Source organism: Hyposmocoma kahamanoa, unplaced genomic scaffold, assembly GCF_003589595.1.
Source record: "Hyposmocoma kahamanoa isolate Upper Pololo Valley unplaced genomic scaffold, ASM358959v1 64, whole genome shotgun sequence".
Lineage (NCBI taxonomy): Eukaryota > Metazoa > Arthropoda > Insecta > Lepidoptera > Cosmopterigidae > Hyposmocoma > Hyposmocoma kahamanoa.
Genome location: NW_020653852.1, coordinates 5,724,646 through 5,783,233, shown reverse-complemented (window position 1 = coordinate 5,783,233; position 58,588 = coordinate 5,724,646). Strand labels below are relative to the sequence as shown.

The 58,588-nt window shown below is 35.0% G+C and overlaps 3 protein-coding genes across 4 annotated transcripts in view; 2 read left to right on the top strand and 1 right to left on the bottom strand.

The window, feature by feature from the left end:
- Positions 1–20,131: 20,131 nt before the first annotated feature.
- Positions 20,132–41,842, bottom strand: LOC113230926 (GTP-binding protein Rit2). Of its 2 annotated transcripts, none has more exons than XM_026465036.1 (6): positions 41,657–41,842; positions 41,119–41,192; positions 38,976–39,170; positions 36,908–37,048; positions 36,162–36,287; positions 20,132–20,179 (listed from the first exon to the last, which is right to left on the bottom strand). In XM_026465036.1, the coding sequence occupies exons 1-5, from the start codon at positions 41,796–41,798 to the stop codon at positions 36,171–36,173; spliced, it is 669 nt and encodes a 222-aa protein (XP_026320821.1). In that variant the 5' UTR covers positions 41,799–41,842; the 3' UTR covers positions 20,132–20,179; positions 36,162–36,170. The 2 variants fall into 2 exon arrangements, with proteins under 2 accessions (XP_026320821.1, XP_026320820.1); XM_026465035.1 differs by lacking the exon at positions 20,132–20,179 and adding an exon at positions 27,368–29,981.
- Positions 41,843–42,619: 777 nt separating this feature from the next.
- LOC113231059 (WD repeat-containing protein 91) lies at positions 42,620–48,129 on the top strand. The gene is made up of 4 exons (XM_026465220.1): positions 42,620–42,913; positions 43,897–44,046; positions 45,819–46,024; positions 47,815–48,129. Exons 1-4 carry the CDS (start codon positions 42,670–42,672, stop codon positions 48,046–48,048), a joined length of 834 nt encoding a protein of 277 aa, XP_026321005.1. The 5' UTR covers positions 42,620–42,669; the 3' UTR covers positions 48,049–48,129.
- A 6,120-nt stretch (positions 48,130–54,249) lies between these two features.
- Positions 54,250–58,588, top strand: part of LOC113231096 — a 5,460-nt gene continuing 1,121 nt past the window's right edge. Inside the window, exons 1-2 of the mRNA XM_026465269.1 lie at positions 54,250–54,568; positions 55,354–55,538. Coding sequence (XP_026321054.1) covers positions 54,407–54,568; positions 55,354–55,538 — 347 coding nt within the window. The 5' untranslated portion in view covers positions 54,250–54,406. The remainder of the gene's footprint in view (positions 54,569–55,353; positions 55,539–58,588) is intronic.

The following is a 58,588-nucleotide window of genomic DNA, read 5'->3' as shown; positions in this document are numbered from 1 at the left end:
CTAACCTGCCCTGCACTTTCTGAAGCTCAACTCCATGATGCGCCAGAAACTTATCATTCACATCCTCCAGCGCCATGTCCACTGCTGGACCGCATCTCTCCAGGTCAAACGGTGAATCCAATCTTGATGCCATCAAAACCCCAACTTTGTAGACCGTGTGTATATTGGCTAATACGACAGGTATAAAGAGAAACAAGGAGGCCACTTTTGTCAATTGCATTTTCTTGACTTTATCAATTATTTCAAAGAGAATTCTTTGATTTTTTTTAAAGAACTTAAGCGTTTTTAAACGGTTTCTTTTTAATTTGTTTAAAGGTAAAGTTTCAAAAATTCTTAATGAGGTTTTTTAGAAGTTTTGTAGATTTAAATAAGATATGTACTGATTGCTCGCTACTTCGTGGAAGCGTACATTTTGAAATAATGTTAGGTATACAGTTTAAAATAAAGGTAAATTTATTTCAATAATTTTATGTGAAATAAGTATTTATTTTTGAGCGTAGACAGTCCAATTTGTAGATATCTCAAGTTTTTTTAATCTGCACCCAAAGATAATAATTTACTTGCAATACCATCATTCATTAAACACTTTGCAAGATCGTAATTTCGCGTATCAGCACGCGAGACGACCGTCTCCTACGGCGTCTAACAAAAACTGGCTGACCTGCCGGGAAAATTGAGAAACTGAGGGTGGTGGGGATGCAACAGGTCTCCCCTTCCCCCTCCTTTTTTCAACCCTTAATCGGACTGCGCCAAAATATAGTATACTTGGTTTTTTTAATTCATATTGTTTGTTTAGGCTGTTTAAGGCTTTTAAAGTTAAATAATTTCAAGTAAATGGGACAGTTGAACTAATAAATAATGTGAGTGAAGTTTTAATTAAAAGAGTTACCTGTTTGTTAATAATATTGAACGACAGATATTTTCAATTAGGTAAAAATAATAATTAAAGTAAATAATTAATTTAATTTTCTATAATATCAAGTGACGGGACGAACCAGTCTACGCCTGTCCATTAGCTTTAAATCGCAAAGATCACCCTGATACATAAGTTGACAAGTCCCATGCACCTGTAATTTGACCAGCACCCTTACCCTTCAAAACCGGAACGCAGTAATGCTGACATTACTGCTTGGCGGGAGAAATAAGTAAGATGGCAGTACTTCCCTGGACGAACTCTTTCACAAAGAGCCCTACTGCTACTAATGTATGTGAAATAGTAACAAAATTTGTATATTTTCGACGGCAAAAAGCATTTCCTAGGTTTCCGTCTCATTACGAATAAGTTGTAATGTAATTTGCAATAGCAAATGTAATTAGTTTACATATGAAAAAAGCTATTTTGAATATGAGTTGGATTAGTATTGTCTCTTTTGTACGACTTTTTCGAATTACTTTAAAAAGTTATTTTTTGTATATTTAAACCGTTACACAATCAGCGCATCCACGTGATGAAATTTGAAAAACGTCGTCTATACACATTTTCGACTATAAAGAAAAATATTCTTCACAACGCGAGTTGTTTTAGCCTATACACAAAGTCGGCAACGTTGTTTGATATTTAGATATTATAGCTCTGATAGAATATTTAAATTTATTTTTAGAGTTACACATTTAAGTTTGATAAATGAGCAATTTAAGAAAAAGTCGATGAGCATATGGATCTAAGAAATTGAGAAATTTAAAAAAGTTTAACAATAACAGCACTGATTTCATTTTCAGAGTCTACAATCTAAAGATAGCAGTATGGCTTAGACGCCTTATACCGAAGGATGAAAAATTTTAGTTCTCCGATTTTGCCACAGATAACTTTTTGTTTTACACGCCAAATAACAATGTTTGATAAAAGTTATGTCGATATCTTTTGCTGAAAAAATTGGTAACGTTTATTGTGGCAGTGCTATCGCATAGATTTGCGATTTGATGCAACCAAAAATATCGATTCTTGTAAGAAATCATGGATTAATGCCGGAGACGTTAGCGGCACTTGGAAAGCTTATTATAACGAGTTCTTACGTTTTCGCGATTGCAAACATATATCCGAAAAAAGTATATATTGGAAACATTGACTTCCAATTATATGGACGTCGGATCCGCGCTAAAAAGTGTCCGAACTTATAGGGCGTTAAAATCGTATACACAGCGTCATTCACGCTTTAGTCTTCATTTGTTCGACTGACAGCAAAGTAAGCAAAATTAGACAGTACTGCGATGACATTACAATTTAAATTCAACGTTTTAGCTTTTTCATATTCCTTTACATGTCACTACGTTTAAATAGGTTGACTTGGGACATTTTTTTCGTGGTTTTTGTATTAGACCCGTCGTCCATTTATTTGTAAGTCAATGATTCGAAATGAAATATTATTTTCGAAATTAAATAGCGTTTTTTTTTCAAACCACCTAACGCTTCGGGCTCTTTACCGGTCTCATGGTCATGGCTGATTAAATAATCTGCTCTTATCATGACTAAAGCACATTGACATTTTTTACTAGCAAAACAAAAACGTTAGGAGCCAATATTTCGAAAGTTACCTAAATACAAACGCGTTTGTTATGAGAAGGAAATCATAATTGTCACGTCATATTTGCTGTTTCTATGTTCAATAGACTATTTTATATTGTAAAATAAATATAAAAGCCACGACTGCGATGCCACCAAGTTCGCTGTGCATACACCATATCGCACATGACAACTAACATAGTATTATTTCAAAACGACTTTAAATTACATTAATATTACCTGTTTAGTTTCAAAGCGACAGTGTTGTCTTGTCACTTTGAAATTAAATCGTATATGAATGACACATCAATACAGCGAAATTTTGGAGATAAATTATTAATATAAGGCAATTTTGAGACAAAATGTAGTATAACGCAGTTTTTGAGATAATACTATGTAGTTGTTAAGTGCGATATATAGGATAGGCACTCCAAAAATTTAGTGCATTTTAGAAAACATAATACTGCCAAAAATTAAAAAAAATACAACCACACTTTACCACAGATAATTAAAAAGAATGTAGTATAGCATAGGAAATTAATATCCGGCCACGAATTCTACTCGCAACACTGAACTCATATAAAGTTTGTACAGTGAAATGCAAGTCACAATATACATCTTGGAAACTTTCAAAATTGTATCTAAATTTGCAGTCTGAAACTTACATTTGCGAGTGTATTTACTCATATCAGAACAATAAGACCGCGTGTTACATATTGACTTACTATTTTTATACTTAAATTACCGTTCTTTGTTTAATTTTACGTGCAATAAAGAATATTTTTTCATTCGCAGAATCTATGATATCTAGAACTCGTTTCGTAATATCAAATGTAATAAATAAATGATATTTAGGAAGTAAATAGATACTACAAGGACGATGTTTGTAAGAAGCCATCAAATTGAGCTCTGAAAACCCTTGATTATTGTTACACTACTATGTTAAAATATGGTGGCGTCATAACGACGGCATTGGGTATATGCTTAAATAACGATCTTGCTGTTATTGTAAGCAATTAAAGATTGTGTGTTGTAAGTTTGTCGTGATTGCTATACATTGGAAATGAAAGGAGTTTTGCAGATCTAAACCGCTGTTTATTTTATGACACGCACTTTCCACTGAGGGAAATGCCACACGGGCGTTGTGTCAGCGTTGCGTTGACGCAACTGCGTTGTACTACATATAAATCAGAACGGCATGCCACACGGTGCATTGAAACAGCGCGCTTTGACGGAACGCGTGCGCATCGGACGAGGGGCCAGGAAAATCGGACGAAGCGGGGAGGGGTGCTGCGTTATTGGAACTGCGTTGTACTACTTATAAATCAGGACGACATGCCACACGGTGCGTTGAAACAGCACGCATCGACGAAACAGTTCGTGTGGCACTCAATCTGTTAAAATAATAGCGTTGCGATGACTGAGCGTTGCTACGCACCGGCAACGCCCGTGTGGCATCACCCTTAGTGGCCAGTCACAGGCGCGCGCGTTTCGATATTTACTCAAGTAAGTCATATTACCATACCCAAAGACGCGGTCGCGACTCCTCGCGGCGTTAGGCGGTACCTCCTTTTCAACAAAAAAGAATCATCAAAATCGGTACACAAATGTCGGAATAATTGCGTACCATATACATACAAAAAGAAATACATTCGAATTGAGAATCTCTTCCTTTTATTGACGACTGTCCAAAAACTGGTGTTAAATTAAATTAAAATTTACGTCTCAAACGGCAAGTAATCGGGAATATACTTGCGATTACAGTCAGCTGCCAAAAGCACAAGATAATAAAGACTGAGTACGACCGCGACACTACCACGTTTATGTGTTTGTATGAATCGTGTTACTTTGAGTTACTACGCAATTTTCATAACATGAAAATATAAATATATTTCAACGGAATTTTTTATTATAAAGGGCTAAAGTATGAAAACATTGTAGACGCTTTGAAATGCAATAAGATCTTTTTAGTAAAAAAAGCTTTTTTTCAAATAGAATCTTAAAACTTCTAAATTTAAAACCTTGGAGTTGTTCATTTGTTTTTGTTTTGATTAAATTTTGCATTCGCGTTGAATCTAATAATTAATTATGCTTTAATTTGTTATTTGTCTAAGATCGATTTTTCACCTCAGGTATAATCTCCACAACAGTAGTTCGTTAAAGAGGTTCTTCCAAAAATAAGTAGGTACCTTGCGTTGACTTTCTTTATCAATATTAACTGATTGCATTCATCGATACTGACACTGGCCCAAACCTAGAGACCGCCATTAAGGAAATAATAATAATCCAAAATGTAATTTTGCAGATGTAGCAACTGTAGCGAATCGCTACAAATCTCTTTGTATATGTTTTATAATATAGTCTTTTTAAGCTTAGTTTTATATTAAAATTCTAAATTTAAATGTATTTGTTTTGGCGCCTTTTTCTTGACTTTAGGTAGTTTTTGCTTTGATAGCGACAACGTGTTTTCTAGTAAATTATTAAAAGCTCTAAGTACATTCGCTTGGCCTTGCTCACTCGTTGTTAGCACCCAACCTTTGACCGATTGATACAGTCCGCTACAGCATTATTATATAAAAAATGAGATATAATAGTAGCATGGGTGCACCTTTTGTTTACTTTCTATATTTTTAGCGTTTTCATTTTGCTACGGCAATTTAATACTTTAATTCCTATTATAAATTTCAAAAGGAATATACATATTTTAAAAGAATTCCCGTTATACTTACGTCTGTTTACCTTCATTTTCCATTTTATACGACCCGAGCGGGGTCTCGTCGTCGTTTTACACCAGAACTTTCTCGGGTTGTCCCTTCATGTCTGTTTTTTCTCATAATATATCCATAGCCATCAAGAGTACAAGGACGTATTAACTAAAAATAACGGATAACTCACGTATTTCACAGTTTCCGTCGAGTCACCGCCGCGGAATCTCATGATTAAGGACCACGAATTGGTTTGGAACATGTCGAGCAAAAATTCGACTTAAATACGTGAGTTATCCGTTATTTTTAGTTAATATGTCTGAGTCTCACGGTGGTTTTCTATTTAAAAGTACAAGGACGCATGTTACTTTTTATAAATAAAGAACTCAGTTTATTTATTACAAACTTACAAATATTTCTTGCTATTTGTGTAACATTATTACAAACTAACCCTGCTTGATTTTTCTTCTGAGAACCATCTGGTGAAGTGAATTAATAACTAAAACTTTATTTTTAAATACTAAGAAAGTCGCAGACATCGACCATTTTCCAGATAACTTCATAAGAATAATGAGGCTTTTTGAACTAATTTTACCCTAATAAACATACATTTTAATAAGTATACTTTAACTGTTTTCTTGTTATTCGTATTGCTTTTTTTCCTAAATAATACTCATGTTGTAATATTAAGTTTATTGCATAATCACGATGTTTTAGTACCACGACATTCGATTATTTTTTTGTGGAATTACTCGACTAGTTTGTTATACCTAGTAAAACAAAGATCGAACACTAAGAAAAATAACTTCGATCAGCCTGGATTGGAAGGAATTTTTCACGCTTTCAGCACACTGTGCCTAATCATCAGGATTCAAGGAATTTTTGTTTTAATAATTATTAAAACAAAAATTCCTAAAGTATTAATTAATACTTATGTTGCTATCAACTTTTGAATAAGTACTTTGACGGAGACAAAGGTACAATAACAGACAAATTCAAAACTTAAGCCGCTATAAGTTTCATGAAATGATAATTCTAGGGTCAGCATACTAAAGCACATAAGTCAAAAAAGTGCTTCATTTTTTAATATATAATTATATTTTTTTGTGTTGTTTTTATTGTTGGAAGTTAAATAACCTCTAGAATAAAGTTCGAAGTTTATGTTAAGTAACAAATGAATTTGACTTACGTGCTTTAACCAGTAGATGTATTAATTTAAATGAATGATATTGGATTTTGACTTACAGATATGTGCTTTAGTCCGCCGGCCCTAGAATTATTCTCTTAATAGACTAATGTACAAATTAAGGAAATTTTACTTTTCGAAGGATATTAAACCTACTTCTCGATGTAATGATTGACTGGTCATTGATAACTTTTACATTGTGGTGTAACGCGTTCCGTCCAGACCGAAGACTCAGCATGAGCAGTGTAGCCCGCGTACAAGACCCGGTTCAGATGACAGATGCGTGCGTTTTAATAACGCGAGTTTAAAACTACAACGAATTTTATTCATAATTAGTAGCCGTATGTGTTCACATGCTGACGTACGTTTGTCATGTCAACCTGCAGCTTGATTTTGATTGCCTCTCAGGACCGGAAACTGCGTCTTCTGCGAGTCGGAACAATAGTTGATTTAACTCACAAATTAGAAAGATATAGTAAGAATCAGGTTCATCTTCTCGCTCAGAAACCCATCTGATTTCGAGACTACCCGATCGGATCCATTACGCATTGAATAAAAATCAGGACGCTGCTTTAAAGTGCAGGGCGCGCCGTGAACGAAGCTACCTAACTTAGCTTAGCTCACGTAGTTGCATGCAAAGCCACGCAAAGAAATACGTAGTAAGTAATAACTATGGATACGTGAAGGGCCGTAGAAGGGCAACATACTTTACATAGATTAGCGAGACCGTTGAGTTAGTTTAGTTAGCTCGCTTATGTAGGTTCTTCGCGGTGTGAACCGAAGTATGAAGAGTAAGTAGTAAGTTGCCTTAGTTTAGCCTACGTTCGTCTTCGTTCGCGGTGTGGCCTGCGCATCACAGTGTACGTGAACGAAGATAAGGTGTAAGATATTGTTATACAAATTATACAAAAGTAGCTTTACGTAGGGACAATGCCGTCGTGTGAAAACGGTAAAGCTCCTTAATTTAGGTTTACCAAATATTTATAACAATTTTTTTAATCATAATTACTTTATATGCATTACAACAAAAAAGGAATTTGATACATAGTGTAACGGGCTAGTGCCCGCAACTCAACGTCGAGGCGCCTATTTTGCGTACGTCGAATAAAAAAGGAAATAACAATTACCAATAAAACAAACATGGAGACCTATATGAAACACATTACTGTCCCTAAAATTCAGCCAAGATTCGTAATGGTCAAGAACACGAGCGTAAAAACGACAGTTAAAAATGTAAAACCGCACACATGACAGTACAACATTTGTAGTTGTTATATTTTGTATTTTTCTGTTTTGCTCTTTGTTTGTTATTGTCTTATTTTATTTTATTTTAATTTTGTTAATTACGTCTTTTTGTTTTGTTTTGCTTGTCTAAGTGGTATCAATATTTTTTTTGTATCTATGTGTTGTGGCGTTGCAATAAATGTCTATCCTATTATATTCTATTCTATTCTATTCTATTCTATTCTATTCTAAAATATTCAAGAAGATATCGTGATTACGTAGGTCTTGAAGCATACGAAGTAGACGCGGAAAATTGCGCCTCAAATTCATTGCACAATTTTCGAATAAACATGCCTATTAGAAATAAAGCATATTCTCTTACTGTGATATGAGCTTATAGTCTCTTAACGCATTTATTATGGAACACAGGGGAGAAAATTTCCTTGAAATATCTCTAATAACAATCGGATAACCATTAATGAAACTGATTTTTCCGTACGTTGTGAAAAATGAATATTTTGCGTTACTTTGTTTTTTTTATCGCGAGATGTTTATTAAATCGTGTTTCGGGCCCAATAGTTTACTACCTGTTGTTTCCACAATAGGTTTTTAATGCTACCTACTATGGTTGTGATTAAAATGTATACACAACTTGATTCCCGCAACTAGCCAAGCTTCTGAGCATTAACGTTTCGTAGAACATGGATCATTGAACTCTAGCCGGGTCACGTACAGATACTAGTTTGTCCCGAGTCCCTGTCCCGGTTCCGGGAACTCCGGGAAGCTGCATGAAGCCGTCACGGGATGCCCCGCCGGCACGGTAGCGCGCGGGCGGTCAGTACTACCCTTAATTAATTTTAATGCATTTACCTGTCTCTATACTTTTTGGTATATCACCGTCAGGGATGCAGAGGAATTATTCAACTTGTTTGGATTATGTAAATACACACTTAAAGTTATGTTTTTCTATGGTACTTTTATTATACATATCTTTAATTTTCTACATTACATTTATAGTCGTAACTCTAAGGTCGTAACGTACGTAAATAAATAAAATAAAATCGACTTTATTTGACATTAAGTATTTGACGTAAACTACAAACATTAATAAACAAAGACGAAAAAAATAAAAAATATAAAAAAAAATTAAAAAAAGGTACCTTGTGTTTCCATAACCAATTAAAAAAAAAATCTCGTACTTATTTTTTTATGCCGAAAAAACCGAATTTCCATCGAGATACATCAAACTTTTAGTTTGGATAAAACTAAACACAATCACTAAATAGCCAGAATGACCATTTTCGTCTGAATGTTGACAACGATGTCGAGATTAAAATGTCTATGGGTGCCTACAGATTTTTGAAGATCTACAAGCGTCGGTGTACAAAAAATACCTAATCGATCGTCCGTTCCTTACTCGACAAACAATATGTGGATCGGACTTTTGTTTGCGATCGTCAAAAAAGCAGCTGTGTAGGCACTTAATGGTATGTATGTAGTATACTTACAGTACCATTGGTACAGACCATAGATATAGAAAAAAAGGTACAGACCGTAACCTACTGTATTGTAGGTACTGTGGTGATATTACAACTTAAGGGACCTCCTTGTGAAAGAGTTCATCCAGGGAAGTACTGCCACCTTACCTATTTCTGCCGCAAAGAAGTATTGTTAGCATTACAGCGTCCCGGTTTCGTAGGGTAGGAGTGCTGGTGAAATTACAGGCACATGAGACTTGTCAACTTATGTCTCAGGATGACAGGCGCAGTGGCAGTGCACCTCAGATATTTGCAATTTAAAGAGCCGAGTGGTGCTGCAACTGTTATGGACAGGCGTGTAGCTTACCATCAGGCGCACGACTTGTTCGTCCCGTCACTTGATATTATAAAAAAAAAATATGATATTACATGATATTACAAATAACAAGTACTATTTCCTTCCTAAACAAAAAATAATAGGGCACTTTTATCGCTGTTTACCTACGTGTGTTATTTGGAAGGATGGTAATACTGAAACGGGAAATGCAAGGATTCAGAACAATGGCTCCATTCCTACAACCGATTATTACGCGTCTGATGTAGAAATCCAGTTTATTAAGCCCGCTTGTCCACTACACATCCGACATCTGATTAGCATGGATTTCAATGCTGCTTTGACAGATATATACATTTATGTGTACATGTTAATGACACGTAACTTTTGTGATTCGGTTCACAAACTGGTTAAAAATGCAAAATAAAGTAATAATGATATGAATGTACATTACTCGATTTGAACACAACATTCCAATTAAAAAATGCAATAAATACCAATTAAGTGACCGTAATTAAAAATTTATATCTTATATTTTGTTAAAAAAAAGGTTTTTTGTCTGTACAACCCATCGTGTAGTCAGCATCAGCATATTGAGTTCCTAACAAAGACCACAGAACTAGATAATATGTCAAAATTAAATCTGATAGCACTGTAAGAAGTTACTTATTTCTTCTCTGGTACGAAGAGCACATGCCATACAGTGGACAGTGTTGACTGAGGTTACTACTATAAATAGCGAAGCGAAAAAGTTGTAACCGATTATGAAATGGATAATCTTCCACAGGACTGTATAATATAATTACATCTCCCACTGTAAGTTCATTGTCCCTTATTATATTACGTCGTCTCCTTTAGTGCGAACGCATGTAACTTACAATTTTCACAGAAAATGTTATTTACATTGTTTGATGCAGATTTCTATTATAAAGCCTATACTTAATATAATATAATTATAATAAAATTACGTTAGTGTTATAAACAGAGATCGTATTAGGCAAATAATATTTACCTATACTTTAAAGAATACACACTAGGGCTTTCATCCCAGGAACATGGGTCTCGAAAATTTCGAAGGACTCGACGATGTTTTGGCATTTTTAAGACTTTAAACAAGTATTAAAAATGGAGCTCGGTATAATTTGTAGAGATTGAAGAACGATAGTAATATATCTGAAACTATATTAGATACCTTTTATTTCTTACATGCACACTACCTAAATGAAAAAAAATTGATGATAATTTTTTATTTTATAATTGGAGTTAATAAAATACTTAATTAAAACATGGATGGAGTTAATAAATGCCTAGCCTATAAATATGTAAAAACTTACCCTGAAAAAAGTCTCGCTTTTCCCGAAATTTTCGAGGCCGCACCAAATCTCGATTTTTATTTTCGCAACACGGAAATGCAGCGAGGCTAAAAGCCCTAATACCCATACAATGGATTATTATCCAGCTATTGCTCTCTCTCTCTCTCTCTCTCTAAAGTCTTGGAATGGTTGTATTGTATTATTTCTATATTTCTGATATGTAGAAGACATTTTTTATAATGGTGCCTACAGATTTGCGTTTTTTTACGACGTGATCAGACAAAATTGAGTAAAATTGTAAGCAACAGACGATCGACAACGTATTTTTTGTTGATCAACACTCTGTAATTAAAATTAGGCTCGTATCTAGTTTGTACGTTACACATTTGACCATAAAGTTCATTACGCTATCACAATTTTTTGTATTCTAATTGTAATTTTTTGCTTCCAATCCGTTCCGCAAGTTTTTCCCAAAATATATCATATTCGGGAAAATTATGTTTCTTTAAAAAGAACTTCGAAGCCCCGCATATCAGTGCCATATCGAGTGTGAACTGGCAATCGAATATCTCAATTTGACAAGTTGAAATGATGAAGAAAAAAATTGTTTACGTAATGTATATATACCATCTGGTTTATTAAATAAAAATACGTAGTTTTTAAATATTTTTATTACACGTGTATGTATGTATGTACACTACGTATGAATTATCAGAACATATTTTCAAAGTTTATATGGATCCTATTTGCACTCTAAAAACAGACGCATACAGATGGCCGGCGTCATAATTGTCTCGGCTGCGTGACGCGTAAAGCCAAAATCCTTCATTTTACGAGATCGCTCGTAATATTGCGTGCCGCCGTTAAATTACACCAAGACTGATGTCCTTACAGCCTTATTGAGTAATGGAAGCTTAGCGTCTTTGTGCCCATTAGATTGTAGCTTAATTAATTTATAATTATTTAATCTTAGCATTTAAAAATTCAACACCTAGTCGTTTGCTCGTTGATTTTTCCAAATGTTACTGTCATCTGTATAACCGTGTGACGGTGTGACCTCCTTATACCGTCATCCCCCCTTTTTGTATCTCTCTCCATTCGTATTGTATCGTTTTTTCTTCTACTCATATTTAAATTTAAAATTGTTCCATTTTACCTCGCATTCTGATTTTGTTTCTTTCCATCGTCACTCTCTGCGCGACCGCGGTAGCGAGCATATCATTATTTATCTTTTTGAATCGTTTACTAGCTATATTTATACAGTTTACATTTTAAAGATTATATTTGTTAAAACCGATTAAATATCTATAAACTGGACTTTCAACGTTTGAATTGCTAAATGTACTAAATAAGATGTTGGAGGCTGCGAGGCTGCGGAGGCTATTACTGCTATTCAGGCTACACACCATTACAATCCACCAGAACGCCCCCAGCACCAGCAGCACCTCCACAACCGGAATGAATGACTTGTCACAAAAACTTGGTCCCTATATGCCAAAGCTTTTTTCATGTACCTATATAATGTACCGATATAACGTAGTTTTTCTTCCACTAGCTTCCTATGTAGCACAATCTTGAAAGAAAGAGTGCTACGTCCGAGAACGGACATCGTTAAAGGCTTTATGGGGTGTGAATGATTGTTATTGCGCTACAACTCTGTGACCTCACTCGAACGGACTTCTGGAACGTTGCTTCTATCTACTCTCTTCGTTATATGACTGACCACCGTCTCAGAACACGTCGTAATAACTAACGTTGTTAGTAATGACAGCGGCGTAGCATGGTCTACGACACTGTAGACATGCTATGCAGACGTAGCAATTTTTTAATAAGCAAAATGTTTCGTTACAGATTGTACATTTTTAAGCTGCTTTATACAAAAATCATTGTCCGTCGTTAAAAAAAAGTAGTTCATTAACATACATATACATTTTAATTATTAATTTAGTTTGCATTGCGAGGACCACCGAAACAGGTTGTATTTTAGCAATCTTAATACAACATTAACGAACATAACTTACGATTTTCACGAATCATTTCCAATACAAAACATTGAAACATGGAATCGAACTATAGGTATGAATAAACACACTGGCGGTATATTTAACGGAACACTACTTAAATTCCCGAAATACAGCAATGTTTTTATTTTCAAAACTCTGGTCGATTAAATTTTACTTTCATATTTTAGATAGATAAGAGTAGATTTGTTTTACTTTCTTGATAATTCAAGTTTGTGGAGTAGTTCGGAGGTTTTTATTTGCTAAAGTTTGATTTAGTCATTGTTAAACTGTTGCAATTTTTAATTTTTCGGCTGTTTCTGCTTTGTAACAAAATCTAAAAGAAAAAAATTTCTTTAATGACGGTTGAATAAAGCTTTCTATTCTAAGTCGATGTTAAAATATGTTAATTTAATTGCGACTTTACGTCTAATTCTTATTTGTTTAAATATAAACGTTACTATTTAATAATCTCAATTTGTTTTTGTTCCGCTATTTGTGCCGGTGTGTGTAGCTTTTTCCGTCAAAATTGTAAGCCACGTCAATGCGGGAACAAAACGACGATGTTATCACCACCACAGTGTAAAAGATGCCATGAGAAAATTAATCTATAACAGGGGAGTAAATAAAATCCATTTTCGAAACATGACATTTATTCAACAAAACCTCTACACACGTTTGACATTCGCATTAAAAATAATTACATTACAATAATATAATAACTCTGGTAAAGGTACTATTTGGTGTTACGATACAATGTAAAGTATAATGTTTATAATAACAAAATAATTTAATTATCACATCGACGGTTGAAAGGTAAAAGAGAGTAAACGACAACGAGATTAAAAATTATAAAAAAAGAGTTATAACTTGGTAGCAAAATGTGTGGACAATAGTAGAAGGTAAATTACGTAAATTACATGTCTTTGATGCTTGGTGAAGGTCCCAGAACGCTATTGAGGTTTTCTGTGACAGGCATTTGATTGCTGGATCATATTACTCTTATTAGGAAGCTGGAATATTACGGAGTAAGTGGCAAGGCGTTGGAACTTGTCTCGTCATAACGTCTTAACGGTAGAATTCAGAAAGTAGACATAAATGGAGTGACTTCTTTGGGTTCTCCTGTAAAAATGGGTGTTCCGCAGGGCTCATTACTTGGACCTTTCTTATTTCTCATTATTATTAATGAATTTCCATTCTTTGTTAACGACCTTTGCGAAATAGTATTGTTTGCTGACGATACATCCTTGATTTTTAAAACGCACAGATATGACGTTAACTATGACAATATTAATGATGCCCTTTCAAAGGTAGTTTATTGGTTTAATATTAACAATTTATTGCTCAATGCCAAGAAGACAAAGTGTTTTAAATTTGAATTACCTAATGTGAAATCGACTAGCCCAATCATAGAAATAAAGGAGAAAAGTTAAAAGTTGAGAAAAGCTGTCTTTTTGGGAGTGACCTTAGAGGTAGTAAACTCCAATGGTTTCCACATATATCTGCCTTGGCCAGCAGATTAAGCTCCGTTCCATACGCAGTCCGTAGAATACGTGAACTTACCGATGTTGCTACTGCTAGACTAGTTTACTTTAGTTACTTCCATGGTATAATGTCCTACGGGATTCTCATGTGGGTTAAAGCGGCAGTTATACAAACCATATTTGCAAAAACGAGCTATTCGTTCTGTGTACCGTTTAGGTTCTCGGATTTCTCTCAGAGAAAAGTTTAAGGAGATGGTATCATGACTGTGGCATCACAGTACATGTACTCAAATATTTTGTATGCCCGTAAAAATATACATAATTTCGTTAAGAAAGTCCATATCCATAATATTAACCTTAGAACTAAGTCCAAACTCATGGTACCACGTTTTCGTTTAACTAAGGTAAAGGATTATTTTATTGGGAACTGCATACATTTTTACAATAAGATTCCGGAGCATATATTAAGATTACCATTTCCTAAGTTTAAAACTTACATTAAAAGTATTTTCATTGAAAAGTCATATTACAAAATTGTAGACTACGTAGGAAATGAAACTATTTTTCCATTTTAATGAAATTATTTTTTAGTTGACTTGTTGGTTGTTGGTTGGTCAACCGTGACCATGGGACCTGTAAAGGGTCCGAAACGTCGGTTTGTTTGAAAAAACAAATACACGCGATTTAAATCCGGAAAAATCGTTTAATTTCCTATGTGTAACAATCGGGAAAACCTAAGAACTCGATTTGTAGACTACGTGTTAGATGACGATGTATGGAAAGACAACGTGAGTCTAGATTCTACACAAATATGATTCAAAACGTATTGTATAGCATTTAAGTTTATTTGAAAAGAGCAGTCCCTAGAGTTTCTTGCTCGTTCTTCTCAGAGAGGCCAGTGTAGTGAACAAGCAGTAACTTAAAAAATGACGTTTTCAAGTGTAAAAATTTTACCTATGGAATAAATTATTATTTGACTTACATGTATTTTTCATAAAATTTACTAGTGATGGACTTTAGATCCACAAATTTTTGTACCTTACCCTATTTTCTCTTCCAAACGTCACATTTACGTTACAAAAGATAAAGATTTTAAAACTCGTAGTACATCACTAAACGATGGATCAGTAATTACAGTAAAACTATTTTCTTAACGTCTCTCGGCAATCTCCGGCTTTCCGAACACAATTATTAAACTTATCATCAAAAATTATTTTAATTGCAGAACTAAGTGGTTTTGTTTTGATTTCCATGTGAACACAATACAACTTTAAAAATATTTCCGTTTTTATTACAAGCAAATTAACATAAATCGTCGTCTAAATTCGTAAACCTCGCACCTCCATCAATGTGAACATTTGAATAGGCATAAAAAACAGAATTACTAATAAATTTTTAACAATCTATGAATATACATTTAATTCATAACTAAAAAAAGGGTCTACAATTTATATTTTAAGATTCGTCCGATATTGAGCTTGAAGATTAAAAAAGTCGTCCAAAAACGAAATTACGAGGATTTCAAATGTAGCCCACGAAATATAACTAATATAAAGAGTAGTATACTTCCAAGTCGATTGAGTGCATCTAAGTGCGAAGGGCAACTGATTGAAATCCGACGACAGCCGAAACACGAAGACTGCCGAGAGTTATTGTACTACGGACATTGACTTACAAAAGTCAATGACTACGGAGTAACTTTTTATAGATATTTTACATAAAGTGTTTAGAAATCAGTAACTAGTAATTATACAAGTTGTTGCCAAAAAGTTCGCAATATCTTAAGTCAGTAATTGTATTTCCCTATGTAGAAACGTACGCGTTCTAAGAATTTTGGGAATTCGATCATTTTTACATAAAAACGATCTTCAATAAAACCAAAAACAATCTTTTGTTAAAAGTCAATTATGTTGCAATAACTTTATGAAACAATTTTGATTGAATCTGAAGTGCATCTGCAAACAACTGAGAGTGTTTTATTGTTCACAGAAGTAAAGTTGACTCTTATTAAACGTTCTGATATTTTTGATCGTTGGTTCGACTCTTCTGCGACTGCTCTAATCATATAGACGCTGACTGCACATATTTTTCGTCGAACATTCCTAAAGGTTATTTAGATTTTTGACTGGCACCTTTCAAGAAATTTTTGTGATTGCGAATATAACGAAATTTAGTTTTTATTGCACTATACCTATAAGTCATGATACAAATGCGTAAATATGAAAACTTTTATATCAAAAAACAAACATAACCGTTTAAATAAATAACTATTTTTAAATGTTACGAATTTTATTATAAAATTTACCAAAGAGAGGTTTGTATATAGCAAATATTTTAATAAATTTGTAACATGTGGAATAACTATTGATTTAAACTTTCACCATTTTCACATATTATTTGATTTTTAATTCGGAACTTTATCACGAATAATACATATTTTAATTATGTCGTAATAATGTCGTGAGTGTTGTGTGTCGGTCTAGTGACAACCTTAGTGCACAAATAAATAATGAAGATCAAGTGCGGGTAGTTAGAAAAACTCGCACAGATGCTGACACCCGCCTCTTCAATCCCTTCGAGACCATGGACGTTGCAGTAGATCCGAAACGTCGAGGTAATTAAAATATGTTTTATACGTGATAAGTCCCGAATTATAAATCAAATAATGTGGAATACTAGTTAATTACCGCGGCTTTGCGCACACTGTATACAAACGTGAGTAGAATTCGTCCCTTACAGCACTATTCCACATAACTTAAAATTTTAGGAAACATTTTGTTATACGCTACCATAATATTCATTTGTTTTTTGTTGTAATTACTAATACAAAGGTCAAGCGCGAAAAAAAATTCATTCTGACAGAATTCGAACCTGCTTCCATATACCAAGATGTCTGCGTCCGGTTGCCCTAGATACAAACGCAGATTTGAGACCTGTCAGATCGCAGGAATTTTTCTTTGTGTTCAATCTTTGTATCAATAATTACAAAAAAAACATTATTTTACATCACAATATGGGACATGAAAATCTAAGCCAACCTAAAGTAAATATTTTTTCCGTCAAAATGTTAAGTTACAACCATTCGTGGTGAAGGAGTCGAAATGTGCGTTCAGCTCGGCCTTAATTGTGTACTTAACAGGTTTCATTATTCAATCATCAATGGCCAGCAACAGATTTCTCTCAATGTGTGAAAAATAATGTAGACTTAGGACACGTAGCAGCTACTTAGTTCATCGACCTCCAGCTTGATTTTGATTGCCTCTCTCGATCGGAAACTGCGTCTTTTCCGAGTCGAGGCGCATAATTGCGATTCACAACTGGCCGATCGGAAACTTTGACATTTCAAACCTAAACAATAGTTGATTTAACTCACAAATTAGAAAGATATAGTAGGAATCAGGTTCATCTTCTCGATCAGAAACCCATCTGATTTCGAGACTACCGGATCGGATCGATTCCGTTTTGAATCAAAATCAGGACGCTGGAGTTTCTCAAGTTCTAGTACGAGTTCAATATGTATAGATGGGCTTCAATTTGATCTGCCGGTATGTATCTTTAATGTTGGTGTTTGATGTACCTGGATATGACTAGTGTGAATATTTTACTTGCGTATTTGCCTTAAGCTCCTTTGATGTGCATCGAGAAACTGGCCAGCGCACGGCAACGCCATTTTGGTGTTTGCTGTATTTGGCAAACAAGGCAAATACTTTGTCACACGTGCTATCTACACATGATAATTGTTTGCCAAATATAAATATGTGAAGTGCCACCATGAGGATAATAGCAATGACGAAATGTGTTGGTTTGTCATGGTACATTCAAGGAACGTGCTACACCGACTGAAAGTCTTTTTTAATAAAATGACATTATTTTAAACAAAATGTTAAGTTGTTAAAAATGTAAACCTGTAAACGGGCACAATGTATAGAAATGGATTTGATAGAAAACAAGTTAAAATTGATTCATTGACAGATTCATTTGCATAAAAAAATAATATTTGACGGCCTTTGTGGACGAGCTGTTAGCACCATAGAGCTTGATGTGAAAGTTCCAGAGTCAACGGTCAAAACAAACTTCACTATATAGATTTAAGGCTGGATGTTATAGGGTAATGCACCCAAAGGTAATGCAAGATATTGTAATATGGAAATTTAAAAAAAAACTCTCATGTCGATTTCATAAGCAACTCTACTAAGTCCAAAGACTAATTTTCGATTATTGTAAAGGTGTGAAATCTTCTGAAATCAATTAATTACACATTTTAATTCGAACTTAAATAATACATTTTATACTTCAGTTGAGAATAATTTGTTTGCTTAGAGAGTGAATTTTCAAATATTCAGCAGTGCGTAAATTGCCTTTTTAGCTATAAGAATTTACTTAATGTTCTTGTTAAATTTAAGTTGTTATCTAATTTTTATTTAACAACAATATCACATATAACAGCTTTCCTTATTTTTTCCGTTTGAAGAAGATTTCAACTACGTCATGATGAAGTTACTTCGTGAATGTGTAGGTTAGATAATAAAAAAGAATCTAATTTTCTCGTAATCCGAAGATAAAGATATTTTTTTAGTACAAGAGCTGTAAGTCGAAATAATAAAAACTTTTATGACACTCTTAAAATAATGTGTATGATACACAGTAAACAGATAGCTACATATAGATAAAAACTATCAACATTTGCTGTTGAAAAATCAACCCCAATGTCTTTCAGATGTGGTTTTAATTCGTAATAGGTCAAAAAATTGCTGCTATTTCTTAACGTAAAAATAAAGCCAGAATAAAGTATTACACTTTTTAGTTGACAATATATTACAATAACTACTAAAAAGTGTACATCACAACGTATAAAACAAAAATCCTTTTTGTATTGATATAAAACAACATAAATTTTATAAACACGACTATAAAGTATATAATTTCGATACCACCAATGAACACTACGTCAAATTAATTTTTGGAGCCGTTCTGTTTTTATTGTTTTTTGTTTTTTTTTTTCACGAAATTCGTTTTTTGTTTTTTTCGAATTTTAGCTTTTTGTATCCTTTTTTTCACAAAATTCGGGGAGTATTAACATTAGTACATAAATATGGCTGTTTACAAAAATTACAGAAAATGACCAAAAAATAGAGTTGACGTAATGTTCATTGGAGGTATCGATTAAAGGTCTATCCACACATATCCGGGCCGTGCCCGGGACGTGGACGGGCCGTGCTCTGTCAGGGGCTCAAAAAAATATCGTTGCGTATATTTTGTATGAACTCGTTCACACATATCCATGTCCGGGCCGGCGCCGGGACGGGCCCGCAGTTCATACAAACTAGCACGCCCCGTCCACGTCCCGGGCACGGCTTTGGTGTGTGTCGATAATCCTTAATAATGTGACCGTGCTTCCATCCTATTATAGAGCACTGGTCCCGTCTATGGAAAGATTTTTAACTAATCAGTCACTCTCTAAACAACCAAATGTCAAGTTATTACAAATTCAAGTATAGTTAACACCCTACGACACCTAATCCCCCAACCTTCTATATGGTTCTGAGTAGGTCAGTGTAAGGGAAGGTGTTTAACAAACTGTAATAACAATAACGCGCACACAACTCAACATTTAAACATGTGAGTCGAAAAAAACCATTTTGACACGACTTCCTTATTGCATCGTTTGTGAACGACGTTTTAAGATACTTTTCAAGCCAATTTGATTTTAATTACATTTCATAAACACAAATTTTAACCAACACTGGAAATCCGTTATACATACTTTTCTGTTGAATAAATAATAATCCTTCGCGCGTCGACCCTTGGTTACAGTCGAGCGGTTTCGCGCGTCGCCGTGTGTTACTTGCGCGCAATGACGCGTCAGACGCCGACCACGCTGTGATCCGGGCGCGCTAATGGGAGCGTTGTAGGTGAAAAACAGGAAGCGACGCGCTGCGTCAGTGTACATTGAGCCTAAAAAGGTTTCAAAACCAAAATGTCGGCTAGAGGGTCAAGTATCTTAGAGCATTGACTGTGGATAAAGAGGGGAAGAAAGTGTCCATTCTCGTTACTTTTTGTTCTCTGACAAAAGTATAAATTTGGATTTGTTCAGCATTTCATTTCTATACTTCTACCGCGAGACTGGTATAAAAATATCAATATGTATGTCCTGCATTTAACAAAGTTTATTTCTCAACGAAGTATCCTCAGAAGAATCTACGGCCGAGTGTAGTCTTTAATTTACTTCCATTTTTATTAAAATGGATTTCCACAAAATAGCACCCGTCTATTAATTAATATAAATTTATTGACCTTTGACTTCCTATTCTAAAAAAAAATTGTGTTAATAGGTGTCAATCATTCGACGTAACTGTTATTATATAAATAAGGTTGAGACGTTACAAAAAGACAGGTACGACGATTCATATAGAACGTTCGCTTTTGAAAGCCGAGAAATGTCGTACATTTTACTCCGTTACGACAAGAACGTCAGTTACGGCAGTTAATGAAGCGAGTGACGATATGTAAGTCTCATTTGAGTCAGGCTCTCGCTGATCTGTAGATAAAGGCACAGTTATGTGAGCGAAACTTATCCACTTACTAAAGGAAATATAGTTCTTCTCCTTTGTTCACTGATGTGATGGCCTGTAATGGTTTTTTTACGTACACTGAAAAAACTGTAATTGAAATAAAAAAGATGTCCTTAATGAGTCATGCGTGACCATGGGAACGGTAGACTCTGAAATGTTGTTTGTTTGAAAAGCAAATATAGGGTAGGCTGGTCTAACGAGACGCATCCGATAATAATACGCAATTTAGATTGCCGCCAAGTTGTTTACAATACGCAACGAACTTCAGTGTCATTTTGTAGTGCTAGGAAGTGGAGATTGTTGTGTGGAAAAATCATAAAATATAAAAAAAACTATTGGAAAACAAAACACTACGTAAGACTGAACATATTTTTGTATAGTCTTAGACTAAAATTAAACTCACGTTTTAAAAATTTACTTTGTACCAAATCGCCCAAAAACTTTTCAGACCTTGCAGACGATTCTGATCACTTGCAACATATGGGGTTAGTAGCGTTATTTTCTGAAATGGGTGCAAGAGTACGCAGCTCATGTTGCAAGAGTCCGCGCAAACTCTTACACTACTTTTTTTATACAATTAGTCAATTATTACAAAAAGTAAGACCAAAAACGAAACAAAAAATCTTATTGCCAGAAAGGTATGTATGTAGGTAACCAGAGTGCCAAGAGCTATAATAAGAGCCTATATGTATATATGTATATATATGTATATACGTGAAGATTGGATTGAATGCTTTAATTCCATCTGTGTTGTCGTGAAGCTTATTCTGGATACGAGAGATTGGAGCATTTGTGTGTGATTTGTGCGACCGATAAACGACATCCTATCAACAAAGGGGTTACGTACTTTTACCGATGAACATGCGTACTCTTACCCATACTACAGTGTAAGAGTACGCAAATCCCATTTTGCACTATTTTATTGATTACAACCACACACCCCTTTACAGGTCCCATGGTCACGGTTGACTTGATGTCACGATTTAAATCTGGAAAAACAGTTTCATTTCCTATGTGTAACAATCGCGAAAACCTAAGAACTTGATACACAATACTTTTAGAGTTAGGTACTCGTATTATGTATTTGCATGTGATGCACTTTAGTGGCATGGCTTACAGGATTGCGATCGCTCACCAAAGGGCCCGAAACGTCGGTTTGTTTGAAAAAACAAATATACGCGATTTAAATCCGGAATATAGTTTTATTTCCTATGTGTAACAATCGCGAAAACCTAAGAACTGGATCAACCACATTATCTATTATAATTACTTTCCTCATCACTATCTAAGAGTCAAATTAGTAAACCACTAAATAAAGCAATTGTTGATTTTCTAACACTTTTTGTGTTCATTTTAAGAGTACACCATCTCATACCTTACATGCGTCTTCTTAGACCAGACTACTCTACGCGATATTTGATCGGAAAAAATAGTTTCTTTTTATTTTGACTTAAATTGCTTAATCCCAATTTGTTGTTGTATTTTTTTCTACTAGAGCAGAAACAAACTATTTTTATACAACCACTAGCATGTCGTCTTAGTATCATCTAGACGCCGTCGCTTAAAAAAAGTAACAAGATACCATTGGTTGTTAAAACAAAAAGCTTTCTTCACTCCGCTTATGGAGATAATGCGGCTTACACCCGACTCTAAAAACGGCATACGAGAATCCATTTATAACACAACCGCATCGCAATTGTAGGTGAAAAATAGACTAAAATTTCGGAAAAGAGAGAGCGTAAAAACAATTTTTATCAAAAATTAGTTATTTATGTAGTTGAATTAAATTTTCATGCGTATTAAAAATTTTGTTATGAGCTAAAAGTAACTTTTCTAAAAAACATGAAACTAAATATTTAAAAGGTTTTCGTTTTTCACTCTTCCAAAGTTTAGTTTCTAAGCCCTTTCAACTTTGAATCGATATAGTTGCTCGAAAATACTTGTATCACGTTGAAACCGAGCATTCTGCTTTAAACAGTTTAGCTTACTGCAATAGGTACATATTATTTTTCCAAGCAAGGGAATATCTCTTCGTACGGTGGGACATAAAGGTAAATAAAATTAATAATAAATAAATAAAAATTAACATGTATTTTTGAAATTATTTAAAAATACTTCACGTGACACATTATCTTAGGCCACTATATTATATAAACAATTTGTTTAAACTGCATACAACTGATTCAGACTTCTGATTATCGCAACAGGACTAAAATAAAGTCACACTACAGGAGTTCATCAAGGAGCATAACTATGCCATAACAAATTTTAAACTGTACATTTTAAATTTTTTTATGTTTTTGAAACCGGTAAATGGTCAGACAGTCTACCTGATGGAAAATTGTATCCGTCGCGTGCGATACTAAGGGTCGTATTCTAGAACTCTACTCAATGCTCAAGTCAGGATTTGAGTATGGTTTAAAGCACTCGAAATCGTACTCAAGTCCTTGCCATTAGGGTCGTATTTCCAGTGCTTGTGTTTCAATTGCAATCCTTCCAAATCCAATGACTTGAGCATTGAGTAGAGTTCTGGAATACGACCTTAAGAATGCTATAGATAAATCGCGTAAGGTTCGACCTCCTGATGGTATGCGGGATTAAAGCTACCTATGATATCATATTTGGATGAAAGTTTGACTTAGTTTATTAAGTTTTCTATCTAAGTTTATGGTCTCGTTATTTTTATAATGAAAAATAATACCTTTATAAATAATCGTCGATCACTTATGTTGATTATAGTACTTATGGAAGTAACGGTATTTTGTTTTTAAATTTATGTACTTTATTATTTTTATATATTTCTCTCTCATTATCTCTTGCAAGTTGTTGCCCGCTTTTAACTTTAGCTCTCACTGCCCTGGGTTGACTGACAGTGGTCTCTTTTAGAGATAAATCTACCTTTGCTCACCTTCTGTTAAATTAATATTTCTGTTGTATTTATTTGGTGCAATAAAAAAATATATTAATAATAAGAGTTGTAATAAAACTATGAATAGCGTGTATTATATTCTGGTGTAGTAAGTTAGGCCGCGTTCCCCAAACTACCAGGAGGGTCAAGCTTAGGTTTACATATAATGTGTTGCTGCAGTGGGACATAAGTTGTTAAGTTAAAAATAAACAAAATATTTCCACATCAATAGCTTCCATGTTTTTATATTAATATTGAGAGAGCTCACCAAGGGTCGGTATTCTGTCCAATACTATTTTACCAGTAAAATAAATAAAAAGAATCATATCCATCGCAAGAATCAGAAGTCAGTAAACGAATAAATATAAATAACTATAAATAATTCTACCTTTGCCTACTACGGTTGAACATATAACTGATCTATGAAACAACGAGGATTGGTTCCAAAACACTATACTACATACAATGTAACGTTATTGTGCCAATTTGATTAGGAAACTATTTATATCGTTGAACGTTGTATTTTTGTGATAATCACAAGAAAATATTACACATTTCTCCATCTACTTGTCCAGGCAAAAGAACGAAAAAAAAAACATCTGCGAATTTGATAAAAACTAACCTTATTTTTATGACACATAAGAATGTTAACTATAATGTTAAGTATAGTAAAAAAATAAATCTTATTAAAAGATAATATTATTTCATTAATTCAACGAACCAGGAGGGTTCATCTCGCAATGTTTCGACCCCTATTCAAATGGGCACAAGACAATAATTACGAACATTTAGCTATACAAAATAAATGACTAGAGTTAGAACCTATGAAAAGTTACACTTACCTACAAGTACGGAACAGTAAAATTCTCTAAGTATAACTGAAATATAATTTTATTTCCATATTGATCTATCATTTCAATACTTGACTATTTTTATATAATGACTTAATTTATTAGCTGACATCTATTCAAACATCCTCTGAAATGGCACAACATAAACAACTTTTTAAACAGGAGAATCAATTAATTAAATTTTCTTAATTGCGCACTAAAACTTACAATAGCAACACAGAACAGTAACTCGCTAAATGTTTACCGCCGCGTTCAAGGTTTATTATCGCATGCAGTTTATTTATTCTTATGTATATAAACAGCATATAAATATATATATACTATAGGAAAAAGATAATTAATATTATTCTTATTATATATCACTTTCCATGTTATAACTTTTATATATTACTTTCTATTTCGCTAATATTTCGACTGAAAGACTTGAATCCAAGGTCACTATATAAAAAAAAATTAAGATAACATAGAACGAAGTACGAAAATTTACTGCAGTGAGCAGTATCAACAGGTAACTGAATATTATGCGATTTCAGGATGACCACATAGTAAATGTTAGGTTTCATGTACCCTTAGGTAGTAAAGAACGTCAACTAATAAATTAGGACCTTATATATCCAATGTAAAGTGAACGAGAAGTGGATTTATAACTTTCTTAAAAATTCAGTTGAAACGTGGACCAAAAAAAAAATAACTGGCTTGCAAATTAATATGTACAACTGTTGTACAAAACAAATAATTTCAATCCGAGTCCCCGTCACACTGTTATGCACTAAAATACTATCAGCAAAGTTGTAAGCCTTCCCAGTCCCTTGTTTTATATTTTATGTTATATTTCAAAAATAAGTGTCCTTGTGTTGTATTCAAAAAAATGTAATCATGACAGCGTTTTCAAAAAAATCAGTGTCAAATCAATCAGGCACAATCAGTGAAACATATACGCTCCTGGTATTATTTATAGTAATGAATCTATTATTTTCGTAAATATTTCGGCCAGGGTACGCTGGCCGTGATCACGGGCTGACACGTTGAAATGTCGGGATAATAAATACGTGTGCCTATTAATATATTTAAACACGTTTATTCTTATTTTGAAATGTTAGTAAAATTAGTGCAATCGTGAACGTTCCCTTTAAAGGTAATTTATTTCTAGCAGCGGCACGCACATTGATGGTATGAGTCGAAACTTCCGCTACGTTTTCATAAAATGATTCACTTGTCCGTCATGCCAGTCCATAGTGAGTTCGACTTCGCAAACTATCGAACAATATAATTAATTAAGAATTATGCATCCAAACTTTCGTTCACATTACAATGACAATTAAGTTGTTAATTAAATACAAATGATACATAGTTTTAAGGTACAGTCAAATAAGAAAGCAGCTGATCAACTAGAGATTTTCATAACTTCATAACCCTAAATAAATAGGAAGTTTAGTCGGTTTATTTTATCAGTGTTTGTTTCTTAGGTTTTGATTTTATGAAAAAAATGTAGATGATCAGCAATTTTTTTAATTGAGTATACAGTATGCTCTCGTGGGAGCACAGTTGGCGTTATACGCCGCCGTGAAGCTCTGATGCTTATCAATATTTGTTGTATACTCTAGTTTGACACCCGTTTGGTATACAGACCACATTACGCAGATACTCAAATACCGAACCTGTCAAACTGATCTGTCGTAATTTGTATTCTTTAAGTGCAAAATAAGTCTTAATTTTGGATAAAGCATTTAAAAATAATTAGACTTTGGTAGTTTGTCGCCGGTTGTTTCGTTTATTTGTTTATCTGCATAGATGAGCTATTTTTTTTTTTCATTATGCACAGTGAACGAAAGAAGAACCATGTAATTTTATTAATGGCCAAGGGTAATTGGTTAGTCAAGCCATATTACAAACCTGTAATGGCTTGCCTAAGTCATCTATTCTCCAAGTTGACGGTGGGAATTGAACCAAAAATAATCTGGATACACATGATGACGTAGATATAGGTTACATTCTTCAAACCGTGACAATTATGTCTGTTAAGTCGTATTGTCGTACTTATTCTTAGTTCTAACCCTGATCGAAACTCAAGTCAGCAGGTCATCCTTAGTGGGTAAACGACCGTAAATATGGATTTCGTGCTTCGAGATTAAGGCCTCAGAACATTACTTTCCCATTTTAGACGCCCCGGGAATAGAACCCAGCACCTCATCTAGCGTCCAAAATGTAAAACGCTGACCCAGTGGCACCTTTGTATTTAATTTTAACATTTATGGTTTTTATATTTTAAACTGAAACTTAAGGCAAGTATGGTCTACTTTTGTATCACTATCATCTCTCCAAATTAACAATGAACCTTATATAGTGAATAATTGAAAGCATCTTTGTTAAAATGACGATGTATCCAGTAAAATTAAGACACAGAAACCAGTAACCTTTTATTTATGGCACAAGTTTACTGCTTACGCTCTATGGTCCATCATTCGTCCACAGCGCGTACACATACAAACACGTTCACAATAAACAACTACACTAAAATTTGTGCGTATCCGACCTATATATATTAACCACGTTACTATTCTACGGGAAGTTTACATACACCGACTTATGTAATACGTTATATACTCTCTATATTTATTGCTGTCTCTGTCATACAGATGAAGAGCTCGATAGATCTCACTTATTTACTTACTTGTACTTTTAGGTTGGGAGAGACAGCCCATTGAAAAATGATAATGATGGAGATAAATAGATATTAAAAACAATAAGATATGAAGTAGATGAACCATAAATTGGTCATTCTCTGGTTATGGTTTACTAACTAATTTCAGAGGCATTTTTTTATTATTTGAGTATTCGAGTATACTGGAATACTCGTCTAATAAAAATTGTCACGTTAAATACGCATAAAAGAACAATTTAAATATGATAATGATTAAAACAACAGGCGTTAAAAATAACAATAAAGAATTGAATTATTTCCTCAGTTCTCGGATTTTTTCAAATTCTTCCAATTTCAATATTTCCTTGAAAACTTTTACAGTGATTAGAAATAGACAATTTAAAAAAAACTATTGCACACTATCATTTTTCAAATAAGCTGTCTCTCTTTTACAAATATAGCAATAAAACATCGAATCAATAAAAAATAAACCACATTAAAAAAATACTTTGGCTATGGAAAAGAATTATTGCTGTGACGTCCTCTGGAATTGCTACAAAGTCCCTCTATAGGAAATATGAATACAAACCAGAATCTCATTTATCAATTCTCTTTCATTTTCTTCAAAAGAGATTTGAGATTCCACTATGCACGTAGTTGATTTTTTATTTCAATGTGGCGAGTACCTGTGAATTGACTTGAAATGTGTTGATTAGCGTGCGAAAGTATCTTATAGTAGGATTTTAAAGGGGTTTTATTCTTGCACCAAACGATTGTACATAGTTAAAAAAGTAATTCATAACCGATAAGAACGAACTTTTGCGTGCATATTTATCATTTTATTATTATTAATATTTATTATTGCTGGTATAAATTATATGGAACTATAATAGTCAAATTCTAAGGCCTGTGTTAATAAATGTAGGAACGATATTAAATCTTAATGTAATAATAATAAAGTGCCAGACAACCACACTAATTAGAGCATTACCCACAACTCCCTGGACCAGAACTAATTTAGAAAATAAAACTATTTTTTCGGAAACGAAGAGAATAATTGTCATTCAACCAACCACCCAAGCAATGGGACCCATAAAGGGCCCTAAACTTTTATTGTTTGAAAAACAAATATACACGATTAAAATCGGAAGAAATAGTTTCATTTCCTATGTGTAACGTTCAAAGAAAACTTCATTTAACGTATTTCGACCACAAGGAAAATCGGTTTTTCGACATTAAAAAATACGAATTCAACTTCATTTTTAATTGATTATGTAAACAGAAGGTACCGGTAGTGAACCATGAAGCCTGAAACACGATTAACTAATCTTCACTCGATAAAAAGATCACAAAGTTCCGTAATATGTACGTTTTCACTATAGTCTGTTTTTTTGAAAGCGGAGTAAAATGACATTTGCAGGGTTGCCAGTTTTCATAAAAATTTAAATAGACATGTAGTTCTTGTCGACAGTTTTTTCGATAAATTGTGAAAGAAGGTAAAATTTTGACAAAAATGTTTGAATTGTGAATGTTACGACGTTCTAATGATTACTAATTGCGTTATTGCTTTCTTTATTATTATTTTGACAGCTGGCCTAGTATGCCAGTATTACATTTTATGATTTTTATTCATATACATTTTAACAAAAATTTGCTGATAAAATTAAAAACTTTAAAATATGTCTTCTCTTTGTATTTTTAATAGACATATGTAATTCTAAATGCAGCGTATGTATGTATAAAACTATAAAAATTGACAATTTATATGAACCTGTGCTTGTACCTTGATTATTGACATGAAACAAATTCGGCTACTTATTGCACGCGTAACCAACATTCAGTCGATAGAATATTTATCAACTCCACACGCAAAATAGGCGCCTTGACGTCGAGTTGCGGACACTAGCCCGTTACACCAAGTACCAAGTTTATCAACTGCAAACACTAGTTGCTTGTAAGCGGGCAACACTTTTGCGCAATTAAATGTCATTTTAATCTATTTTCAAAAAAGACAGACTATACATTCATGAAATTTTATCTCCTCAGTTGATAAATATGTAAACGGACTGAGAGGATATTTTATTTCTCAAAGGCAAATGTTTAAATATCGTATAATTACTTTCTCCACATCTCACACACTTCAAAGCCTACGTAACCACGATAAAAGTTCGTCTTAAGTGCTGTTTATTAATACGGGCCTAAGTAATGCAACTACCAACGTGTTTTTTGCGTCTTTACAATAAGGGACATACCACATTTATCATCACCGAATCGCATTAAGCTGACCAGAAAAAGGTGTTACGTTACGAAAGACCAAAAAAGACGCTGTGCGTTTCGTGTCGACGAAATGTCGTTTTCGCTCTTATTGCTTGGACAAAGATTTTTGTGACCGGCTCGAGCCGATTCTACTTTAAAAACTGTGGTGACACCCTTAATTTCGCTAATAATGTCTGCAAAGATACACCAAGTCAATTCAATAATACCCTAGAACTATAAATACGTACTAAATCTAGATTTTATATCTAATAAAACATCCATTGTATATTTCTATGATTATTATTGCTTTTGGGGCACGCCGGAAGACTTGCTAATAAGCGTTAACGGTTATAAGGTCAGTTGTATATTATAAAAGTTTCCCATTCATAAACATATCTCAAATTTTAAAAGACGTGCAAATGTGGGAGCCATGCCGTTGCTTTAAGGATCTTATCATAATCTTCCACCACAACCGACCCTATATTGAAGCTATCTTGTCAACCGCCATTCGCTTGCGTACTTACCCAACCTAATAAAACAAATTTATTTTGTGATTACGTAAAGAACACAATATTTATAACATACGACTGACCTCAAATAGGGTCTGTAAAATTATTGTTGCATATTCGATTCCATAGAAGAAAATATCTTCTATTAACCTTAAATTTGTCTAAATTTATCTCCTATATGGCATTAAAATTTGTACGCTATCACTATATACTATGGGGATGTCAATTCAATTGTTTAAACAATAAATACAAGATGTATAAATAATCACGATTCTTTGAAGGTGTTTTAAGTTGCGTATACCATTATTTTCACGAATACAAGTATCAAAAAGTTTTCAAGGAGTCCAAGCTTCGGCGGTATTTGACGATTGCGTTCTTACTCTATTCATTAGAATGTTCTCATCATGTCGTTAATAATAACGATATAATTATCAATTTTCATAAATAATCAGTTAAGGATTCCACAGTGCCATTCTATACAGACGACCTCCATGGTCGAGTGACTTACACGTTGCATTCTGAACCCCTAGTGACATCTAGTGAGAGATGTTAGAACCTTCTTTGCCGCAGCCAAATCAAACGTTATTACTATTATATGTATTATTACATTATTCTTGAAAACACCTATAATAACTATTCAATTAAAAATTCACCCTGATCCTTTAGGCATAAGGTAAATATTAGACTCGATTAAAGAATTCCTCGGTAATAATATATTCCTCCGTGAAACCCGAACTCCGAAGCCTGGACTTTTAAATAAAAATGATTCCATCGAGTGGTCAAAACATTTTGTTCTCGTTCTCAAGGGCAGGGGTATCCCTTAAAAAAACGCATTATGGTATATTTTACATCTGCATTCACAGTCTCCCTACACTAATAGAATAATACATACACAAAACCAATAACAATGGTTAAAATATATCTAAAAACCAACAATATACACATACACTTTCATGTGAAAATATATTAAACAATTTTTTTTAACAATATATTATTGCTACGACGAGGTTAGGGCACTATGTTCGGTGGACTGATATATGACTACAGCTACTATTTAAGTTTTAAAAATCTTTATTAATAAAAGCTTTGTTTCTCTGATACCAAAGTTTTGATGACAATTTAACAGAGAATATTGATTTTATTGAATACCATGATGTTTTACTTTATAATATGATTATGTATGCCAGGCAACTACACCAATTGCCTCGTCTCAAACCAGGGAATTCCCTGTACTTTGAGCACCAGAGCAACGGAATTCAGTCTGGGGCACTTCCCAGAACATCCGACCAGAACTAATTAAAAAAAATCATCTCTTTTAGTTTTTACCGGGAATCGAACCTGGGACATCCTCATTCAGAGCACATGAAATGTAGGGCCCTCAAGGTCATCATGTCAGAAAAAAAGGTAACTTTTCTATATTGTCTCGGGTCCAATGTTTGTATTGTTTCCGATTTCCATAACACAAGTGCTTTTGTTACTTACTTTGGAAACAGAGCAACGCATGTGACGTTGTCTAATAAAAGAAAATTAATTCATCATCATTATATTCAACCCATAATACGTTTCACTGATGAGCACGGGTCTTCTCTAAACAAAGGATTTAGGCCATAGGATTTAGGCACTTCCCGGAACACCCAAACCAGGGGGTCTGTCTACTCTTATTTTCCGTCCGACATCCTTCCAAAACAATTACTGTCAAACATTGACTTACAAATAAATGGACGACGGGTCTAATACAAAAACCACGAAAAAAATGTCCCAAGTCAACCTATCCGAAATTTAAATTGTAATGTCATCGCAGTATCGCGCTGTCAGTAGAACAAATGAAGACTAAAGCGGAGGTAGCGCTCTGTATACGATTTTAGCGCCTTACAAGTGCGGACACTTTTTAGCGCGGACCCGACGTCCATATAATTGTAAGTCAATGCTGTCAAATAAGTAATGCCCGACCAAGTTGAAAGGTGCAATGATGCGAATGAAGCGTCATACTTGACATTGTCTATTCGATTTGGTCGTGAATTACTTATTTCACAGTTATTGTTTCGGACGGATGTCGGACGGAGAACGCGACTAGGTCCTGGACAATTTAGAAAAGTCAATTTCACAAATTGGTCCTACTCCACACAACAAACTACTCCACATCCAGCACCCACAATGTAAACCTTTAACCCACCAAGGTCATCAACTACGTCCTACGAACTACTATGACTATATATTTATTTATTAATTCAAAGATCAAACAAACAGAAAAATAATTTCGACCTGACAGGATTCGAACCTGCACGAGATTGAATGTAACGTATTTATAATAGTCTGGATTCGCATAATGCGAAAGGAAAAAATTAACATTCTCTGTTAACTTGTCACGAAGTCGCCGATATCATTCAATCTCAATCAAATTCGCTCTTAACACAGAAAATTGTCACATACCGTTATACAAATCACTACGCGAGTTATTCAAACTTTAAGTACATAAAATAACCTATTATAGATATACTCTATTAATATCTTAATTAGGTACTTTTCACGAAGACGAATAGGCCTATAAATAGTTATTTATATTATAATATAAAAAGGGGTTTTACATAGAAAGTTTCAGAGGTAGGCTAAAAGTGTAGAACACTAGAGAAGGCAAGTTATAAATGCTATTTATTAAAAAATCGTCTTTTAAAATTGCTTTAGGAACAAAATTATTTTGTTTTACTGTAGTTCACAATGGCGTAACAATATAATATAGAAAAAAGGCCCTTGGCAAGGTACTATGATAGTGCCCTCATTGAAAGCTCTTCACATTATGCATGAATGGTGTGAAATTACGTCATACATTATATAGTAAGACGTCACACTCACGCATAAGCTTTCCTTGATAATGACTACACTCACAGACAATCTTTATGTGTGTAGGGACAACAGCATAAATATTAGAATTGCAGGCTCTGGCACTAGGTCGCCGTATTGCTACGCATTACTTGCCGGTATATATATAGTAATGTATCGATTTGTCGACCTCATTCAGTTATAATTTGATTGGGACAGAGTATGCAATAAAGCCCTCGGCGTCAATCATATGATATGACGATATATAATTTCAATTATATTTCATATTTTGAGGCACAGTAGAATAGGGTATTTGACTCAAACAATTTTCACTGCTTCAATCAACGAACATGGACTTGTTGAAAATCGATCTGGAGTACATTTCTCGGTATCTCAACTAACATCAGCGATACAAATGGTTATAGCCAACGGTTGGTAGATGCGCCGTCCCTTTTTAGATAAACAATGATTGTAGCGTCACAAATAAGTATTGCCGTTTCTTTCTAAAACCAGCAATCTTAGCATAAGCCCGAAGACAAAGTTAGAAAGTTATATCTTAGACTATGGAAACTAAAGGACATGTTATGTTGACATACATAATTCAGACGTTATATGTATATGATGCATTTCGACGTTGAAAACATAAACATGTTATTGTCTTTGTTTAACTACTGCGTGCCGTCTTAAGCCAAAAGAGATAGCATTACATTGGTCTGTGTCAAACACGGGAATCGAAAATACGTAACGTCATCTTAAATGCCCGCCGTGTCCATTTCGCAGTACATGAGGTACATGATACGGTTGTCAAAGGGACTTCCCTTCATCATCAAATGTCAAAACAAATGTTTTTCCAAGTAATTTATTGAATTATTCGCATTTATTCGCGTATTGTAATAAAATGGACAAAAATATTGACAGGAGTACAATTAAGTATTAATAAAAATTAGTCGCTGCAGCATTACGGGATGTGGCATTTGAAAATGCGAAGATCGACCGAATGTAACATTGTACAGGCACGTGTTATTTTTCTGTCCATAAATCACACAAAAACCCAAATATCTCATGTAATTAGACATATTTAAGTAGTTTATTCATAAATCTTACCAAATTTTGCTTTGGTTTCTTCAGATTGCCTGTTTGTTTGTATATTTTGATGATTGTTGTTAACAATTATTTTGAGATAGTGTTGTTCTTGGAAGCGTACATATTTCGATGTCCTATTATTAAAATAATTCACTACGAGGTTTTTATTATTATTATTATTATTATTATTTTTACTATTTCAAGTTTACCTACAAATCAAAAAAGAAAAAGAATGGTTTGAAATCATATCGCCGTATAATAGTGCCGAATATAAACATTGAATCAAAGACCATCTTCATTTATTCGCTTCATTTTGAAGAGTCAAATTTTAATATAACTTTGAACTAGATTACATGATAATGCAATTCCATCATTAGGTTTCCTGGTAAATAATTTTATATTTAATTTAGATTAAACAAGATTCATTTACTAGGCATTCTCAGTTCCTGAAAACAAGTTTATCCACTCGATTCCGAACTGTAATTACTAAAAATTCTTATTTTATAAAGCCAGCAATGACCATGTTGGTCTAACGTTGCCGAGTGAAAACCAATACCAACATTTAGGCGCTCGGCCAATAGTAGTCAATTGACATTGTATAATCAGACATTTGCATGCTATTTAATATATGCGAAACATGTTTATACTAACACTGTCTCTTGTTACATCTCCTGTTATACTATGTTTTAAGCAAATAAACGTATGATAATAATATTATTATTGATAATAAATATTATTACTTTCGTTTATTTCCAAAATTAAATGCGAAGTATTAAAGATTCACTTAAATCAGTTATCACTTATCGCTACATTATGGTACGACACTAAAGAAATCCGCCATTTGTTCGTTCAATTTTTGTTTAGGTGTGCACGTTCATTCCGTAGTCAGAGCAGCTCCTTTCTTTTATTTTTTTCCATCCTATAAGAGTTATATTCTCTGAACTGTCAATTTTGTCTCGGAAATGACGTCACAAAGAGCTATCTCAAGACTTTTTTTATTATTATTAATGCTTTGCCTTCGAATTTAGCCAATGAAAAAGTTGGGAAACCAGAATTACAGATAGTGGAAAAGGTACAGGATTTGAATGAAAAATTACGGGATTTGATTGGGTGGGTTAGTTAGAGTAGCTACTAAGCTTGCGAACATGAGCATTGCAAGAGTAAATTCCTCACGCACGCAAATGTCAAATGAAGACAATTTCATCATCATCAATCCTATATTCCATTTTTCAAAAAACAAACGGCAGAACAGAGGCGGAGCTAGTGTTGTAACTCTTTGGACTTATACCGGTTTGACTGCAATGAAAATTTAAAAACCTTGGAGCCATGACAATTCTTTCATCGATCCATAACAAACCTTTGACTACGGTATAGCTTATCTTTCTGCCATCTTACGATTTAAGTAGCGCTATAGTCAATACAGAAGAAAAACGTTTCTTCATACGCGCGAGTTTTGTATATTTCTGCTCATGCTACTATTACTGATTTCTTATCGCCTTAATATTTTATTTTAATTCTGTTCGAATTTCAACTTATATCCATTTCTAACTGTAAATGAAAAGCATTTAATTTTCCATGTCAAATACCCTATAGTCTAATATGAGTTTTAGTTTCACTAAGCAATGAGGTAGAGGAAGTACAATCTACATATAAAGGTATTCTAATCTTAGGAACACTTATTGGATTATTTTATAGAATACACTTATTGGCGCCAATTCTTTTGTGCGTTTAACTAAAACTAATTTTATAACATCAAAGAACATTTCGCGTTCCTTTTTATCTTAAACGTAGTTTTAGTTTTATAGAATTGTCACCGTCGATGGGTGTCTCCTTCCAACGTTAGTTGCTTCGAAAAGTCGTAATTTCACATCGATCATAATAATCCACTTTCTTTTTGCTTTACAAGAATAGAGGCCTAAACCAAAATGGTTCTTTTTTTTACTTTATTACACACAGCATTATATTGATTAAATTAATCACGTGACAACATTAGGCCGGTACACGATTCGTCGGCTTTTTTGTTACTTTTTTAGATAGGCCGCTATTCTATAAAGTCATCGACTTTGTTGGCTGTCGAAACAAATGATGTTCACGGTCTTATATTCGATACGTAAAGACCAGCAACTAGTATAGTAGCATACACCAGACTTTTTTATTTTTTCATATGCATCGCTTTAACGTAATCAGGCGGACTATGTAATCCAGAAAGTCGACTTTGTGCATCGATCACTGACGTTTCTCCTTGCTCTGTCATCGAAATTTGATCTTTGACCTTTCAGATGATGGAAAAGCAAACTTACACCGCGGAGTCAAGGCGAAGGTAAGTTCCGTCTTCTGCGGCGGAAGACGAGGGCGAATATGCTTCGTAAGCGCCGCCAGCGCCTCCGCCCGCCACTTGTCGAGATCCCCGTGCCCATTATTGAGGACTATTAGAAAACGAATTTGTGTCAAAACATTGATGCGAGAAAAAGACTTGTTACAAGCCAACATACATTTAATAATATATATAAATATATTTATTTAAATATATATATAATATATTATATAATATATATATATTATATATAATATATTTAAATAATGGAATTTAAACTATATTGTCTAGATAACAATAACGCATACACTCACAGTCCCGCACTAGGAAAACCCTGTATCGCGGGTGACATGGACACATACATAGACATCCACCAATTACACCCAAACTCACGAGAGAAAGAATCGGGAATCGAACCAGGTACCTCTGCGTGACAAACCAGCATGGTAACTGTTCGGCAACGTGGGCACTTAATAGTTTGTTTTAAAAAATTTCATGTTTATTTTTTTTTGAGACCTGTAAAACGTTGGTTTGTTTAAAAAAACATAAACAGGATTTAGGTCCAAAAAGATAGTATCATTTCCAATGTGTAACAATTTCGAAAACCTAAGAATTCGACATCCTTTTGCAGATACATTATAGCCAGCTGAAAGGTTTCCTCCTCTGAGTGTTAACTAGATTCCCTAGACAGATATGGCATAAAACTATGGATATCAAAGACAAACAAATCACCTGTCGTTGTCGTTCAAGCCTCCTGATTTCCCTGACGAGGGCATGAAAAGCATCGTCAACGAAATGCCTCAGCGCCGCGGACGTCTCGAAAAACGGGCAGCCGAACTGGGTAGCCAATGCTTTCCCCTCCTCTGTACTGACCTGTCGTATAATGTACATTTATTATTTATATCAAAGAATTAAATGATGAATCTCTTAGAGAACATAGGTGAATTAACAATTCGTACCCTTGCATAATAAAGTCACATGTGATCATACGTGAAAATAGTTTTTTCTCAACGGAAATGTTAGCATTACTTTCGAAAAACGAAATGGCGGTAACATTCTTTTGTTTTTTCGTCTTTTACGTATTTTGGTTGCGAAAATGGATGCTAGTGAGAAAAGCGATAACGAAACTACAGTAATAATACACATTCAAACACATCATCGAAAGTTCAGCAGACTACTATTAAAAAACAACAACACTACCTTTTAGCAAAATTTTCTTAATATGTCAAATATTACTTTTAATATTAATTAATATTTTTTTACTTTTTCTATTATACGCATTGACTTACAATTATATGGACGTCGGGTCCGCGCTAAAAAGTGTCCGCACTTGTAAGGCGCTAAAATCGTATACAGAGCGCCAAACTCCGCTTTAGTCTTCATTTGTTCGACTGACAGCGAGATACTGCGATGACATTACAATTTAAATTTCGAATAGGTTGACTTGGGACATTTTTTTCGTGGTTTTTGTATTAGACCCGTCGTCCATTTATTTGTAAGTCAATGATTATACGTCTTCTTTTCTTTAGTCCTTTATTATTTCCTCACATTGTTTGAGAAAAATTCTATACATGTCTCGGCGGGAACGGGGATTGCTTGACTCGTTTTAATACAAGGCCTCACTGGCGCTCGTCCTCGTCCAGCAATCACTTACTTCCCCGCCTCTGCCATAATGTACTATTAGCACATGCAAGACATAAAAGTAATACGAACTACGCGAAACAAGTTGTATGTATGTGAGATTTTATAACTCTCCTATTTAAGCATAAGAAAGTTATCGACTAATTGCGATTGTAAGATCTTAAACCTCATCCGAAAAGTTGGAGTTTTGCAGATGTGGCCTTATTAAGCCAAGGTTACGAATTATAATTTCAACCAAATTAATTTCTTTATTATAATAATTATTCATCAGTTTGTCGGTGGCGGGCGTCCAGCTGCGGGAGGGGCAGACGACATCGTAAGAATTGCGGCGTGAACCTGGGGGTCTACTCTCGATCTCCGTCCGACATCCGTCCGAAACAATTACTGCCAAATAAGCAATACTTGATCAAATGAAAAGACGCGTGATGCGAATGAAGCTTCATACTGGATACTTCTCTTTTAATTTTGTCGAATATTACTTATTTGACAGCATTTTGACAGACATTGTTTCGGACAGATGTCGGACGGAGATCGAGAGTAGACCCCCTTGCCCTGTACTCTCGTTCTTATCTCGTTCGAAACAATTACTGACAAATAAGTATTACGCGACCAAATTAAAAGTAATGCGAATGAAGCTCCATATTTGACATTGTCTTTTATTTTGGTATATTACTAATTTGTTTCGGACGGATGTCGGATGGAAAACGAGAGTAGATAAGATGGGCGCGGGACCGTGGGCAGTAGCACAAAAACTCAGAGGCCTACACCCAGCAGTGGTGAAGTCAGGCTGTATACGATGGTGATGATGATGCCGACGGCAAAAGTTTGCTCCAGATTCTTACAAAGTCTTATAAGTTCAGTAATAAAGGTTATTTTTTGATTTTATTCTATATCAATTACTGACCAAGTGGGGTGCATGAAAGGAGCGTCCCCGAACGACGTAACATTCATTCCCAGTACGTCTGGCGCACCCCTGGGCAACAATTGGCGAGTACTTTACGCCGATTGGCAAACCCTTTCACCACGATGGCAAGGATTATAGTGTATACCATCGATACGATAAGAGGAAAAAGACTGACCAAGTCACATGAACTCTAGATTAAAACTTAAGGACTATCCATTGGGAGGTGGATCACCTTAAGTACAAATATTCACTCACTTGTCTAAAACGTGGTGCCAAATCCAGCTTGTTTCCAACAAGTACGATCGGCAGTCGTTCTGCGGGCCGCGCCTGCGCTAGCAGCCGGCGGTACTCGGCAGCCGCGCGGAACGACCGCCGGTCGGTCACTGAGTAGCATAGCACGAAGCCCTCCCCGCAACGCATGTACTGCTCGCGCATGGCTGTGAACTCCACCTGAAAATGCATTGACATATTGGCAAGTTGGTAAGGGCTGAACTCAAAGCAACTAACTATGACCAAATTGAGGATGTCCTAAAGAAAGTCCATGTCAAGAGTACCCCAAACCGACGAGCAAGTATGAAAACACAGAAGCGTGTTTATGAGGTGAAAGATATGTGTCAGGATTGTAGCAAATGGAAGGCTGTTGTCGCTGTCTACCTAAATGACAAAAGGGCTAGTAGCATAGTAGCATATTTTGTATTTATGTATATACAGAGTTAACGTTTTTTGCGATAAATTGGACTTTTTAAATTGTTTTTTTGACCTTGGTAGACATGTGAAAGGTTAAAGTCCATGATCCATGAAGTCCGAGAATAAATCATCTTCACCAAGAAAAACAACATATCTCGTAATCTTTTGTGAAACCGTATTGACAGTAATTTAATTCAACATATAAACATTTATGTTAACTTCTAATAACAAATTAACCATAGGGCCAGTTAAAGTACATATACGTCTGTACAAACCTACAATGTGTTACTATATTGAAATAAGAAATAATTTTGCAAAATTGTTTTGTAAGTGGCAATATACATATATGTATTCCAATTTTACCGCTTAACAAAGAGCCAAATCTAACCGGCAGACACGTCAGTTGAAAAGAACTCTTTCTCTGACACCAGACACATGAGGCATGTACTTGTAACCAAGTCTGCTGGCCATGCTATTCTATTTAAGAACTTAGGAGTATAGTTTTGAGCCCTTCATTACAATTCCACAAATCTAACAATGCCTCTGGAAAGATAAACAGCCACAAGCCAATAGTCTCAAATACTTGAGAACCCTGTTCAATTTTTAAAGCATCAAACAGTAGAGAGGTCCTGTTAGATTAGGTTAGTATCATAATCCCAAATGCTGGTCGGGATATCACAAGACACCATATTTTTGACCAAGTTTATGTCCAACCCCAAGCTAAGCAAGAGCAGACATACTGCAGATTTAGCCTGACACTACTGCCTTTGCACCTCCTGAGGCACTGTAGCCCTCTAAGGCGAGTACAAAACTCCTCAAAGGTGAAATTACCCAGCTATAAATAAAAAATCCTGTACAATTTAATATTATTGATACAAACATCACACAAACACAAATAAAAAATCCTTCAAGTGGACTCACACCAGCGTCTGTTGCCTCACCGTGGCTACCGCCTTTAGCAACTGAACTGAGGCAACAGGTGATATAAGAGTGGTAGCCACAACGAGGTAATACGTAATAAATGCTAGCGCAAGTTTAGTCCAATCAAAAGAATTTATCTTTGCGTTAGTTTGATCTTTCTTCGTCAATTATAATAATAACAGTGGCATATTGTCACAAAAAATACAATAATATCATGTTGGTAAAGACATCATGATATTCAATAAAAAAAATATCCTACAGTTGAATTTTATTTCATTTTAGCAATATTCACAATCAATTTACAGTGAAAGAGAGAAGCAAAACCCCTAAAAAGTTAAAATTATTGGCCACACCAAATGAATGTGTACAATATGTATATAACACATTATTATTGGTGTATGGGAAATATCATTTATCTATAACTTATGGAGAAATAAAGGAAAACTTGTAACAGAAACCAGGAAATCTATCTAAACTTTTAGTTAAAAATAAATGTTTGATTCATATTTTATCCTCATTAAAATTACAAAATAATAAGGAACTATTCTGTTTATATTTCTAAGCCATGGAATTTTTCATGGGAAACAACATCATTTTAATATAATGTCATGCATGTCAACAGTGTGAGACCACACTGTTGTCGCTGTCCATAATATGTTGTATGATATGACAGTTATATGACAATAACTCTCTCTTCATGTATACACTTTTTACACTGTATTGAACATTTCATAGAATTTATATTATTTTAAGATGTTAATACAACTTTAATAATATCTAAATCTCTCACCTGTCCAGCTGTATCTAAAATATCCAACAGAGCAGGCTCTCCATCTATCACCGCCTGCTGCTGATACGAATCCTCTGAAAACATAATTTTATATTGTAAGCTTGTAAAACCAAAATGGAAATGTCAATAGGGATAGTTTTAAAATATGACTATAGGATCTGTATAAGTAACAAGGTGCAGCAGTTACCTATAGTGGGGTCATGGTAGTGGTTGTCCAGACTACTACAATACGAAATATTACAATGTATTTGAGTATCAAAATATGAGTTTAGAGTCCACATAAGAGACATGGTGCAGTAGTTACCTATAGTGGTGTCATGGTACTGGTAGTCCCCGCTATTAAGTTACGAAATATTACAATGTATTTGAGTGTCAAAATATGACTATAGGGCCCATATAAGAGACACTGTGCAGTAGTTACCTACAGTGGGGTCATGGTAGCGGTTGTCCCCACTACCAAGTTATAAAATAAAACAATGTATTTAAGTATCAAAATATGATTATAAAGTCCATATAAGAGTCACGGTGCGGTAGTTACCTATAGTGGGGTCATGGTAGTCCAGAAAACTGTGACTGACGAACTGGAGTGTGACGGCGGACTTGCCGACACCGCCGTCGCCGAGCACCACAATCTTGTATACTCGGAGGCCGCGCGAAGTGCCCGCAGCCTCGCCCGCCATACCGCCGCATGCCTGCGGGGCCGGCGCCGCCGCCCGCGCCGCGCTGGGCGCTCGCGAGCCGCGCCCGCGCCCGTCACACGCCCCCAAAGAGCCCCACCGCCATCGCCACAAGCCACCGCCCAACGCAACCACTGTACTCACACACGAAACCGCACAACACACTTTTCAGTTATACAAGATCATTCTGTTGCTAAAAAACATTAATTTTTTATAAAAAATCGACAGCTGATTGAATTGAGGGCGATTGACAATTTGACATTTCGGTTTAGTTCTCTGTGTTGGCAAACTCGATTGAAATGTTATTTGTGCATTCCGAACACTGTGAAATATTTGCAGTAAAGAAAATAAAAAAATTTATGTGACTTTTACAAGCTTGATTCCAAAAAATTTATAAATAATATAAAAAGTTATAATCGATGCAATAATATATTTTACTTTACACTTGGTAGGTCAATGTTACGCTTAATTGAATTCTTCACGGAGTCAACGCAATTTTTGCGTTACAAAATAAACATTTTTTTAATGTATCCTAACGATTAGGCTGGCTAGCCTGATGAGCGTCCAAATTCTATAAAATCTATAATTCGCTCCACAACATAAACATTGATAAAGCCTACAAATTTTAACAAAACATTTTACTTTTCCTAATTAATGATTTATTGTGTCGCATGTTTTATATTTTAATGTAACGTTACAATAATCTTTAGAAACAATTAAATTTAGTAGAAAGTAAGAATCGTGTAATTCCTGCACAAAGAAAACGGAACTCTCTTTATCTCATAAACGCACTCATCAAGTTGTGGACAGTTGTTGGTTGGTTGGGTAATTATTCATTTTGTAGGTAAATAAAAATAATATTTTCTGCGAGAACATGGCCCATATACAGTTTGTGGACGAGTTGGTTAGAGAATATCTATTATTCAGAGGATTCACGTCCACAGTGAAGGCGTTTGACAATGACTTAAAAGCCGATAAAGACAAAGGTTTTAGAGTGGACAAAATCATTGAACAAATCTTACATTATATCAATGTCTCGGACCTAAATGGCTTGAAGGAGTATTGGTTACATCTGGATAGTTTAGTATTTTCTAAATTGGAGATCCACATGCAGCCAGGTAAGTCTGTTTGACCAAAAAATGTACAACTTGTTTATAATGAAATGTTGTATTCGATAGATGCTGTCTTGTGGAGCATGTAACATTTAATATAAAAATTGTTACATGCTCTACAACTACCTTGCGTAAGATAAAATAATATACAAAAGTCAGCTGCAAGCTTCCTTTCAAAAGTTTACAATATTTAAATTGCAGATAAAAATTCAGGCCATATATGCATTTAATGTAATTTATATATTTAATTAACAAACCGATGGGATAGTGACTTATTAAGGCACTGGTCCTCCCTTCATTTACGTTTGCGTATTATTGAAGTTTTTTTTGTATCACTAAGAATTGTTATTTAAATAATGACGCACACACCCAACAAAACTTGTACTAGGGAAACCCTGTGTTGCGGGTGCCATGGACACATCACAAATTACACCCAAACTCATGAGAGAAATAAATGTAGGCCATACAAATATTTCTTCCGGACCAGGAATCGAACCTGGGACCTATGCGTGGCAGTCCGGCATGGTAATCGTTCGGCCACAGAGACAGTTTAAATAGACTTTATGAATCTATTGTTGTCTGAATTAAACGCATTTTATTTAATTTTATTTATTTTAAATCATAATTATCTTTGTATGTTATTATTATAACAATTTAATATTGATACAAAGATTGAACAAATACAAACAAAACAAGAACCAACATTTGTCACCTCAATGTGGCTAAGTCCAAAAAGCAATAAGCCCATTGAGAAATTTGTAAGCTCTGCTGTCTATCCGAAGCTCAGTTGGCAGAATGGTAACCATGTTTTGAAGATGCAGACACTGGTTTGAGTACAGTCGAGTTGAAGGAATTTTTTTCTTGTGTTTATTTGATCTTTGTATCAATAATAATTCCTTATACATATTAATTCTTTTGAATTAAAAAAAGTACCTTTTTTGCACAATAAGTTGCCATATTAAAAAAATTTGCCATTTACATATTTTCAGCTGTGAGAAAAATAGAGTATAGTCTATACAAACTGTACTTGGTGACAGCAACTCAGAGCACTGGGGGAAGTCGTAACGAGAAGGTGGCTGACTTCATGGCCAAAATGTTACCCGAGTTACAAGGCCAGAATGAGTGGAGAGATTGGTTCAGTAAGTATCCTTTTTACTTTGGTATAACACTATTTCTGTACCTATTTTACAAGTAAAATATTCATCCAGCCGGCTTAGGAAAGCCAACAACTTTTTTTTATTTCAAATATTTTTATCTGATAAGCATATTGAGGCCGTGGTCGAGTGGGTTTGCATACCGGTTTTCATGGTGTCACCATCTCTGGTCCCGGTTTCGGTCCCTGGCCGGGTCAGTGTAGAAAACTAACTTTTGTATAGGAAATGAAACTATTTTTCCAGATTTAATTCACGTATATTTGTTTTTTCAAACAAACCGACGTTTCGGACCCTTTACAGGTCCCATAGTCACGGTTGCACTGAAAATCATACTCAAGTCCTTGCCATTAGGGTCGTATTTCCAGTGCTTGAAATCATACTCAAATCTGCTCAAGTCCTGACTTGAGCATTGAGTAGAGTTCTGGAATACGACTCCGAATAACGTTTGTAGCCTTTGCCGGTCGAGAAGTAAGAGTAATCGTACGGGTGTGACGTCATTTCGGTTCGATTTGGAATACGACAGTTTGACGTTCTATTCGGTTATTGTAAATAAAAATGAAAAGAAATCGTACGGTATCTAATCGAATCGGTCGACAACAGAGTTATCGTAAGATTCAGAATCGACCTGCAGCTCTGTTTGACTTTTCAGTCTGCAGTATTTATAATAATAATAATTTATTGTCAGACAACATGATCCATAATATTTGTTAGTAAAAGGCATGTAAAAGGAGTACTTAATCTAATGTTAGTGTGAACTTAAAAATAAAAAGTTTTGTATAAAAGTGGCAGGACAGCATACCCAGCAAATTTATGCTGAGTCAGGGCCATTTCAGCACAAACTGTCATACATAAAATTTTGTTAATTGTCACAGTATTTGTTTGTTTCTCTCTGTCTCTCTCTCGCCGTATTTGTTTTTATCGCGGTATATGTTTTATATAAATGTGTATTAAATTAATAATGTATGTTCTAAACATATTTGGCAAGTAGGGATTTGTTTAATAAGGGATTTGTTGTCTGTAATAAACTTTAACTTACTAATAAATTTTAATAATATATCACGAGAAGTACCTAATAATAATAATAACGCTCACACTCAACATAGATTGATATAGTGAATTATTTGGTCAAGTGTGAGTTGTCCACTAATTTTTGACTAAACTAAGAATTTTTATATTATATTCTGACGTTTACTAACTAATACGCGGTTAAGTGACAAGTGGTCAAATATCTGTTTTAAATAGCAAAAGATAGAGCGCAAAATTCTCGTTAAAAACTAGTTAAAATTAGTTAACGTTATATTTTATCTTAGGCTTATCGGAACTTACCATAACGATGCATAGCTGAAATATTATTAAACAATTTCGATATTCTAAAACTGGATTATGGTTTTTTACGATATTTTAGTTAGCGGACGGCAGTATTAAGGGCGGCTACCTATCTAAAACCGCGCGAACTAAGTCACCTACAATAGTTAAGTTTATGTTAAATTTTTAGTCTTAAAAAAAATATTTACAAAACATAATATGTTTTGTAAATTTGTTACCACTTTTATGGAGCTTACCAACATTCCACAGCATTTGTTGTGATTGCCATAGTGGTACTAGTGATTGTAGTTGCAGAAAAACAGCAATGTAATGCATTATATGACACTGCTGATCATCTACTTAGTGTCTACTGATTTAATTATCAACTATTGGTTTACATTCTTAGCATAAATCAAGAAAGGCTTCTATAATAATTTGATTATCTTTCACAGTGCTTCCATACATCCAAAAGCCAGAAGAAAACCCAACCTTCAGCCTTTACTTCACGCGATCATGGCAGGACAGTGTGTTGGTGTCGTTGCACAATCTACTGGCCACTGTTTTCCAGTGCATGCCGCAGCCTACGCTTACCAGCTACGAGAGTGACGCGGCAATGTTGAAACGGCTCCAGGATGAACTTGCTGCTGTTAAAAATAAGGTCAATATATAGGAGTAGAAAGATTATAACACCATCATGTGTCGTTTTATTGGCAAGTCTTCACTTTCTACAACTTTCAGTGCTCCACCTTCTTTATTTACTCATTATGTGTGGATTTTCATTCACGGCTTATGCAGCCCAATACCATAGTACCCAGAAATCCATTGTGAACCAAGCTGGCTACACTACTCTCTTAAAAATTCATTGAATTCAATCACGAAGATAAAACTACAGACTATAAACAGTGTAATTTTAATTGGGACATTGTGAAACCATGAGTAATACAGGGAAACTGCCTTGGAAACCGTTGGGTGTTTTTTGTGAAAACAAAGTTGTGAAAGTGAATTCACGCTTGGCCAAACAATTGACCATGTGAAATTTATTTTTAAAAAAAAGACCTAATAGTTTCTAAGCCAGTTTCCCTGTATCATCTCCTATGGTTTCGGATTTATCCTTACTGTCCCGGTTAAAAAAATACTGTACATGTAACAAAGTGTGACAAACACATGTGGCCAATTTATCAGTTGGTCACTGTACTCATAACAATCAACTTATATTATTATTTTTTCTTTCCATACAAAATGTGCATTGTCAATGGGTAATTTCTATTAGATTTTGCTTTTTGTTACACCCTTTACAAGCTGACTAGTGGACTGACAAAATGTAGAATTCACACATCGCTGCTTTTCGAGAATAATGACCCAAATCAAAATATTTTATTACACACCTTATTCTGAATGTGCTATGCATAAGATACCGAGCTTTTCATTGGTTAAAATATTCACGTTACGACGTTGATCAGTATTGTACGCTATATACGACTCAGTTTCTATTAAATCATCTACCAGATAAATTTGGTGTTTTTGAGATATGTCGTTATTTTAGAAAACCATCGACATGTTTTATTTCTTTTGTGGAATATCGTGATGTTTTGACATTCACATATTTTTTGAGAAATACTCCACTAGTTTGTTATTATTATTGATACAAAAATCAAACAAAGAAAAATTCTTTTGAGTCCAGTCGGATCGAGTAAAAAGCCATTTAGACCCAATACAAAGATATGCAACAAGCGTAATTATATTATTATTGTAAATAAGTTTATTGAACGTCACAATGTTTCACCATGATAAACTTAATCACAATGATTAGTAAAGTGGCATCTCTAGTGAGTTGCTGATAGCTGTAAGGCCGCGGCTGCACTACTAAGGCGACTGCGACGCGACGGCGATTTCGTGCAAACAAACTCATATAAACACATGTCGATGGCCGCACTGCAGAAACGACAAGCGAAATTTATTTGTTCATATCGTAAAGAAACTTCAAATGTTCGACAAGTAATGAGGGTGTCCGCATTAAATAAAATTATCCAGCGACCCGTGACGACACTTGAATTTCGTACGACAGGCAGCGGTGCGAAACGGCAATTTGTCACGATTTCCGACAAAATATGCGGTGATGTACCTGAGCGGCCGCACTGCCCCGCGGCATTCGTGCGAAAGAGCGCGACATATTCGAGCGAAAAGTTGCGAAGGAGACACCGCACGACATAAACAAAATAGTTTGATTTTGTCGTTCAATAACTCGACTCGCACAACGCTACGCGCGTGTTGGCGCGTATAAAATACGCTGCGTGCATAGGCTCTCAACGAATGAAGCCACCTTAATAATAATAGGCTCTCAAGATTCTTAGCTCCCATTGTTTTAAGAGGTTACACGAACGAACAAATCAATTTCGTAAACGTTTCCAAGTTTGCCTTTACTTATAAAAGATATACTATCCTGTACAGACACAACAGCAGGCGCCAGAGAAAACCTCACCAATTGGACACCAGTCCCGCCTTGCCCTGTACTCCGAACGCCTTAGCGGACCACTGCCCTTAGTCGACGATTTCTGCGCTATACCCTCGGAACAACTCGACAGCAGCATCAGAGAAGCTAGAGGGTTAAGAGGCCTTCTAAGGCAGATGGGGGGCAGCCCGGTCATGGGGCGAAAAGGATCGAGATCACAAAGTCAGAACTGACGCTTGTAGTCTAAATGTAAATATGGTAATGTAAGTAAATGAAATGTACACACACGTTCTTATGATCTGTTAAATAAAGTTATTAAGTTAAAAATATTGTCGTTAATATATGTATTTACGTGACTGACTGAGAACTGCAACTTGAAATACCCAGCCGGGCACAATTTTCTTCACTTTACCGTAGCTGACTAACTAAAGACGAACCATTTTTGTGTTTATTGCTATTAGCACTAACAGTAAATAAACATTAATTGTAGAGTCCCTGACTCCGGTCGACTGTGCCGTTACCGAGGAATAGCGACTCCCCAGAGGCGAGAATCTAAAATAGATATCCGAAATAATAATAATAAAAACCTATAAAATAAAAGTGACGTCGACGGTACATCACTACGTATCACGTTTGGTAAAAAAAACAAGATCACTCATAAGTGCTAAACGTCTAATCATGAAGACGGACTTCAAAAAGTCCTGGAATCCGGAGCTGCCAATAATTATTAAAACAAAAAAGGTTCGACTTCAGTTTTATGCGTGAATACCACGGAATATCAAAGATACAATGAGTTTGAACTTATTTATAAATATGTATAACAGAACTATATTATCACAACAGCACGCATAAATCTAGATAGATATATGAATATAGAAGATAATAATAATATAATAATAATAGTAACGCACACACTCAACATAACCCCGCACTAGGGAAAACCCTGTGTCGCGGGTGCCATGGACACACACATAGAAAACCACAAATTACACCCAAACTCACGAGAGAAATAAATGTAGGCCATACAAATATTTCTCCCGACCCGGGAATCGAACCTGGGACCTCTGCGTGGCAGTCCGGCGTGGTAACCGTTCGGCCACGGAGGCAGACGCAGAAGAGTTATTGGACAATAACGAAAAATGGATGGAAGTGGGAAGAGTCCTTAGAGGATGGAATTTCCATAGTCTAAGGAAGAGGCACGTGGAATTTGGATAAAAGAAAGTCGTCCCCCGCGAATGAGGGTATTTTACTTTTTCCATCCTGTACGGGGTGAACAGATATGTCTGTTCTTAAAGCTGTCATCTACCGCTGGCCAGTCAACCAGTGACTATAACATTTAAAAGAAGAAGAAGAACCAGTGACCATAGAGCGCGTAACCGTTCCGAAATATCGGAAAATTAAAAGAAATCATACCTTGATGAGAAACTTGTATTTTATTATTTCCGTTTTAGTGATCCGCAAATTAGTGACAATCATTTAAATTAGTTTATTTTTAATATTTTTAATTTAAATTAAAAACCTATAGTCCATTTATTTAGGAACAGTCAAGAGCACATCAAGCTTGACACTTTGTACCGTTCTTATTGTAAGCGGCATAGAGTTGGATTTAAGTCTTAAGTGTCAAGCTTGACGTGCTCGTGACCTTAACTAAATGTAAACAATCTTGATATATCTTGTTATTGAAACATATACTTTACAAATCAACAGGTATAAAAAGGCATGCAATTTCATATGAAGCTAAATATTCGTATTTTGTATTTGAAGGTAAGTAAATACATTTTATAAATGTATCAAGATTGTTTACGTTTAGTTAAGTACCTAAACAAATGAATTATAGACTGTGTATTTTTTGGCTTATTGTATAAATCTCAATGGTCTAACAATGTTAGAAATACATACCGACATGTTAGAAAATAGATAGATATTGATATTTTGTTGATTGATAAGCAAATTATTGATAACCTTTCTCCAACTGTTGCACTTAATATTATGATAGTTGGGCTTTGGAGTACCGATTTGCAACATAAGTGTCTACTAGAACCATAGTACTGCAGCAGGCCCCAAGATGGCACCACAATGTACTAAATGTGGAAATAATATTTTAAAGAGAGACTTTCTAACTTGTGAAGTATGTGATCAGCTCTTCCATCTTGACTGTACCGATATATCTTTCGGCCTCTTCAAGCTAATGAAATCAAAAACATTCAAATGCCGAACATGTCGAAATTTACCTGGAAATAATCATTTCCACAGTACATCAATTAACCATAATCATACAAAACTAACCAATGGATATTTAGAAGACAATATTACACACAGAAAACCGAACGCTATTTGCAGTATTCCTAAAAGCAATTCATTCGAATTACTGTCAGGCTGTGACGAGAAAAGTCAACAGAACAGTCCACAGACGATGAATTAGACAAACAATTAGCAGAAAATTATACTTTAGAAAAAAGAAACCCTGAGCTCGAACTTAAAGTTGCAAAACTCTCACATATCTGCAAAAACTAAACTACAGCTGCGACAAGAAAAAATCCAAGGGATGCACAAGAACCAAGCTTGACTTTTCCCAGTACACTTATCAGGAAACTAATTACACTGAAGTATTAAACAATCAGCCTGAAATCACCCCAGCGACAGTGAACGGTTCTAGCAGCCCCACTAACAAAGCAGAATCATTACACAAGAATAAAAATAACATTTGTATTCTCAGCTCTAACAAATATAATAAAACGCGATCTGTATTGGAAAATATTTTGGGCGATAAGTATAATATATTACATTATCTGAAACCGAACTGCGGAATAGTAGAGCTACTAAGAAATATAGAATCCACAGTGACCAACTACACGTACGATAATTTGTGTGTGATATTCGTAGGAGATGATGACTTCCTTACTACTAAGAATTTCTCCAAGCTATGCACCGGAATTAAAGAAGCTCTAATGAAAATTCAACACACCAACATTACATTGTGCCTACCAACGTTCCGATTTCAAAAACACTCAAATTTGTTATTCAACTGGCGAATAGAAAGTTTTAATAATCTATTATACTGGGATCAGGACTTGCATGACTACACGTATCTACTCGACACAAATCTGCATTTAGAATATAACAACTACATATACCGTCCCATTACTGGCCTAATTAAGACAAACGCATTGCGCATCGTCAGTACAGATCTGAAACAACTAATGAATGATATTAGAGACGCCTTTTTTTCAACCTTCGCCGACCGTCACCACGTACATCAAAAGAATAAGCGTTTTCTTTAATATGTACAAAAAAGAACAAAAAGAAAACCGAAAAATAGAATACACAAAGCAACAATCTTTTATCAAAAAGTAAGGGGTTTAAAAACTAACACTGCAAGTATAAAGTAAGCACTAGAACAGTTTCCAAATCCTGTATTAGCTTTCACCGAGACACGACTGGACTACAGTGTATGCGGCGCAAAATTATTTCCGGCAAATTATGCTATTTTACGCCATGATCGAGCTGGAGGACGGGGCGGCGGCGTACGACTTGCCGTACGCCAGCCCTATAATATGCAACGTGTTGACCGTGGCTGCACATCTGATGACGAAGTCGTGGTCGGTCTTATCAACAAGGGATGTTTACGTTTCATTTTTGTTGTACTGTACTTACCCCCTAGGATATCTGACAACCGCTATTTTTCAATTTTTAGAATTTTAGAACAATTATAATTGTTGGAGATTTTAACTTGTACTTCGCATCGAAAGATGTAAAAGATGCTTATGATTTATTACTTTCAACGTGCAATTTATCGCAACTTAATACTGCTGTGAATGGCCGGAACCGTATTCTTGACCTCGTACAGGGCTAGGTCCAATCGTGTCAACCTCAACGTAAAGGAGTCTGTGGTAAGCCTGGTTAAACCAGAGATCCATCATGTGCCGCTTGAAATTCATATAGTATTACAAAGGCTACATTTTAACTTGCCCACACCTCTGTGTCCACAACGCACCCATGTAATCGAACCTGAATCACCACTTATTAGATCTTTTCGAAATTTCAGAAAAGCTGACTTTAGCGATCTATACCGAGAACTATCCACTGTTGACTGGTCACCAGTTTACCAATCTTTGACATAGATGACGCTGTTGACTGCTTTTTACAAGACGATTAATAATAATGTTATATCTATAATTAATGACAATTTGGATTCTAGAAAACAGGAAGACGTAGCATATTTCGATTTTCAGAAAGCCTTCGACCGAATCGATTGTGACGTTCTCTTAGAAAAACTGGTCATCACAGGTTTCTCTAAAAATATGTTCACTTTCTTTGCAGATTATCTCAAACATCGTGAACAATATGTGCAATACGAATAGGTACTGTCAATCTGGTGCCTATATAGTCAATTCAGGCGAAGGGCAAGGTAGTAGCTTGGGGCCTTTGATGTTCCTAATAATTATTAACGACTTACCCGCATGTATCAATCACTGCACATGCCTCATATTTGCAGACGATGTTAAACTAGCTAGGGCCATTGTGACTGACGTTGATTGTGCGCTGCTACAGGAGGACATTAACAATTTACATAGGTGGTGAAGTACAAACAGTCTACATTTAAACATTAATAAGTGTGCCATAATGACCTTCACTCGCACCCATAAATGTATAATTAATAATTACTTAATCGGAAACACCAACATAATAAGAGCAAGTTCTATCAAGGACCTGGGCACTTGGTTACGACTCTAAACTGAGCTTACAGGAACATGTTTCCAAAATCAGTAAGGCCTCACGAAAGTCTCTTGGCTTCGTCTTGCGACAGTCCAGGCAATTCAAGGATAAAATCACTGCCTGTATGTTGTATAATTCCTTTGTTAGAAGTAAGTTAGAGTGTAATTCAATAGTTTAGAACCCCATACATGGCAATCATACACGAACCATAGAAAAAAATCAAAAAACATTTGTGCGTAGTCTGTACAGCAAAATCTATGGTTATTACCCACTTTCGTACCCCACAACTTTTATTTTGGGTATGGTTAAGTACCCCACGCTGGAGGTGAGACGAAACCTGTCTCTCATTACCTATATATTCCGTCTAGTGCGCGGAGCCTCTTATAATCCTTTTTTTATTGGCAATGATAGGTTCCGCGGTCATGCGCAGTGCCACCAATTAGACAACGGATTGTTTGCCCTGCCTATTACTCGGTATAGACCCAGTAAGTCAGCTTCTTTGCCTCGAGCGCTTATACTAATTAGTCAGCTGCTTATCTCCGACTCCTCGATAGACCTATTCAATTGTTCAGAGTCTAAGTTTATATTCTCCACAGGACTCTAAACATTGATCAGACCCAGCAGTATTTAAGTTTAAGTTTAGCTTTACTATAATCTTAATTTTTAATCTGACATATTATTAATTTTTCTTCATGACATTTTACTTTATTATTTTCTGTATTACCTTGACATGAATTTGTTTACTATTTACGAATAATGTGTTATTGCTTGTACTAACTTTACCGTATTTTAAGAGGGAGTAGAGGAAAAATTCTTAATCTTCGATTTTGATTTTAGAGGGGTATATCCACATATATATAAAGTTAAAAATAAAATATTGTGTGAGTAACTACACGATATATTCAAGCATAGACATTAATCAGAAACATAAAACAATAAAGTTTCCTCGATAGATAAATATCAGTCAGAAATGACCTCTAATTTTCACATTTTTTCGATTTATCCTCGAAATGCTTAGACTTTGGAAACTAATTTCATATGAAACTAAATATTCGTATTATATATTTGAAGGTAAGTAAAAACATTTTATAAATATATATTTCATTTAATAGACTAGATTGTTTACGTTTAGTTAAGTACCTAAACAAATGGACTATGGACTGTGTATTTTTTGGCTTGTTATACAATAATAATAAATCTAACAATGTTAGAAATACATACCGACATATTAGAAAATAGACAGATATTGAGATTGATAACCTTTCTCCAACTGTTGTACTTAATATTATAATAGTTGGGCTTTGGGGTACCGATTTGCAACCATAAAAGACTATCCACACATATCCGGGACGTGGACGGGCCGTGCTCCGTCAGGGGCTCAAAAACATATAGTTGTGTATAGACAAGGACTATAGTTCTTTTATTTATTTTTTTATCCAATTAAAGTCAGATTACTGTTAAACACCATTATAGTTTCAAAATATATCTGAATGTGAACGAGACAAAAGTCATACTTAAAAAAGACTTGGCATAGGCTTGAAAATGGAAAAGAGATTAGAAATGGATTAAAAAAGACTAGGCTGCATGGTCTACACACCTTCGCCTTTCCGCAAGGAAAAAGTAAAAAAAAAAATTAAATAAAAATTATTAGTAAATTATTTCTACAAAATATTTTATAAATTAGTTTTACAAAACGAAATAGACACAGACTCAAGCCCAGTCCTCGTCATTAAGGAATAATAATAAAATAAAAAAGCATGTTAACTCAATATCCGCACAAATCTATTAAATAAACATAAATAACACGAACAAAAAAAAAATGAAAAAATATAATTTTAAATTGAACTTATAAATAAAACAAGAAGCTTTATCAAAATGGCGAAGGACTACGATTTTTGCAAAGATGCCATGCTACGAAGTGAGCGGTGCAACATGCAGTGGTACCAGAAATATTTATGCAGGGTTTTGGAGAAAGCTAAAGAGAATAGAGCAAGAGATATAGATATAAGCATTGGCCTTGCACGTGATCTTGTTCAGGTAAATTCTATACGCACTATGCTGTTGTTTGATGCTACTCACTTTGGGTTACGCCGAAGTGGTCCTTCTCCGCATTTGCTCAATAAATCTGTATTTTTACTAACAATCATCCTTTCCATATGACCAAGCCATCGAATCGACCCCTTTTGTAACCTAATCAGTATTTGATCTTCCAACGTCACAACGCTCTCATGGCAAGTTAATGTAGATTATCAAAAGTGTTTCCCTTATCCTTATGTTTACCTTATCATACACGTAACATACCAAAGCGGGGCGAGGTTGAGGGGCGGGGAGGGCGCTCAATCGCATTTTTGTTGCCATATTCATTTCGTGTTAATATTTAAAAAAATATATTCACTTTGAAATTTTAGTATTTCACGTCGCTTTGCTGTCTTTCCTATCTACTAAAAAATATCAGTTCTACTACTAACTAAGCATTGTAGTAATGATTGTATGTACGTATAAATAGCATACAGGCATCCTACCGCTGTAGGACTTGGTGGAAAAGTATTTCAAATATTGCAGATATTTTGTTTCATGGATACATTATTTTCTTTTTAAAAGTAATTAAGTAATATTGCATTCAAAGACTTAAAAGTTGCTTGACACATCTGTGAGGGAATCGAACCGATCAAGAACGAAGTACTTTAAGTAGACTCTAGACTCGTTCTCGTTGAATATCGAGTATTAGGCAAGAGAGGACTATACAGTAGGCCTCTCTTGCCTAATACTACTAATAAATAATTAGGTACAATGTTGCCCTTTATTTGTTGATGATATCATAGGTGCTGAACGAGAAAGTGCACCCCCCCAAAGAAGTCCCTCTAACCGAAGTGGAACATAGGGGCGACGACGACAGCCTTATGAAACCCGTCGAACAAGAGGTGGTGGATAGGTTCTATAACAGCACGGAGAAGGGTGGCGATTTCGCCTACTTAAAAGAGAGAAATAAAAAGTCACCTGAAGAAAAGTTAGTTCTATAGGCACTGCACAAACGTAGACACTTTTGGTTATCAACAGAGGGTATCGTGATTGTTGTCGCCAGTTGCTACTTCTGGACAATTGGACCAATAACAGAGAACTGCTAGTCGCGTTACAAGCAAGTTGCAAGCAGTAGAGCTCCTTGTAAAAGAGTTCAAAAGGGAAGTATTGCTACCTTACCTATTTCTGCCGCCAAGCAGTAATGTTAGCATTACTGTGTTCCGGTTTTGAAGGGTAAGTGTGCTGGTGAAATTACAGGCACATGGGACTTACAACTTATATCTCAGGGTGACGGGCGCAGTGGCAGTGCCCCTCAGACCTTTGTGCGATTTGAAGCTCTGAGTGGCACTGCAACTGTTATAGACAGGCGTGTAGCTTACCATCGGGCGCACGACTTGTTCGTCCCGTCACATGATATTATAAAAAAATACAAGACAGCGCGGCGTAGTCGAGTATTTAATACCTATAGGTGTACCAGTTATCGCGACGAGTACCAAAGAGCTATTGTTTATTTTACATTGATGAACTGCAATTTATCAAAGCTCCTCTAATTTCGGGTGATAACAAACAAATCAACTAGATGACGCTTATTGTACAGATTTTTGAAAGGTAGTGGCGGCCATTCTTTTATTTTGTTTAGTATTAGCGCCATTCTACGCATATTAGAAATCGTTAATTTATAAATTAGTTACATTTTTATTGAATTGATATTCAATTATTTTTTGTTACATTACTCCACCAGTTTGATATAATAATTAGTTATATAATAAGTGATTTCACAAAATACTATTGAATATCAATTCAATAAAAAATTCATTACAGTTAATCGCGAAATCTCTAGCCAGGGCTGGTAGCTGTAAAGGTACCTATCTGAGTGACGAAATACTTTCATAGATTTCTTATAGATGGCGCTACGGTTAAAAAGTCGTTGAAAACCAAATACAAAGATTCGACACCTAGCACATACGTAGAAAAATTCGTAAAGTCCGCTGGTTCGTTCCCTGGCTTAGTTGGTATAGCGTCTGACACGGTTTGCTATGAGACGTCGGTTCGAATGCGGCCGGATTGCAGTAATTATTTCTAAGTTTTCGATCTTTGTACTAATAATTATAAATTATAATACACAATACCATCTCACACCCCTCATCGAAGAATGGCATAAGTGAAGTTACGTCAAACACGTTTATTGCTCCATTAGCCACAGAAAAATATAACCTACATCTTCTCCAATTCTTGTAGCTCTATCGACTATTATTGTAGATACAGTTACAAGAATTGGAGAGGATGTGGGTTGTATTTTTCTGTATCTAATGCAATAAACATAGCAAAGAGCAATAAACATGTTTTACATAACTCCACTTATGCCATTCTTCCATGACACGCATATTTGTCGAAGTTCACAAAACAATTTTAGCTCATGATCAATATTTGAATAATATTACAAGGTAAAAAACTGACTTAATAAATAAATAAGACGGATTTTTTACCTTTCTCAGAGTTACGATCTGCGTCCTGATTTTGATTCAAAACGGAATCGTCCGATCGGGTAGTCTCGAAATCAGATGGGTTTCTGAGCGAGAAGATGAACCTAATTCCTACTATATCTTTCTAATTTGTGAGTTAAATCAACTATTGTTTAGGTTTGAAATGTCAAAGTTTCCGATCGGCCAGTTGTGAATCGCAATTATGCGCCTCGACTCGGAAAAGACGCAGTTTCCGATCGAGAGAGGCAATCAAAATCAAGCTGCTGTAGTATAGATATTAGCAGTCCTCTTGTGTTATTGGTCCATGACCCTATAGTAACAGTTCGCTGTTAAATTTCCGAGTGTTCCGTCAGTGTCACGAAGGATATCGATGAATAAACACTTTGATTGTTGTCCTAACTATACGTCGATGCAGACGTCATAGCACAACGTCCACAGCAGTTTCTAGTTGCTTACTTGGGAAACTTTTTTATTGGTAATCGGCGTGTGTCAAATGGAAACAACGGGAAGCAGCAGTGTCCGTGTCTGCACACATAGTAATCGATTTCATGTGAATTTATATGAAAATATAATATTCATTACTATATGTTGCTTGCCTAACACAAGACACTAAAACGTCTACGATTGTGCGGAGCCTTCCTTCCTTCTATGGATTTAATCCTTACTATGGATTTGATAAAGTTAACAACATTGAAAAGCAGATTAATCTGACACCAATATTGGCTGTTTCCCTACCAAGGTAACTGTAAACTAAGCTCCGGTAAGCATTTCTTAGAAACAATTCGAATTCATACATATTTTACCAGATTCCCATTCATATGAAATTTTACATTTATGCGAAAACGTATTACGCCTACGCCTGGGCGTTTCAGAACAGATTGAAATAATTAACTATTGAATGTTGTGTCACCACCTTTATTGCGAGTATTTTTAAATTATAACAATGATATTAGTGGGGGTACTGAACTGTAAAAACCCATTATTCTGAACGAGCTCACTCTTCGGCCGAGCGTTGGGCAATCAATAACCAGTCGGTGCACCCTAGAGAGGCGAAACGTTTGTGACTAGCGGAAAAAGGGTGGCAAAATTTGTTACTTTAAAAAATATTTAACAGGAGCGCTATTTTGCGCGATTTAGGACCTTAACAGTGCAACACAGGCTGTCCACGAGCGGACGAAGTGTGTCGTGGATAAATTGAATGGTTCTCCGCGGCGAGTACGCCCCCATCACACTGAATGTGCTTTATAGGCATAATAGGTACATTTTACTGTTGATCGCGAAAGTATATTTCAGGTCATTCGCGCCGCAGTCCGCACTGGTAAGGGACTTAATCTTGACTGCGATTTACTTTCATTTAATAAAACTGTATCAGTTTTGGATTCAGCTCGAATTCAAAAAATATCGAAAATCAATTCATTTTGCTGGGTCGAGCGGCGTTCTATTTAGTTCAGTTGATATAAAAAAAACAGACCTCAAAAATCATTCCTTCCCTAGTTTGACGCCCTTAGAGGTGGAATATTTGCTTAAATTTTAAGTGGGACCACTACTGAGGTAC

Coding starts and splice junctions, on each gene's coding strand:
- LOC113230926 (XM_026465036.1), bottom strand. CDS start 41,798: ATGGCGGGCGAGGCTGCGGGCACTTCGCGCGGCCTCCGAGTATACAAG. Junction 41,193..41,656: donor CTACCATGACCCCACTATAG/GTAACTACCGCA, acceptor TTATGTTTTCAG/AGGATTCGTATCAGCAGCAG. Junction 37,049..38,975: donor TGGCACCACGTTTTAGACAA/GTGAGTGAATAT, acceptor ATTATACGACAG/GTCAGTACAGAGGAGGGGAA.
- LOC113231059 (XM_026465220.1), top strand. CDS start 42,670: ATGGCCCATATACAGTTTGTGGACGAGTTGGTTAGAGAATATCTATTA. Junction 42,914..43,896: donor GGAGATCCACATGCAGCCAG/GTAAGTCTGTTT, acceptor ACATATTTTCAG/CTGTGAGAAAAATAGAGTAT. Junction 46,025..47,814: donor TTGCTGCTGTTAAAAATAAG/GTCAATATATAG, acceptor TATCCTGTACAG/ACACAACAGCAGGCGCCAGA.